This window comes from Perognathus longimembris, chromosome 6 (assembly GCF_023159225.1).
Source record: "Perognathus longimembris pacificus isolate PPM17 chromosome 6, ASM2315922v1, whole genome shotgun sequence".
NCBI classification, from domain to species: domain Eukaryota; kingdom Metazoa; phylum Chordata; class Mammalia; order Rodentia; family Heteromyidae; genus Perognathus; species Perognathus longimembris.
The window spans coordinates 82,309,422-82,378,665 of NC_063166.1; the positions used below are offsets into that span (position 1 = coordinate 82,309,422).

At 58.7% G+C, this 69,244-nt stretch overlaps 1 protein-coding gene across 1 annotated transcript; it reads left to right on the forward strand.

The window, feature by feature from the left end:
* The first annotated feature begins 1,081 nt into the window (after window positions 1-1,081).
* Tfap2c (transcription factor AP-2 gamma) lies at window positions 1,082-9,629 on the forward strand. Its single transcript, XM_048347508.1, has 7 exons — window positions 1,082-1,274; window positions 2,833-3,318; window positions 3,407-3,458; window positions 4,748-4,964; window positions 5,787-5,905; window positions 8,478-8,622; window positions 9,347-9,629. The coding sequence occupies exons 1-7, from the start codon at window positions 1,227-1,229 to the stop codon at window positions 9,627-9,629; spliced, it is 1,350 nt and encodes a 449-aa protein (XP_048203465.1). The 5' UTR covers window positions 1,082-1,226.
* The last annotated feature ends 59,615 nt before the right edge of the window (window positions 9,630-69,244 follow it).

Here is a 69,244-nt window from a genome sequence, read left to right on the forward strand (position 1 = left end):
CCCCCCCCCGCCCCCCTTGCAAGGAACATGTCAGTTTTCACATCTGGGGCAATTCATTTCGTTTCTTTAACATTCACAAACGAGCTCCCGCCCTTTCGTGGCGGTTTGGGTGTCCGGAGTGAGCCGAGGAGGCGGCGGTGGAGGGAGGTTTGGTTTCTCTACCTTCACCTGTGGGTTACCCCCACTCGGTGCCGGGTGCTCACGTCGCTCTACGGGCAAGTTAAGGCTTCCGAGTGGCCGGCGCTGGGCGGGCCGGGCTGGGCGGAGGAGCTGGGCCCCAGCCCGCGGCGGCGCGAGATGCAGCTTCGGGCGACGGCGTTGACAGGGACACACCGCTGTCCCCGGCTTCCGAGCCGGTTGCACAGCTTGCTGACTTCCGCGCTCGGGGCAGAAAGCCCGTGAGAAGGAGGGGGAGCCGGCAGGAGGGAGTCGGGTTCAGGGAGGAGGGGCCGGGGCGCCTCTCGGCCAGGCTGGGGCTGGCGAAGCGCGACCACCCACGGCCCAATTGACGTGTCTGGGGCGGGGGCGGGTGGGGCGGGACGTGAGAGGGGAGCCCAGGTGTTGAGACCACCCCCAAATGCCCGGACCCCACCTCCAGGGGGCATCTCTTGGCCTAAGGGGGCAGGGATGGATGCCCTGCTTGCCAAGAGGGTCTCCTGGGCTTCGGGGTCCAGCTGGGCGGCCACCTCGGCGGGTCGGCGGTGCGCACGGGGCGTCGGGGTTCCAGTGTCTCGGGGTTCCCGGGCCTCGCAGTTGTCAACGAGGTGCCGCCCACGGTGCTTCCCCCCCCCTCGCCCCCCCTCCTCCCCGCCCCTAGCGCGCGGGCCCCTGCGCGACGCCCGGCCCGGCCGGGGCGCGGGGCGGAGCTGGGCTGGGACTGGCTGGGGGCGGCCCCGCCCCGCCCCGGCCTCCGCGCCGGCCCCCGGGGAGGAGCTATGATAATTCCCCTCTCATTAAGGCGCCCGGGTCCCCCGGCGATCGCGGGGACACACGGTGCGGGCGCGGCTCGGGCGCTCCACGGCAGCGGCCTCCGCGCGCGCCCCGCAGTGGCCGCCTCCACCTCGGCGGAGCCGCCGATGCGCGTCCAGTGAGCGGGGCGGCAGGGCCCGCGCGGCGGGGGCGGCGGCGGACGCCTGGCCACCGTGACCCCGATTTTGGATTTACCGCTCGGGGGGTGGGGGGAACCTGGATTTAACTGGCGACTGTTTTGGGGGACTCCGGACGCCATGTTGTGGAAATTAACCGATAATGTCAAATATGAAGAGGACTGCGAGGTGGGTGAGCCGGGGCGCCGGGGTGCAGCCCCGCCCGCCCCGCCCGAGCGCCGTCCGGGAGGCGGGGGTGGGGGGCCGCCGGTCGAGGTCGGGGACGGGAGGGCCGGAGTCCTGCCTCTCGGCCGGCCGGCCGGGGTCGAGTCCTCCGGACACCCCGCAGCCCGGTTCCCGGGGCCTCTTCCCGCAGCGGCCGGCCCTCGGGAGGACCGGCGGGCCCCAGGCCCGCGCCGAGCGGCGGGTCCCACCCGCAGAGCTTACCCGCCGGCCGCCTTCGCCGCGAGCCGCCCTTCTTCCCGAGCTCTGGGGGAGCTCGGCTCGGCCATCTCAGACCCCGCCGTCTCCGTCCGAAGGGTCACCGGGGGGCCGGCCGCCTCCCTGCGGGCGGGCGGGTCACCTGCGCCGCTACCTCCTCCGGGAGGCCGGAGAACAACGGAAGCCTGGCTCGGGCGACGTGGGGGCTGGGGCGCGTCGGGGGGTGCTGGGGCCCGTCGGGGCCGTCCGCCCCGCGAGTGCTCCAGCCTGTCGGACAGGTTGAGCTGGAGTTGGGGAGCGCAGGCGGGAGGGAGGCGGCGAGCGGGAAGAGGAAGAAGACGCGGGCGGGCGGGCGGCGAGCGCCGGGGCGCGTGGAGCGCGGAGCCGGCAAGCCCGAGCGCGCGCGCGCGGCGCCCCCGGGACCGGCGGGGGGCGGCCGCTGCCGGCGCGGCCCCGCGCTCCCGCCAGGGGGCGGCAGCGCCGAGTCCCCCGCGGCCCCCTCCGCCCCGGTGACCCCCGGCACCCGGGCCGACACATCCCTTAGGGATTAAGTCGGTGCGCCCCGGGGCGCGCGGACCAGCGCGGGCACAGTTCCCCGGGTCTCGGGGTCCCCACGCCCGCTGCGGGGGGGGGGGGGCCCTGACCGTGGCGGATCGCGCCTCGCGTTCCTTCCGTCTGGCCTGGCGGGCGAAGGGCACAGCCCGGGGCCGCCGCAGCGGGTTCCTCCTCGCCGAGCCCCCTCGGGCTGTGTTGGGTGGCTGCCACCGCCCTCGAGCGTCCCCTGCCCCGAGGTCCTTGCCCGCAGGGCGTGGAAGGGAGGGTCCCCGGGGCGGGGAGGGCGCGAGCCAGCCTCGCCCGCGCATAAATCGAGCGGGCTGCGGCGAGGCCACACGTGCGGGCGGGCGAGCGGGCCAGCCAGCGCCCGCGGCCAGGGGTTCGCCACCGCCCGGCCTCCTCCGGGGCACCGGCCTTTCCAGCCCCGAGACCCGACGATCGACCCGAATGTCCGCCCGCCCCTCGAGCCTCATGGCGCACGGACCTGCGCTGCGGGGCGTGGGGGACTTTTCCTCCCAGGTCGTAACCCATCCTCTTTCCTCCAGGGGCTCGCCGTGGAGGGCAGAGCCCCCGGGGCGCCTCGCCGGGGGAGGGGGGGGAGGCCGCCGTGGCTCGGGGCGGCCCCTGGGGGCGCAGAGACCCGCAGCAGCCCCCCCTCCCCCGGGGTGGGGCGGCGGGGCGCGCGGCGCTGGCGGGTTCGCCGCACCGGGGTTTTCGTACTAACCGGGTCTCCTCCCTCCGTGTCGCCCAGGATCGCCACGACGCGAGCAGCAATGGGAACCCGCGCATCCCCCACCTGTCCTCGGCCAGCCAGCACCTCTACACCTCCGCGCCCCCCCTGTCCCACTCGGGCGTCTCCGAGTACCAGCCGCCGCCCTACTTCCCGCCGCCCTACCAGCAGCTGGCCTACTCGCAGTCCGCCGATCCCTACTCGCACCTGGGCGAAGCCTACGCCGCCATCAACCCCCTGCACCAGCCCGCGCCCGCCGGCAGCCAGCAGCAGGCCTGGCCGGGCCGCCAGGGCCAGGACGCGGCCGGGCTGCCCCCGCACCACGGGCGCCCGGCCGCGCTGCTGCCGCACCTCGCCGGCCTAGAGGCGGCGGGCGCGGTGGGCACGCGCCGGGACGCCTACCGCCGCTCGGAACTGCTGCTCCCGCACGCGCACGCCCTGGACGCCGCGGGCCTGGCCGAGAACCTGGGGCTGCACGACGTGGCGCACCCGATGGAGGACGTGCAGGTGAGCGCGCCCGCCCGCCGGGGCTCCCCGCGCCGCCCCCGCGCTCCCTCCCCAAACCTAAAGGGAATTCTCTTCTCTCCCCTCCCAGAACGTGGACGACCCGCATCTGCTCCTCCATGACCAGACTGTCATCCGCAAAGGTAAACCGAGTCTCTTCTGGCCTCCCACCTGTGGGAAGGTGGGGGGGGACACTTGGTGGAGTGGAGGGGTGGGCTTCGTGGAACTTTCGAGAGAGAACTCCTCTCTGTCCTGAAGGAAAGCAGACCAGGGAGCCCCTTGGGCGCCCCTTTGAGAAACAGACAGCAACTAGGTTTCAAAGGTTATTATTATTTTTTTTTAATTTGGACAAAGGGGTTTTCGGTGGAAATCAGCGCGGGACGCGCACCGTCTGGTCCCTGTCACCCCTTCCCTGGCTTCAGGGCATCGGGACTTCCAGCCCGGGCCTCCCCTGGGAACGGGGGACTGGGACCCTCTGCGTGGGGGAGGGGCTCCGCTGGGGAAAGCCCGCCAGAGATTTCACACGGTGATTTCATTAATCCCAAATCCATTCGCAGCCACCACCTTCCCGGAGCGATTGGGTCGGTGACAGTTTTAATTGTTGATTGAGAGGGCGTGATTTTTTTCTTTTCCCTCTTGGGGTTTCAGACAGGAATTTTGGAAGGATCCCTAATCCTGACCTGTAAGAAAGGTTTTGAGAAAGTCTGGCCTATCCAATAAACCCAGGACTGGGTGATCTGTTGTCTCTCCCCCCCCCCCCCCCACGCCACCTTGCTTTCTGGTGTTTGCAGGGAGCAAGGGATGAAAAGACAAGTTGGATTACTCTTGAGTGAGTGGTTCATGAAATGAAGTGCTGGTGCTGACAGAATCCTCAGGCTGGCTGTTTTGGGGGAAAGGTAGCTAGGGTTTGTTATGAAATCGGACTGCTTAAATGGATTGTGGGGGTGTGAAGGTTGCCAGGAAATTCGGAAAATGAAATTTCCCACTAAACTTGGACTGAATGGATTACGCAGTGCGCGGAGTGCAGTTCTACCAGAAGGCTTTTGGGGCCGGGTCTGAGGTCTGTGGGTTTAGTTCATGGATTCTAAGGGGGTGGGACTAGTATCAGAGTGTCTTCTGAAGGCAAGTGTTCTAATTAAGCAGATTACAGAGGTAGCCAGGAACTGGGTGGGGGAAAAAAAAAACCATGCTTGGGATCTTGACTAATTAACTTTGCAAGGTGTTAACTTGCGAATTTCACGTTTGATTTCTCTTTGAAGGAAGAATATGATGACTTAGAAAAAGAAAAGGGTGTGTGTGACCAATGGGCCCAGGGTCCAGAGTTTCTTGTCAGAAAATCCACTCGGTTTAGCCCGGTTTCTGGCCGGGAAGAGAAAGGTCTCCGCTCAGAGTGGGCTTTGGTGACCCCCAGTTCTGGTTTCTCCCGGGACAGGTCCCATCTCCATGACCAAGAACCCCCTGGGTCTGCCGTGTCCGAAGGAGCTGGTGGGGGCCGTCATGAACCCCAGCGAGGTCTTCTGCTCGGTCCCCGGGAGGCTGTCCCTCCTCAGCTCCACGTCCAAGTACAAAGTGACCGTGGCTGAAGTGCAGCGGAGGCTGTCCCCGCCGGAGTGCTTGAACGCCTCCCTGTTGGGGGGCGTTCTCCGGAGGTATGGGGGCGCTCGGGGGTCTGCGCTGGGGTGGTTGGTGGTGGATGTACCGGGAACCTGGGAGGTATTTTTAACATTTATGTAACTCGTATCCCTAACGCTGAATTCTAATCGGCTCGGCGAGAGATTTTAGTACACTCCTTCTCTTTTAGAAAGTGCCAAATGCAGAAGGAAGTGTTAAAACACGCTAACAAATTATCATCTGGTTAGGATTGGATTTTACGGGCTAACATCTGTATGAGAAGGGAGGCTTTTATTCACACACACACACACACACACACACACACACACCAGGGAAATGATGGGGTGGGGGGCAGGTACAGTTTCCCTAGTTGACAATGTATTATCTACTGCCCTACAGCATGCAGTGCTTCGTGCTCACCGGAAAATAAAAAGAGGCGGTGGGAGGTTTTTATTCCAAGTTGACAGAGGTTAATTTTTAAAATTATGGTGTACAGATTTCAGCTTTAACAGCACTACCTTAGAAGGTAGTGTTTGTTTTATTATTTTAATGCTGGGGCTGGGGCTTGAACTCGGGGACCTGGGCTCTGTCCCTGAGCTTTTTTTTTTTTCTCCTCAAGGCGAGTGTCCTACACCTTGAGCCACAGCTCCTCTTGGGCTTTTTGGCTGGTTGATTGGAGAGAAGAGTCTTAAGAGACTTAACTTGCCTTTCCTGCCTGGTGGCTTTGAGCCTTGATCCTCAGATCTCAGCCTCCCGAGTATCTAGAATTGCAGGTGTGAGCATCCCGTGCTAGGAAGGTAGAACTTTCAAAGCGTGGAGTGATCTGCTTTATTGAGAGTAGCCACTTCCCTTTCCCCCAGAGCCAAGTCCAAAAACGGAGGGCGATCTCTGCGGGAGAAGTTAGACAAGATCGGCCTGAACCTCCCAGCCGGGAGACGGAAAGCTGCTCACGTGACCCTGCTGACATCTTTGGTGGAAGGTCAGTGCTGCTGGGGGCTCTCGGGAAATGTTTTTAATTTGTGCTGTCTTTCATACTTCTGCACAAGAAAAGCCAGACCGCGACGCTTTTAAGACAGGGTCCCAAGCAGGGAGAGATGAAAGCAAGCTGAATTGTTCTGTTCCTGTTAATGAATCCATTTTGTCTGAAGAGTTCACAGCCCTGTTATCTGACAGCTCCTGGTTTCTGAGTTCCTCAGAGAATCCGTGAGCAAAGGAGTTGGTTTGCTTAACGTCAGATCCATATATACTTCAGATTGGCAAAAAAAAAAAAAAAAAGTTTCCTGTTGGATGGACTGAGATTGAGGGAGCTGATCGGTGACTGTACTTTTTCTTACCATCCTGGTTAGTGGTTAGTTTTCGTGCTGAGCAGAATGGAGTATGTCATTCCCCCCCGCTGGGAGCCTGGCTTGAGGTCCTTGCATGCACCAGCCCCGGCCTAACTTGCCATTACGCCTCCCCATCAAGAGACAAGAAAGCAATAGAATCCCTGCCCAGAGAGAGGCCCTCTCCCCAGTCTTCAGATTATTGTCCCTGTAAATGGCATTTGAGTCTCCTGAATGGAAGACCCTCCCCCCAACCTGGAAAGTAGCCAAGAATGCACTGCAGCCCTTAAAAAGGGGGAGAGGGAAGTAAATTTAAAAAACAAAAAACCACCGAAGCCTGTAAAGCAGCACCTCCTGACTGTGCGGAGGAAGCCACACCGGGCACCGATGCCCGCCCTGGCAGCCGCTCCACCTGCTGCCATGGGTGGGCAACCGCCCCGCCTCCAGCAGTGCCGTGTTCGAAGCCATTTCCTTGGCCTGTGCTGAAACTCTAGGTAGTAGGGCACCATGGTCGACCTTTTAAGGAGAGTCTTCTCAGGCTCTCGCCAGATGCTCCGATGTTTGAGAACAGCTGTCCAGGCCTCCGTGAGGCTCAGTGGCTCAGGCTCACCACCTCACGGAGGCCCCCACCTGGGTCTTGGGGCGGCTCACCGGGCCTGTATCCCTGAACAAGACAGGACAGCCCCCTGCGCCTGGAGTCCTGGCTCCTGGCTTTCTCCTTCTCTTCTCCCGTACTTGGGCTGGGAGTGTGAGCATTCCAAGATGACCTTGCAGGCCTGTGGGCCTGACTTCCTACGGAGACCCACCCTCCCCTTTTTGTTTTGGCAGCAGTGTCTGGGATGGGGTTTAGGACTGAAAGCACACTAGGCCAGTGCTCTATCCGGAGCTCAGATCCCAGTCTTTGTTTGCTTGTTGTTTTCCCCTAAGGCCCAGAGTGGCCTTGAAGGAACCACCCTTCTAGATTAAGCCTCTCAAGTGCTGGGATTACCCACGTTTGTTTACCATTACACCCATGTTAATCTTGTTGCCTCTTTTAAAAGAAATAGGCTGGGAATGTGGTTTCTGGGAAAGTGCTTGCCTAGTGTGCAGGAAGCTCTGGGTTCAATTCCTCTGTATCACCTAAGCAGAAAAAGCCAGAAGGGGCCTGTGCTCAAGTCATAGTGTGCCAGTGTAGAGCACAAGAAGCTCAGGGACAATGCCCGTGCCCTGAGTTTAAGCCCCAGGACTAGAAAAACACAACAAATTAAAAAAATAGTTTATAAATCTGCCTCCTCCTCCTCCTTACTGGGGCTTGAACTCAGGACCTTGTGCTCTTACTTGGCTTTTTCCATTTAACGCTGATACTCATACTTGAGCTACAGCCTTGGTGCTGGTTAGTTGGACATAAAAGTCACATGGACTCATGCCTGGGCTAGCTTTGAACTTTGATCCTCCAGGTCTTGGCTTCCTAAGCAGCTAGGATTATAAATGTGAGCCACCAGTGCCAGTGCTCTACTGGAGTCTCCCCCCCCCCCCCCAATCCCCGTCCCTGGTGCCCTTTTCACTTTTAGTAAGACAAATTGTGTCTGACCTCAGTCTTCCTACCTCCACCTCCTAAGACATCAGAATGTGCCACTAGGTCTGACTGGATCCTAGTTTTACGAAGAAAAGTCATCAGTTTGCTTCTGCCAGACAAGTTCCATCTCCCTAAAACTCCCTGCTACCCAACAAGAGCTAAGATTTATTTCCTCCCCAAAGACAGCCTAGCCTGGCCATGGCTGGTTATCTGCTCATCAGACTGTGGGTGTGTGCCCATTTCACAAACCTACGGAGTCCTAAGTGGGGTGCCGGTGGCTGGCACCTGTAATCTTAGCTACTGGGGAGGCTGAGATCTGAGGATCACAGTTCTAAGCCAGCCTAGGCAGGAAAGTCCATGAGACTCTTCTGTCACCACCAAAAAACCAGAAGTGGAATTGTGTTCAGGCCCTGAGTTCAAGTCCCAGGGACAGTGCATAGAAAGGAGTGATCTTCACACGTGGTATTCCCAGGGCAGAAGGGCTGGCAGAGCCCTCATGACTCTACCCACTGCCTTGTGCCCTGCCTGTGGTTTTACTTTAGGAGGCAGAGTGGCTGGTAGACAATTGATACCAGAGAGAGGGAGGGAGGAAGGGAGGGAGGGAGGGAGGGAAGCAGGACAGTCTTCAGTGGTGGCCACGGCCGTCTCAGAGCCCGAACCTGGTATTGTTGTAGGTGAAGCTGTTCATTTGGCACGGGACTTTGCCTATGTCTGTGAAGCGGAGTTTCCCAGTAAGCCCGTGGCCGAGTATTTAACGCGGCCTCATCTCGGGGGACGGAATGAGATGGCAACGCGGAAGAACATGCTTCTAGCAGCACAGTGAGTAGCGGCCGGTGGCGAGCCCCAGGGTAGAGGGCCCCGTACTGACTGCAGGACGGAAACGTTACCCAGTGGGGCTCTGTGTGCGCATGTGTGTAGCTAGGAAGAGGAAGGCCGGTAGTGCTGACAAATGAGTGCTCTTGGTCTGGCTTTTTTATCCTGTAAAGAGCGATTGCAGCGTTCTTTTGTTGATTTCCATGCAATGATCACAGTAAATGCGTGGGAGACGTGTGGGCAAATCGGCTCCATAGTGACTTTTCATGCAACAGGGGAGTTGCTACTCCCAGAAACGGACCGGCAGTGCACGCACCTTAGAATCCTCAGTGTAGCAGAAGTTGAATCTTGCTGTTCACTGAAGTCAGTGCAAGAGATGAAGCAAGAGCCCAGGGAGCTGGCGGCTCCGCCGTCGCCAGTTTCAGCCACTTGGCGCGCGTCGGTTCTTTGGGCTTCTGATAGCGTTTATTTATGGAAACCAATTTGTACCAAAGTAAACTTGTCCTTTAACCTCTAGGTCCCGGTGACCTTGGCCAGCTGACGGGAGTTAATCCTATTGTCTTTACTAGTGAGCCACACAGAGAGAGATTCTGCTTGGGAGGAGATCTGCCCTGCCTGGGGGGGCGTGGCACCTGGCAGGCACTAAGTGAGGGTCAGACGAAGGTGGTCTCTTGGGGGTGTTGGGAGAACGCGGGGAAGTCTCACCAGGCTCAACCAACTGTCTTCACAGGCAAGTGTGTAAGGAATTCACAGACCTCCTCAATCAAGACCGAACCCCCAACGGGAACAGCAGGCCCACCCCGGTTTTGGAGACCAGCATCCAGAGCTGCCTGTCTCATTTCAGCCTAATTACCCACGGCTTCGGCAGCCAGGCTATCTGCGCCGCCGTGTCCGCGCTGCAGAACTACATCAAAGAGGCCTTGATGGCCATAGACAAATCCTACATGAGCCCCGGAGACCAGAGCCCAGCAGACTCCAAGACTCTGGAGAAAATGGAGAAGCACCGGAAGTGACCGGCGGGGACAGAGAGTTAGAAGCGAAGGGACTGTGAGGCTCTGTCCCCACCGGACAGACAGAGACACTTGGCCTGGGGGAAGAGTGTTCGGTTGTTTCCTTTTTCGTTTTTCCTCTCTTGCTGTCAGAAAGGCCTCCCCTCGTTTCGGGACGCCCGCCTCGCGGGACACGCCACCCCTGCGATTCTGAAGTGTCTCACTTCGGATCGAGGATCCATCCGTCCGTCGCAAAGGTGCCAAGCACGGGGCTTTTGTTTTGTTTTGTGTTTCTGGGTTTCTTGTTGGTTGTTTTGTTTTTCCACTCATTTGGTTTTTGTTTTTGGAACTCCATCCTGAACATGGTGCTACAAGACTTAGAACCTTTGACACCCTGAGCTGCTGATGGCGGATAAATGGATCCATTTCAGAGCCACGATCGCTTTTCATTTTCAGTATTAGCATAAACGGTTGGCTTTTAGGTCCACTGGACATTTACCTAAACATGGGTATTTGTCTGGCATCTTTGGGGATCGGATGGGCCCCCCCCCCACCCCCCCAGCGGGAGGCAAAGGGTCTGTGTCTAGCAAGTCACCACACCTGCAACCCCAGGTTCACAGTCGGGGGGACCTTTGGCTTTAGGAAATGTGTAGAAATACAGCCTGCTGATGATGTCATTTGCTTGTCTTGTCTTTTTTCTTGGAAAGTTGATTCTTTAAAGGGAAGACTCTTTAAAACAGCGTGTTCCTTTCAGGTACTGAAGCTTTATTTGCATATTTATTTCAGATCTTGATTGTTGTTGTTTTTTTTTTCCTTCTCTCCATTAAACTTGAAAAGGGCTGGCAGGAAGTGTCAGCTGCGGCCTGCCACCTCCCAAGTCCCTGCAGAGACTCTGTATTTTGAGAAACTGTATTGACTGTACAGATTTTATTTATGCATAATTTAATGGGGTCTGTAAATACTGGCATACTTCTTAAAACTTTGGGGGGACATGGGACCGGATTTAATATTTTAATGGTGATGGGTAGTCTATGGCACATCTTTGAATTTTATTCGGATATACACAGGGTATGAAGAATGAAGAAAATACTTGGCTTCGTTTATGGTGTGTAGCAGGTACTACTTAATTCGAGCTCTCTGTCCAAAAAAAAAAAAAAAGCAATAAGTTTGTGCCTCATCCCTTTGGGGCTGAACTCTATGAATGTGTGGTGTAGCTCGTGTGGGTGAAATGGAGACTTGGAATTGAACTTCGCGCTCGGAAATGTTCCCCAAGTAAGTGTTGTATGTATGATACCTGTATAATAATAATAAAAAAAATATTCTCAATAGACTGACGGCCTGGTTCTAACCCGGTACTCTCTCAATCTCTCCCTCCCTCTCCTTCGCTTTTCTCGCTCTCCCCCCCCTCCCCCGCCCATCTCCAGTTTTATTTCTCTCCCTGGCAACACTGCTGGGGGGGGGGGCTGGGGGAGGTTGCCAAGTGTTTGCTGCTGCGTCTCCGGCTGGCAGTGCCATCCTCCTGTCTGGAGTGTTAGGGAATACCAGGGACCGTCAACTGGCTTAGAGAAGGGAGGGCCAGCTGTTTTGAGTCTGTGTGCCGCTACTGGGGCTTGGACTCGGGGCCTCACATTTTTAGCGTGTTCTGTTAAAGGCTGGCGCTCTACCACCTGAGCCACACCTCCACTTCTGGCATTTTCTGGCTGCTTGGAGATAAGGTGTCTCTCAGAGTTGTCTGCCCAGGGTAGCTTTGAACTGGGACCTTCAGATCTCAGCCTCCTGAGTAGCTGGGATTAGAGGCGTGAGCCACTGGCACCTGCCACCCAACATGTTCTGTGTCTGTGCTGGATGGAGGTTGCACCGCGGGTGTTGGGCATGCTGAGGTATATGCATCAGGACCAGCCGGTGGAGAACGGAGTCTTAGGCCCGGCTCCTGCTGGGCACGTGTGTTGCTGTCTGGTGTTGAGGTGACTGCAAGTATTCCCAGGCAGCTTCTGGGGGTGGGGGTGGGGGTGGGGGTGGGGGGGGCCTGGAATCCAGCCACAAGCCAGCGGTAAAAGGTGTGGAAGGCAGGGTAGCAGCGAGGATTTCTCCATCTCAGGAAGTTCTGACCCTTGTCTACCCAGGTATCCTAGTCACCTGGCCTGCCTGCAGGGGGAATCGGAGATGGGGTCCCCCTTGGGGAGAGGGGGCTCCTCTCCGGCTGAAGTGCCCTGGCCTTTCCTCCAGGAAGTGGCGTGTTTGTAGTTTGGCATGTGTGGCCCAGCTTCAAAGGGACGTGGGAGAGAAAGGATTTTCCACATTGGATAAGGCTATCGCTTCAGCTCGGGTCTCATAATCCTTAATTCATAATTCTCTATGAAACGCTCCGTGATGCTTGACTTAATGTTGGCATTGGATGGCCCAAAGTAATTTAAGCTCTGCCAACTTCAAACTTGGCTCTTGGCAGCTCAACGTTCCCATTAAGTTGGATTTATCCGGCTGATATGTCAAGATCACAATTGTGTTGCTTTAAAGCGGCGAAAAGAGGTCTTAGGTTGGCAGTGATTTCTCAATCGAGACTTAGGACATGGGTGTTAGTTAGACGGAAGTCACGGGGGCCGAGGGGAAGAGGAGGATGGGTTTCTTATCGATAACCTGCTTTTGGACTAGAAGTTGGCTTGGAGGAGCTGTGCCGAATTGTGCTGCAAGACAATGAATGTTCTGGAAACATCCCAAAGTCAATCCGGGACGGGAGAGTGAGTCACAGGCAGGACCGGGCCCCCCTCCTGCTTGCGTCCCTGGATCTTTGCGCCCTCTGGACGTGCAGAGACAGCGGGCTGTGCCCCTGGGGCCCCGGGGTACCAGGATAACGAGAGTGAGGTGCTCCAATCCCAGCCTCGCAGGAGGCGGAGATCTGAGGTTCAAAGCCAGCTCAAACGGAATGTCAATGAGCCTCATCTCCAATGAGCCAGCAAAAGAGCCGGACGTGGAGCTGTGGCTCAAGTGGCTGAACACCAGCCCTGAAGAAGCCAAGAATGAAAGCAAGACCCTGAGTTCCAGCCCCAGTACCGAAAAAGAGAGAGCGAGGAAGGCAGGCAAGAAGGAAGGAAGGGAGGGAAAGAACAATAGAGTAACAGTGTTTCTGTGTGGTCCACTTGGGCTGAAGGGGGCCATGGTGGGCTGGGGAGCCCATCACCCAGAGCTCACGCCCATGGCGGGTGGCCATTCCAATGGACTCTGTATTTCCCGGCTGGCTCTGAGGCCTGGCCCGTTCTGGGGGCCGTCCCTCTTCTTCTGCAGATGGCACACCTGCGAGTCCTGCGCCATTCCACCCGCAGCCACGGCTGTCTTAGCTTGCACGTGTGTGCGATTTACGCGGTGGCCGAGGCTGTTTCTCATTTGAAACCATTCCATAACAATGACAGTCCTTCCTGATGTTCTCTCTCCTGGGGTGGTGGGGGTCTAGCGGCGGGCTGGGCTCTGAGACCTCAACTTCCTGGATCTGAAGGTTGAAAACCAAAGCGAAACAAGGTCGGGTCATGGAAGGGCAAGGGACAAAGAGAAGCTTCTCTGAGGCCAGGCCCGAGCCCAATGCCCGGCTCCTCTGGAGATCACTGGCAACGCCACCTCCCGAAGGGCTGGCGGTGGCTTCCAGAACCGGGGCTCTTCGGCCACCTAGCCCGCGGGGGCAGCCAGGCTGGCCTGCCTTGATGAGCAGGGCACAGCTTGGACGTGGCTGTCACTGGCCCCATGGAAGAGCCGGGGGCGGGGGGGGGGGGTCCCTTGGGGCCCGACAGCGGTGGGTTCTGTGCCCTGCATGGCGGTGCCGTCTCCATGCCCACCGGGGCCCAGTGGACCCAGTGGGCTCCCCACTGCCACGGGGGCGGGGGTCTTACTCTTCCCAGAGGGGTGCACTCTAGGACCATGATGGCTTCCCTTCCTCCAGATAAACCCGTGTGTTTCTCTTCCAGCTGACCGTCCCCACCTGTTCTCTGAGATCTGTGCCTCACTCTGCTGGGAGGAATGGTGACACCCAGAGCTTCCAGACCCTGACCCCTTCCCGGCTCTGCCAACCCAGGCTGGCATGGCACCCACTGCCCATCGGATGACGGAAGGCCGACTGCACCTTGAACCTTTCTGTCTCAATCCTCTGCAGAGGAAAATGACCTGGTGACTTTCTTTTGGGTCGGTCATGGGGTTTGAACTCTGGGCCTGGGCATTGTCCCTGAGCTCTTCATCTCCAGGTTAGTGCTCCACCACTTGAGCCACAGCACCACTTTTGGTTTTTTTGGTGGTTCATTGGAGACAAGCGTCTCATGGACCTACCCTGGTTGGCTTTGATTCTAGTTCCTCAGACCTCAGCCTCCTGTGTAGTTAGGATGACAGGCCTGAGCCCCAACACCACGTGACTTTTGAGATGGCTGTTACGTCAGAGCCTGGGTTTCAAGAGTGTGCTGTTGTTCTGGGCAGCGGTGTAAGCTTCCCTGGACAACATCTCTGTGGATGGTTCCAGTACCAGTGTGGAACTTGGGTAGAGTTAAAGGTGTAACTCCAGGGGCCTGACCAAACAATAGCTTTGCTAAGAATGTCTGCGAGGTCAGATCTATGGTGATTTGATTTAGGGTCAAGCTGAATGTCATCTCACTCCTGTAATCCTAGTGTCTCAGGAGGCTGAGATCTGAGGATAAAGGTTCAAAACTAGCTTGGTTAGAAAAACATGAGCGATTCCTAGCCATCCAAAAAAGGCAGAAGTGCAAATATGGCTCGAAGGGTAGAATGCCTGTCCTGAGTGGAAAAACAAGGGGTGGCACCTTGGCCTTGAGTTCCAGCCCCACTGCCGGAGTGCGTGCACACACACAGACAGGCACACACAATCATACAGCCACAGCTATGCCAAACCGAAGTGTGGCACGGTCTAGCACGTTTTCCCCTGTGGTTCGTAAGGTGTGGGGGTGGAATCTGTGCCCTTGTGTGCGGATAGTGACAATTTGCAGTGCTGTGTGTTTATGGCAGCCAGGACTGGCTTTGAACTCCGGTTCCTCTTGCCTTCATCTCCTAAGTGCTTCCAGGTTGGTAGGCCTGGCTCCATTTTGTTCTTCCTGTTCTTCCTTCTCACCTCTCACCTCCCAATCAGCCGTTCCCCGGCTGTGGGTCCCTTTGGATCCTGCTGTGTTTTCTAGAATGTTCCATGAGCAGCAACAGGCCTCCTTCTCAGTCCAGCGTGTTGGCAGTTTGTTCCTTTCCTTCCTCTGCCAAGCCAAACTCTGCTGTCTGGATATGCCACCAGGTGTCTAATCCCCAGAGAGAGATCCCCTGACCGGCCCCCTCCCAGCTCCCTACCTGCCAGGATCTAGGTGTTGGGAGGGGGCAGGGCCACATCTGCCTTGCGGTTCCCCCCCTCACCTGGGCAGGGGCGGGAGGAGGGGACAGCTGGGTCCCTGGCCTCCATCTTGTGATCCCAGGGCGTCTCTCTCACACGGTCCCGGGTTCCGTGTTCCCTCTGTGGAAATCGGCTTTCACCTGGAGCCAAAGCCTGGCGCAGGCTCCCGTCCTGGCGATTGCGCGCGCGCCCCAGGCCGCGCCCAGCACCTCAGGTTTATTTTTGTCAGGTTCGCCTGCCTGCCAATGTATGGAGAGGAGGGAATAAGAGGATGAGGGCCGGGACAGGAAAGAAAGGGCAACCTGAGAAAAACCAAAATTAAAAAGCAATCCAAAGTGCAGGCTGGAAATCACCAGGGGCTCAGGTGTGTGAGATGGGGCAGCGGGGTTGGGGGGGGGGGTTCAGGGGCTATCACCTGAACCCAAGTCAGAATGGCTCCAGATTCTCCTTCTCCTCCTCCTCCTCCTCCTCCTCCTCCACCTCCTCTTCCTCCCCCCCCCCCCCCCAGCTACCACTGGGCTATGTCCTCCTCCTCCCAGGACTGGCTGCCCTGAACCCCAAGCATTCTCTCTGGTCTCCCTGTGTGTCTCGCCCTGGGCAGCCTGAGGCCCCGGCAGAAACGCCCGACGTAATCACGGCGTCAAGCTGTTCCGTGGTGTCTCCTCCCACCCGAGGCAAGGGGCCTCACGGCCCCTCACTCGCGTGGGACTGGGGCTGAGGCCGGCTGGGCCCTGCCTCAGGAACTCGCACCTGCGGCCCTGCCTTGAGGACTTCCCGACAGCTCCAGGAACCCCTCCTACACCTCCTAGAGGGCGTGGGCATAGTGCAATTTGGTGTGCTAGCCAGCTCTTGGGTTCCTCTCCCTCAGGTGAAATTCGAATTCCACCCTAATTTTCACCTGTCTTGAAATATTCGTGTTTCATTGTTTTTTCAACCGTTAAAACATGCAAAAGGTAAGCCGGGCACTGGGGGCTTTCTCCTGTAATCCTCGTACCCAGGAGGCTGAGATCTGAGAATTGGGGTTCACAGCCAACCTGGCCAGACAAATCTGAGAGACTCTTCACTCCAGCTAAGCAGCAAAGAGCCAGAAGTGGAGGTGTAGCCTTGAGCAAAAGACCCTGAGGGGCGGGGAGTGTGGCTTAGCGGTACAGTGCTTGTCCAGCATGCACAAAGCCCTGGGTTCAAGCCCCAGGACTGGAAAAAAAATGAGACCCTGAGTTCAAGCCCTAGTACTAGGATGTATGCACGCGCGCACACACACATGCACGCGCACACACACACATGCACGCACAGAGTGCAAACTAGCTGCTTGAGGTGGTACATTCCTGCCATTCCAGCTACTTAGGAAGCTAAAGCAGAAGTACTGCTGGAGCCCGGGAGTTTGGGGCTAGCCTGGGCACCATCCCCCACTCATCTCAAAGAAAGAAATACAATAAACAAAATCTAAGCCCCCAAATTCAGAGGTATAGCTCAGCGCTAGAGCTCTAGAGGTCTAGTACTGCCCAGAGCTTTGGGCTCCCCTCCTACGAGGGCCACAAAGCTGACCAGAGCTGACTAGAGCCAACCAGAGCCAACTAGAGCCAACCAACAGCAACTAGAGCCAACCAAAGCTGACCAGAGCCAACCAGAGCTAACCAGAACCAACCAAAACAAACCAAAGCTGACCAAAGCCAACCAGAGCCAACCAAAGCCAACCAAAACAAAGCAAGCCAGCAGTGCAGCCATGTCTCCACAGAGAGGCCACAGGTTTGAACTTTGTTTCCCCTAGTAATCTGGCTCAATGCAGGGCGTGCTGTGAAATGGCCACTTCCTCAATCCTATCCACAGGGGGGGAGGTGGCGGTGAAGGCTAGCTTGGTCAGGAGAGCAAACGCCATGGAGCAGTGATCTGGGAGCTTTCAGCCACCCTGGGAGAAACAGATACCATTAGCTGCATGGTGTCAGGAAGGCCAGAGAATGAATACAAGGGGTGGGGGAGCATGCAGCCAGAGGTGTTGTGCTGAAGAGCTGCCAGGCTGGGTGAGAGGCACTGTTAGCCCTTGGCAAGGAGATATAAACTCTACAGACTAGCTTCAGGTCTTGCCCATTCTTCTGGGTGGGCTGGGGAAGGATGACTGAAGGAGGGACACTGAGTTGTTTTTTTTTTTCTTCTAGAAAAATGACCAGCTAGCCCACTGGCCATACCGCACGAAAGGGAAGAGAGGGCTAATTTCTTCCAAGAAGCCAGGAAGAAAGCCAGCCCCGGGTGACGACTTGGGAGGCGGAGAGTTGAGGATCACCATTCAAAGCCAGTCCGGACAGACAAGTCGGGGAGACGGTGATGGCCAATCAGCCAGAAAAGAGCTGGAAAGAAACTGTGTGGCTCAAGTGGTAGATCACCAGCTTTTGGTGAGAGAGCTAAGGGACAGCAGCCGGGCTCTGGGTTCAAGCCCAGCCCCAGCACAGAAAGAAAAGAAAAGAGAGAGGAGGAAGAAAGAAAGAGCGAGAGAGAGAGAGGGGAAGACATCCCTTCCCGTCACACCATTGTCATTTCGTATAAAGTGGGGCTCACGTGGCACCAAAGGCGTGGAGGTGCCCTTGTGTTCCGGCCCCTTCTCAGGCCCCTGGCTTGCGTGCTGCCGTCCCCTTTCCCATCTGCTGCCTGGCTTGCTCAGCTGTCCAGGGCGCGTGGCCAGCGGAGGGCCCTGACCCCCGGGTCATCTCTTGGGCCTAGCGCATCCCTGTCCCCGGCTGTTGCCCCGGCGGCTCCCCCACGGCTTTCCGTGAGGCACTGCGGGGGTGGGGGGGCCCCCCATGGAGCCCACTGGGGTCCACGGCCAGGTCAAGGACTCAAGGCGTGGTGCCTGCAGGGCCGGAGAGCCCCCGGCCGCCACCCCAGCCTCCAGCCGGGCCGGTCCCAGCTGTGGGGCACACCCCTGGATGGCGGCCCGGTGGGGCGGGGGAGATTTGACTGGATCTCCATTTCTGAAACTCATCCTGGGGTGGGGGGGGAAGCACTGCCATGGGGCTGGCCAGGTTCCCCAGGAGAGCACTCGGGGAAGGGACAGGGACCTCTGGGCGGGGCTGGCCTTGTCCCCTGGGAACTGACGGGTGGGGCAAGGTGGGGCTCTTCAGACCCTTATTGACTGTCAACAACAGAAAGAGCCGATCAAAGGTTGCTTTGGTTTGGGGAGGGGGGACCAGCTGGTGAATGACTCTCATGTGCCCCAGGAGTGATTTAAAAGAAAATAGTAGCGGTTCCGAGCTGAGGATGGGGTTGAAGGCAGCCAGGGTGGGAAAGACTGGGAGACACTGGCCTCCAACGAACCACCAGAAAACCGGAAGCGGAGCTGTGGCTCAGAAAAGCAGAGCTCTAGCCTTGAGCCCAAGGGCTCCAGACAGCGCCCAGGCCCTGAGTTCAAGCCCCATGAGCCCCAGCCCAGGGATCCCCCGTGACCCAGAGGCTGAGGGGAAAATGAGGGGTGCTCAGTGCAACTGTGGCCCGTGAGGGTGAAGCATTTCCAGGGTGTCTGATGACCTAGCTGCCATATTGACCTCCAGAGACAGTGACCTGGAAGTGCTTCCTCAATACCCACCAGGCTAGGTCTTCCACTGTGGCTAGTTCCAGAGGTTCCTCATGGAGACTCGCCCACCCCACCCCACCCCGCCTTCTCCCAGACCTTCTCTCCACCCCCAGCCCGCACCCCACCCTTCCACGACCTCCTGGGCAGGGGCAGACCTCTGACCAGCAGGACGCCATGCAGGCCCCCTACGCTAGAGATCTGGAGTCTGGGCGTGCAGACCCAGGGCTTGTCCCGTGACCCGGGGCGGGGGGGGGGGGGAGGGGGGGTAGTCATGCTAGTGCCCTAAACATCCGGAGCAGGAACCTTCCAGATGGAGACCGGTGGGGACCTGGAGGACCGCAATGGACAAAGAAAGCAGCAGAAGAATGGAAACGTGGGTCTCCATTCAGGGGCAGACGCCGGGAGGGAGGTGGAGATAAGCTAAACCGATCAGAAGAGGCGGCGGCGTGGCGCGCCCGCCTATAATCTCAGCCCTGGGATCTTAAGTTTAAGGCCAGCCCCATCAAGCAGAGCCGCCACAAAAAAGGACGGGTGGAGAATGGCTGCAGGTTTAGCATTCTAGATCATTCCAGGAGGTAAGTCTGGAGGGTGGAGGGAGTATGTACAGTCACCCAGAGAGCCCCAGGAATGATCAGAAATGGAGGTGTGGGGAGGAGCGGGGTGGCTAGGGCACAAAGGAAAAAGGGGGCTCCCGGAGTTCTTCCTGGGCACGGGAACCCCATGTTTTCTCATTGCTGTGGGCAGCAGGCGCCTGCCCTTCGTCCAGCCGGGGGACCCTGGGCCCCCAGATGCCGTGCGGAGCACAGGACGTGGCCCGGGTCTGCTCACGTAGGCCGGGGGCCACCGTGTCCCCAACTGTTTCCCCAAAGCTGGGGCCAGGGCCCACACCTGGGGGATCCATGTGGGGGTGAGGTGCCAGACTTTGAAGTCAGGCCCCACCACGTGAACCCCATTTTAGAATCGAACCCTGAGCCAATCAGACAGGGGTACCAGGTGAGACACAAGGGGAGCCGTCCCGTGTGGATTTCAGACAAGCAACCGAAATCCTGGGTGCGCGTCAGTGCGTCCTGAGTAGTGCGGATTTCTACTGGCAAAAATCTGGTAATGGAGCTGGAGAGAAGCTAAGGCCCCACTGAAAAGTAGGGGGCTGGAGCTGCACCCCTCTCTGAACTGGTTTCCTTTCTTGACCGCAACGGAGAGCCAGGGCGCACGGGGTTGGCATTGTACTTATTTGTCTGTTTTTAGTGATTGTCGGAGTCAGCCTCGGGCCTCGAACCTGAGCCCTGCCTGCCAGCTGGGCGGAGTGGCGGAGGGGATTCCAGGCGTGGCCGCTACCCCGGCTTCTGGGCCCCGAGGACCCCCGCTGCGGAGGAGGAGCAGCAGGGCTCCGGACCTGCCCAGCCCGGTCTGCGTTCCCACGGGGTCCCTAGGCCGTCACCCCTCAGATTCCTGGGGTACAGAGAACCTCGGCCTGCCCCCAGAACGCCACCTTGGTGCTTCTGTTCCAGACACACACAAAATAACTGCTACCAGGGCTGGGAGAGTCTGAACCCCGGGCAGCTTGGAGGGAGGGAGGCCGCCCCCTCCCCCCCCCCCCCCCCGCACCGCCCCGGGGCAGCAGTCAGTCCAGGGGGCTCAGCCCAGAGACCCCAGCAGCTGCAGCCTCTTCCACCGCCCAGGGGCTGTCCCGAGGCCCCATCTGAGCTGGCCCAGGGCCGGCTGTCCTGGCTGCCGGTCGAGCTTGGAGCCAGCTGGGTGCTCGGGAACTGGGCACCCCAAGCCAGCCCACATTCAGCGTGTGCACTGCACACACGCACACACACACACACACACACACACGCCTGACCTCTGCTTCCCCCAGCCGGGGCCAGGCGGCTTCCTTCCCGGCTTCCCCTCCCGGCACGGAAGCTCCAGCCCGGATGGATGGATGGATGGATGGAGTCACCTTCCCGAGCTAAGTCAGGTGGGCTTTCACCGAGACATTAGGATGGGCCTCCCTCCCTCCCCTCCCCTCCCCCCTCCCTCCCGCCCTACCTCCCCCGCCTCCATTTTCCTGGTAATTTTGCGTATGTGTGTAAGTTCCAGTGGCTCATGTCTACAATGTTATTACCTGATTAGAAAGAGCAGCGAGATCCTCCGGGATGTGTCCGAAGTCTGAATGTGAAGAATCAGCGCGACGTCACCAAGGACCCTGGGCCTGGACGGCGCGGGTGCCAGATACGCTCGACACACGATCGCCACCAGGTCCCCAGGTGAGTTCCCCGACCTGCGACCTGCGCTTCCTTCTCTTTCTTTCCCCTAATTCAGGGAGTACATTTCTTTGTGGACAGTGTCACCCCTTCTCCATCTTCCTCTTGAACAGGTGAGGCTGGGATGGAACCTATGGTCCCCCCCAGGTGGCTGTGATTACAGGCGCGTGCCATTGTTTGGACTTAGGTTCTTGTTCTCGCAACGCAGGCGCTCTACCACTTGAACCACGCCTCCAGCCCACAGCCGGTTTTTTTTTTGCTGGTTCTGGGGCTTGAACCGACGGTCTGGGTGCTGTCCTTGAACCTCTTTTGCTCAAAGCTATCACTTGAGCCTCATTTCGGGCCCTTTCTGGGTAGCGTATTGGAGAGAAGGGTCTCACGGACCCTGCCGTCCAGGCTGGCTTTGGATCACTACCCTGCTTGGATCTCAGGCTCCTGACTAGCTGGGATTATAGGCGTGCGCCACTAGAGTGTGCACGCCTCCCCGGAGAAGGGTTCTGGGCCTGGGAGACGGGAGGAGCTGAGCACCCCGGCTTGGACGGCGGGACCTTGGCTGTCCGGCCTGAGTTTCTTGGTCTTCTGAAGTGGGGGATGATGTCCACGGCTGGTTCTTGCTGGGGCGGGGTGGGGGGGCAGGCATGAATATGGGGAGCCTTCCGATGGAGCCGGCAAGGCCTCAAGTGGCTGAGAAACCTTGTCAGGCCTTGCTCCGACGTGCCGGGAATGCACGCACCCTCTGCACCCATCTCCCCCACCTGAGCAACACAACGCCTGCAGGGCAGCCCAGGCCTCGGTCCCGCCCCTGGACCCCGGTGACCCCTGCTGCACCGGGCTGACGGGCCAGTTGCCAACAAGCTGCTCAAGCGGCACCGTGTGCAGCAGGAGAGGCTGGCCAAGCCATCTGCCAGCCGCCCGGCACAGCCCGCCAGGCCGGGCAGAGGCTGCATGCCGGCTGGGCGGAGGGAGCCAGCCAAGGTAAACGGCTCCTTTGGCAGGGACAAGCCGGCCAGCAGAGAGGCTTGGCTCTCACCGAGTGCCCCCCCCCAAGTACCCCTCCTCAGCAACGACTGAGACCCCCCAATGCACCCCCCCATCTTCACGCCTTTCACCAACGAATTTCTCTTCCCTTTCTCCTTCCTCCCTTCCTCTCTCTTTTCTTTCTTTCTTTCCCTCTCCTCTCCTCTCCTCTCCTCTCCTCTCCTCCCTCCCTCCCTCCTTCCTTACCTCCCTCCCTCTCTTCTTTCTTTCTTTGTCAGTACCAGAATTTGAATTTGACCCAAGTCCTCCTTCTGGCTTTGCCTGGCTGGTGCTCAACCCCTCAAGCCACGCCTCCAGCTCTGCTCATGGAGATTTGGGTTCATTGGAGATGAGGTCTTGTGAACTCCTCTGCGTGGCTCGACGGATCTCAGCCTCCTGAGTGACCAGGTGTGAGCCCCTGGTGCCTGGTTTTCATGACCTCTGTCAATGATGTTGATCTAGCCGTCTGTGGGTGGGGATGGGATGGGAGGCGGGGTGGGGGGGTGCCCTCCCAGCTCCTCCCTGGCCAATTGTACCCTGTGAGGTTCTTTGGTTTTGTTTTTGTTGCCAGTCCTGGGCCTTGGACTCAGGGCCTGAGCACTGTCCCTGGCTTCTTTTTGCTCAAGGCTAGCACTCTACCACTTGAACCACAGCGTCACTTCTGGCCTTTTCTATATATGTGGTGCTGGGGAATCGAACCCAGGGCTTCATGTATATGAGGCAAGCACTCTTGCCACTAGGCCATATTCCCAGCCCCTCCCTGGCTTGTTTTTCTCAAGGCTAGCACTCTGCCACTTCAGCCACAGCGCCACTTCTGGCTTGCTCTCTCTCTCTCTCTCTCTCTCTCTCTCTCTCTCTCTCTCTCTCTCTCTCTCTATATATATATATATATATATATATATATATATACACACACATATATGTGGTGCTATGAAATCGAACCCAGGGCTTCATGTATACAAGGCAAGCACTTTACCACTAGGCCATATGCCCAGCCCTACCCTGTGGGGTTCTGAAAAGGCTGCCAGCTGTGGAAGGGGCCAATCCCTGAGGCTACAGATGTGGTCCTATGACCCTGCTGGGCCAATAAGAAATCTTTCTTTTTCTTGATCTATCTGTCCATTATAGAGTATCGGGACTGTTTCCCTAACTTCACTATGGTAAATGTGTAACAATGCACATGGATGTACAACTCTTCTTACTCTATTCTGACTTTTAGTCTTTTGGATACATTTCTAGAAGTCGTATCCCAGCATCACAGGGAGAGGGAGAGGGGAGAGGGAGAGAGAGGAGGGGGAGGGGGAGAGGGAGAGGGGACGCACATTGCCCTCCCTTGCTGCAGTACGTTGTTGAAATTGCTCTGTTTTGTTATTGGTTGTTGGTGTTGGGCTCTCACGGTGGGAGATCGTGAACTGCACTTCATCACAGACGCGTTGCACGCGGGGGGGGGGGAAAGTGTGACCCGCATCTGGGGGCTCAGGCGCTGCTGTGGGTCTTGGAGCAGCACAGACTCCCGTGTAACTTGCAAGCGTTCTGTTCCGGAGCCGGCTCCAGGGAGCGGCAGCTGCCGTTTGCTTTGCATGCTCCCTGTCAGGCTCTGGCCCCGGGGTGACAAGGCTACCTCCCGTCCATCCTGAGAGCGAGGCTGTAAAGATGGGAGGCGACTCTGGGGGACAGAGCGGGGCAGATTGCTAATGCACTCAGTCCCGAGGCACGAGCATGCAAATGAGCCGTCACCCCTCACTCCCTGGGGACTGGATTCAGCAAGGACTCCTGGTGACAGACAGGGCGCCAAGGTGACAGATGTCCCCGGGTTCTCATTCTGGGGGGGGGGGCGGGGGTTGGGGGGGCTCTGGGCCAGCCTGTGGGGCGTGGGTGCTCACCGCACAGGCTGCTTGGATTGCCTCCCTCACCAACATATGGCGAACGGTGCAAGTGAAGGCATTTTTAAGCATATGCTAGAAAACCAGAGAAAGCACTAGAAAACCAGAGGGTCGTGCGTGCTGAGGGCATGGCTCCCGTGGGAGAGCTCCCGCCTAGCGAGTGCACAGCCCCGAGTTCAATCTTATTTTGTGTGTGCCAGTACTGAGGCTCGAACTCAGGACCTGGGCACTGCTCCTTAGCTTTTTTCACTCCAGGCTGGCATTCGACCCCCGAATCCACCTCTGCGTCTGCCTTTGTTGTGATTAATCGGAGATGAGAGTCGCACAGCCTTTCCTGCCCGGGTTGACTTTGGGTTGTGATTCTCAGAGCTCAGCTTCCTGAGTAGCTAGGATGACAGACGTGAGCCAGCAGCATCTGGCTTTGTCTTCTTTACAGTACACAGTTCATTTCATAATTATATGTGTGTGTGTGTGTGTGTGTGTGTGTGTGTGCGTGCGTGTGTGTCTGGGCTCACTCTGTACATTGGTTAAGATGGGGTCTCAAGAACTGTTCGGCCCCCAGGCTGGTCTGGAGCCACGATCCTCCCCATTTCTGCCTTCCACATAGCCACCCTGCCTAGCTCATGATGATGCATCAAGGGCCTTTATTTTTTTTTTTTTAAAAAACAAAACATCTCCTTGGCTAAACTGTCACACTTAGAGACAAGAACTCCCAGCGTCTTCTCAGTCCCAGGTACATAGTAGGAGGGCAGTAAGCACTTTGAATGAATGAGTGGCAGAACTTGAACCCAAGCCCCTACTTTCCCGAGGGGGGAAGATGCAGTGCCCACACTACTATTACGTATCTCTGTTTTCAGGTTCAGCTGAGAAGAGCCGGGTCGACCTTGTTCTAGAACAATCTTTATCTATTCTACCATGTTCTGGAGAAATGTTCACTTCCTTCCTTGTTACATGGAGTATCGCCTCCAGCAGGGCTGGCGCTCTGGGGGTCCTGGCACCCCCCGCCCCCCGCCCCAGCTCCACAGGCTTGCTCCTCCCCCCAGGCTCCTGTGTGGTTGGAGCCAGGCATCACCATGGCTGCCCGGCTGCCTGGCTGTCTTCACCCCAGACAGCGGTGCAGTGCTGTCCCATGAGGCGTCAGAGGGCAGAGAGGAACGGGAACGGGCATCTTCTGCTAGGTCTTCCCCCATGGCCTTGCTGTCCTCTGGGGGACCCATCTCTCTGGGTTTCCAGGAAGCGGCCTCAGGTGGACTTCTCTCTGTGAGCCCAGCGGTTGGTCAGGTGACCAAGCAGCACCAATCACACGGCCAGGCCCCAGGTATAGGACACCCGCCGAGCCAATCACAGCCCTTCCCTGGGATTCTGCTCAGGATGCCGCAGGACTGAGGGGCCGGCCCGTAGCTGGGATGGCAGGCAGGAGCCCTGATTGCCTTACACACTCTTCCTGGAGGTAGCCTGGAATCGGGTTCTCTTGTGAATGGAAAGTTCTGGGAGGTTGTGGCACTTGCCCAAGGCCTCAACCCAGCCATGGGCTCCAAGCTAGGAGTCTGCTGGCGTCCCATGGGGAACAGACAGTATCTGTTGCTCTCGGGGAAACCTCTGCCCTCGATCCCCATCTTGCTCCAGGAGAGCGGACGTGTCCTCCAGGCGTGGCCAAGGTGGTGGCCCGCTGAGTGGAGGAGGAGCGAACCAGGGGCCAGGTCCCAGGTCCCAGCGTCCCCCCCTCCCTCCCTCCCCTCCTCTCTTCTGCCAGAGGCCCTGGGGCCTTAGTGGACGCTGCCCAGGCTCCTCCATTGCCTCCTGTGGTTTGGGGAAGGGGCCTCAAAGTCTGCGGAAGGAGGCCCGCCTTGCTTCCGAGGCCTGCCTTCTGTCCCCCATGGCGGAGGGACGGGAGGACATAGCTAGAAAGGAGCCTTCGGGGCACTGCAGTCTCGGGGGGGGGGGGTCTCCCCACCGCCTTCCCTCGCTGCTCCCCACTCAAGTCTAGGACAGGACAGAGAGAGGCTAACTTGCCTCTCACCACCTGATCTCCCAAATAAAGTTTTATTGAAACCAAGGGCCGGCTGCTGTGGATGGCGACCCGTCCCGTCCTACGCCCACCGTGGGAGGCGGTGGAGAGACAGCACAAAGCCTCGCCCCTCCCCTCCCCTCCCCTTCCTTCCTCCCTCCCCCTCCCTCTCCCCCTCCTCTTCCCTGTCCTCCCCTCCCCTTTCCTTTCCTTCCATCTTCCCTCCCCCTCCTCCTTCCCTCTCCCCTCTCCTTCATTTCCCTCCCCTCTCTTTATTCCCTCCCTGTCCTTTCCTCTGCCATTCTCCCCTCCCCTCTCCCCGTCTCTCTCCCCTACTCCTCCCCTCTCCTTTCTCCTTCATCCCCCTCCCCCCTTTCTTTCTTCCTCTCCCCTCCCCTCCCCTCCTCTTTCTTGTGTGCGGGTGCAGGGCTTGGCTGAGAATGGGGTGAAGTTCCCGTTGATGGGCTGCGTTTCCATGGCTTTTGTTTGTTGACGCTTGGCGGGGTCGGCCTAGGTTGGCTGCCAACTGTGATCCTCGGGTCTCGGCCTCCTCCGGAGTAGCTGGGATTATAGGTGTGAGCCACCGCACCTGACTCCCTACACCCAATACAAAGGACACAACCCGAACGCATCTGCTCAGGGGATGGGGGGGGGGGGCCGCGGGACCAGAGCCGATGCCATCGCGGGCGCCCTGCACCCCCGAGGGCGGGCCGGGGACATACAGGGATTCACGTGCTTGGTGCACAGCACCCCCCCCCCCCCCGTGACCCTTCCCTTCCTCCTATGGGGGAGGCAGCAGTCTGCAATCCCCTCCTCCTCTTCCTCCTCCTCCCCATCATCCTCTCCCTCCTTCCCCCCCTCCCCCCTCCTCCCTCTCTTCTTGTCCATCCCTATCCCCATCTCCTCCTCTTCCCCCTCCTCCCTCTCCTCCTTCTCCTCCTCCTCACCCCCCCCCCTTCTTGGGCTGGGTCCAGCCAGGGCCAGGAGTGAATTCACTGTGCATTGTTCTGGCGACACTTCCTGCAAGAACAAGGGGCCTTTCACGGGAGGAGGCGAGGCAGGTCCGCGCCGGGCACCCTGGAAGCCGCCAAGGCGGGCTGCGCGGGTGCCAGGTGGAGCAGACCCAGCAGGGCACCCTCGGAGCCCCGCCGAGCAGCCCCGCTCCGCACAGCTCCTTATATGGGTGCCCTTTCAGGGACCGTCTCCAGGCAGAGGATGTGGGGCTGGATAGGCAGACACCCACCGAGCCCACGGAAGGTTCTGGAAAGATCCGTGAGTGGTCAGAGTCACGTGCTCTTCTTACTCTCAGCCTGGCTCTCCGCCGGGTCCCTTCCGGGGTGGGGGGCAGGGGGTGATGGAAGGCTGGGGCAGGGCCAGCTCAGAGCGGGGCTGCCACAGAGGGGCAGGCATGCTTCTCGGGGTGCACTGGAGGCCGGTGGGCGCCGTGCCCCGAGTGCTCTAGGGGAGGGTCCCTCCTTGCCCGTCCAGCTCCCCGGCGACCCCCAAGGTCCTGCGGCCGTCCCCGATCGGTCGCGTGCCGCTCCAGTCTCGGCCTCTGTCTTCACAGCGTTGCCGGGGGGGCCCCCGGGGCCCCTTCTCTGCCTTCTAAGGACGTGCGTGTTTGAGGACGCTGTTTCCTACTAAGGTCGCGTTCCTCCGCGGTTCCAGGCGGTGCCTGTGGGGGGGGTGTGCGGGGAGAGGGGGGGTACTGAGTTCATGGCAGCGTCTCGGTGCTCGTTTGGCAGAGCGGACGCCAGCAAGCCGAGGACGGTGGTAGGCGCCACCCGCTCTGGATGCGGAGATGGGCGTTCTGTGGGGTGAAGCCAGGCACCACAAAAACGAGAGTCCAGGTCTCAAACATCCAAGCAGACGCCGTCCTTCCGGCCCGTGGGCCCAGCCGCTCTGGAGACAGAGGGGAAAAAAAGAAAGAAAAAGGATACGAGTTTGTCACCAGTGTGGGCAAAAGCACGAGACCCTATCGGAAAACCAAGTGTTCACGAATGCAAAAAGACGGGGGGGGGGGGGGCGCAGCTCAGCATGCCTGCCTAGGGGGCGCCCCACCCCGGAGGAAAGGAGGCGGGGGCGTGGCTGCCGGGGTTCAGCGTGGAGGGAGGAGGGGGTGGGGGGCGGGGGCCTGGAGAACGAGGGTGGAGAGGACAGGTTCACGGGCCCAGGCGACCTTGAGGCCGCGTGGAGCATGGTGGAAGGTGGCAGAAGTACTGTCACTCTGCTCCGGTGGCTTGTCAGCGGCCTCCCCCAGGAGCGCAGCTCAGAAGAGAGAAGCCCCCCCCCATCTATCCATCCGTCCATCCGTCTGTCTAGCTGTCTGTCTGTGTGCCAGTCTTGGGGCCTGGACACTGGGCCTGGATACTGTCCCTTAGCTTTGTCCCCTCAACGCTGGGCTCTGCCCCTTGAGCTACGAGGCCACTCGTGGCATTTGGGTAGCTCACTAGAGATCAACAACCTCCCGGCCTGGCTGCCCGGGCCGCCTTCAAACCGCGGTCCTCCCGGTTCCTCCTCTGCGTGGCTGGGGTTGCAGGCGCGAGCCGCTGGTGCCCGGCCGTTGGTTGGCGCCTGGAGGAGAGGTCGGCAGCAGGTGGGGTGGGGGGGAGGGGGGCTTGCGTAGAGGGTGGGAGGGGGTGGGGTGAAGGTCCAGGAGCCTCAAGGCCAGTGTGACCCCCTCCCGGGAGCCAGGGGCACGGTGGGGGAGGAGGGCGCAGGGGCCGGACCAGGACGCATGTCCTTGGTCCCCGCGGGGATTTCGGTCTGCACGCCCCTCGGCCAGTGGCCGGGCACCGCCTGGCGCCGTTTATTTATTTGCTAATGATTATTTATTTATTTAATGAGCATACCTTAGGTTCAGAAGGGAGAAATCGTGGTGGCATTTCCACGCACGAGTCCTGCCCAGGCCCATCACCCTCTCCCCGCGGGAGGCCGCTCCGCCACGCTTCCGCGGGTCTCCTCGCAGGGCTTGTTTGTGCTGGGCCATGCAAAGCTTGCCAGTGGCTTCTCTAGTTCCGTGAGAAATGAGATTGGGGATTTGGGTGGGCATCGTATTCAGTGTGTGGATTGCTTTTCCTTCCTTCCTTCCTTCCTTCCTTCCTTCCTTCCTTCCTTCCTTCCTTCCTTCCCTCCCTCCTTCCTTTCTGTCTTTCTTTCTCTCTTTCTTGTTGGTCATGGGGTTTGAACTCTGGGCCTAGGCGCTGTCCCTGAGCTCTTCAGCTCAAGGCTAGCGCTCTACCACTTGAGCCACAGCACCACTTCTGGTTTCCTGGTGGTTCATTGGAGCTAAGAGTCTCATGGACTTTCCGGCCTGGGCTGGCTTTGAACCTCGATCCTCAGATCTCCGCCTCCCGAGTAGCTGGGATTACAGGTGTGAGCCATGGACGCCCAGTGAGTATGGCCATTTTCATCCTATTAATTCTGCCAGTCCATGAACATAAGAGGCCTCGCCATCTTCTGATTTTTTTTTCCATTTTTTTTCTTCAAGGTTTTATGGTTTTCATTGTAGTGGTCTTTTATTCCCTTGGTTAAATTAATAACCAAGTATTGTTTTTGAGGCTATTATGGAGAGAACTGATTTCTTTCTGGAACTAATTTTGTTCTCAGCTGTTCAGTGTGGGCATATAGAAAGGCTGCTGACTTTCTGAGTGTTTGTTCTGTTTTTGTTGCCAGTCCTGGGGCTTGGACTCAGGGCCTGAGCGCTGACCCTGGCTTCTTTTTGCTCAGGGCTAGCACTCTGCCACTTGAGCCACAGTGCCACCTCTGGCTTTTTCAGTTTATGTGGTGCTGAGGAATCGAACCCAGGGCTTCATGCATGCAAGGCAAGCACTCTACCGCTAAGTGACATTCCCAGCCTTGAGTATTGGTTTTATATCCTGCCTTTCCAAACACACTTATCAGTTCTAGAAGGTTTGTGTCTGTGATCTATAGGGGCTGTTATATATAGAATCATATCATCAGCAAATAGGAGTAACTTGATTTCTTCTTTCCCTACTTAAATCCTTTTTATTCCCCTTTCTTGCCTTATTGCTCTGGCCAATAAGTCTAAAATCATATTGAATAACGAGAGTGAAGAAAGTGACGGTGTTGTCTCATGTCTAACGTTAGAACAAATGACTTCAGTTTTTCTTCCTTTAATGTGCTATTGACTATATTAATATATAAAGATCAAGTCTGTTTTTCTCTATTCCTAATTTTTCCTGAGATTTTATCATAAAAAGATACTGAATTTTGTCAAAGGCTTTTCTGTATCCTGTTTATGATTCTGTTTGTGTAATGGATTACATTTATTGAATGACCTACATTGTACTGTCCTTGAATCCCTGGGCTGAAACAAATTTGATCATAGTGATGACCTATTTATTGTATTGTTGAATTCGGTTGTGTTTTGTTTTGTTTTTGTACTGGGAATCAAACCCAGGACATTGCACTTGCTAGGCAAGTTGCTTTGCCACTAAGCTACATGCCAGGCCTGAATTCCATTTTATTTATTTATTTATTTATTTATTGCCCGTCCTGGGGCTTGAACTCAGGGCCTGAGCACTGTCCCTGGCTTCTTTTTTTTTTTTTTTTTTGCCAGTCCTGGGCCTTGGACTCAGGGCCTGAGCACTGTCCCTGGCTTCTTTTTGCTCAAGGCTAGCACTCTACCACTTGAGCCACAGTGTCACTTCTGGCCTTTTCTATATATGTGGTGCTGGGGAATCAAACCCAGGGCTTCATGTATACGAGGCAAGCACTCTTGCCACTAGGCCATATTCCCAGCCCCTCCCTGGCTTCTTTTTCTCAAGGCTAGCACTCTGCCACTTGAGCCACAGCGCCACTTCCGGCTTTTTCTATATATATGTGGTTCTACGGAATCGAACCCAGGGCTTCATGCATGCAAGGCAAGCACTCTACCGCTAAGCCACATTCCCAGCCCTGAATTCAGTTTTATAAAGAATTTTTGCATCCTTGATCATTAGCTAGGTTGATTTATAACTCTTTCTGTTTGTTGCATCTCTGTCTGGTTTTGTAATACCTGCTTCATAGGATGAATTTGGTAGCACTCCTTCCTTTTCTGAACATGGAAGAACTTAAGGCATGTTGGTGTTAGTTATTATTTGAAGACCTGGTAGAATTCAGCTATGAATCCAGCTGGCCCTGGCCTTTGCTCTTCTTTTTTTTTTTTTTTTTGGCCAGTCCTGGGCCCTGAACTCAGGGCCTGAGCACTGTCCCTGGCTTCTTTTTTGCTCAAGGCTAGCACTCTGCCACTTGAGCCACAGCGCCACTTCTGGCCATTTTCTGTATATGTGGTACTGGGGAATTGAACCCAGGGTCTCGTGTATACGAGGCAAGCACTCTTGCCACTAGGCCATATTCCCAGCCCCTGCCTTTGCTCTTCTATTACTGCTTAGATTTCATTACTCTGTTTACGTGATTGATATTCTCTTGGTTTAATATAGGTGGGTCAAGTGTATCTAAAAATTTTCCATTTCTTCGGGATTTTCCAGTTTGAGTATAGTTTTTCAAAGCATTCCCTCATGATCCTTGGAATTTCTTTGGTATTTTATGTGATAGTTCACTTTTAATTTCTAATTTTGTCGATTTGCTTTGGTCAAATTATCTAGGAGAGTTGTCAGTAATTTTGTTTTTCTAAGAACCAACTCTTTGTTTCCTGGATTCTCTGTGCCCCTTTTTGTTTTTGGTGGTGGTGGTCATCATGGGGCTTGAACTCAGAGCCTGGGTGCTACCTGTGACTCTCTCTGTACTCAAGGCTAGCGCTCTACCACTTGAGCCACAGCGCCACTTCCGGCCTTTTCTGAGTAGTTTATTGGAGATAAGAGTCTCATGGACTTTCCTGCCCAGGCTGGCTTCAAACCGCGATCCTCAGATCTCAGCCTCCTGAGTAGCTAGGATGACAGGCGTGAGCCACGGGCACCTGGCTAGCCTTTCACTTCTGTAGGCCTTCATGGTTATAGATTTTCCTCTCAATCCTGCCTTTGCTTCATCCCAGAGGTTCTGGGAGGATGCACTTTTTTCTTTAATTTTATTGTCAAGCTGACGTACAGAGAGGATATACTTTCATTTTCACTAATTTTCAGGAACTTGACATTTTTTCCTCCCTTTATTTCGTCCAGGAACCACATGTTAATCAACAATGTGTTGTTCGGTTTCCATGTGTGTGGATTTTTTTTTTTTAGTAGTATCTTTTGCTGTTGAACTCTAGTTTTTGTTCTATTATTGTATGATAGAATACAACGATTGATTTCCTTTTTCTTCTATTTGCTTACACATGCCATACACCCTATGTTATGATGTCGTCTGGAAAATTTTCCATGGGCTGCTAAGAAAAAAATACGTATTGTGAAACCACTGGGTAAAATGCTCTGTAGAAGTCTGTTGATTGCATTTGGTCTCCGCTGCCGTTTAATTTTAAGGTTTCTTTGTTGGTCTTTGTGTGTTGGACTTCTGAGTTGGTAAGTGGGTGACGAAGTCCTCCTCTAACACTGTGCCAGGGTCAATCATGCTTGTAATGCCGGAAATTCTCGCTCCTTCATAGCAGTGCCGGGAATCTGGTGCATGTATCTTCACAACCACAGCTTTCTCTTCATGGATTGTAACATTCATTTGTTTTATTTATTTATTTATGTTTTTGCCAGTCGTGGGCCTTGGATTCAGGGCCTGAGCACTGTCCCTGGCTCCTTTCTGCCCAGGGATAGCACTTGAGCCACAGCGCCACTTCTGGCCATTTTCTATATATGTGGTGCTGGGGAATCGAACCCAGGGCCTCATGTATATGAGGCAGGCACTCTTGCCACTAGGCCATATCCCCAGACCCTGTAACATTCATTTGTATGAAGCGATTTTTTAAAAAATCTCTTCCGACTGCTTTCAGTTGGAAGTCGAATTTACCTGGAATAAGTATGGCTGCCTTTGCCTGCCTTCGGGATCCATTTGCTTGAGAAGTGTTTCCCCATCCTTTCACCTAAGCCTATGTTTGTCTTTGTCAATGAGATGTGTTGCTTGTACGCACTGAATAATTGGATCTTTTTTTTTTTTCTTTGTCAGTCATGGGGCTTGAACTCAGGGCCTGGGTGCTGTCCCTGAGCTCTTCAGCTCAAGGCTAGCGCTCTACCACTTGAGTCACAGCACCATTTTCAGTTTTCTGGTGGATAACTGGTGGTAAGAGTCTCCCAGGCAGTCCTGCCTAGGTTAGCTTTGAACCGTGATCCTCAGATCTCAGCCAGCTGAGCAGCTAGGATGAGAGGCGTGAGCCACCGGTACGCAGCTGGATCTTGTTTCTTGATCCAAAACAAAAAAGGTGTTCTTCTGTGTCTTTAGGTCAGGCACTGACAGCTACCATTGAATGATGTGTTGTATTTCTTGTTGTTTTATGGCGCTTGCTTCTCTCATCTTCCTGCTTTGCTAATGTACTCTTCTAGTAGAGGATACTCTTCTATTCGTTTCAATGTTTCATTTTCTTTTGTTATCTTTCAAGGCCCCTGTTGGGCTGGGCAGACTGGGACTGCACACACATGCAGCTACCAGGAGGGTGTATCGGGGTGCAGTGGACACAGAGGGGGCTGGAGAGCCAGCCCCGCGAAGCAGGCCGGGCAGCTGGGGCTACTTGTCTGCCAGGGTGTGACTCTTCCTTCCCAGGGGTACCATGCCGTCCCCCAAGTCCCAGGCAGGAGCTGGCCCCATCGCAGAGCGCAGATTCCACTCCAGGCCCAGGAGCCCTGTTTGCTGTGCAGCCCTTGGAAAGCTGGAAATGCAGCCTGCCTTGCCTGCCCCTGCGGGGCGGCGCTGGGCCGGGACGGGGGCAGCCCTTGCCTTCTAGTCTTCTTTCCTCTCCTCTCCTCTCCTCTCCTTCCTTCCTTCCTTCCTTCCTTCCTTCCTTCCTTCCTTCCTTCCTTCCTTCCTCCCTCCCTCCCTCCCTCCCTCCCTCCCTCCCTCCTCCCCCCTCCCTCCCTTCTTTCCTTTCCTCTCTCATTTCTCTCTCTTGTTCTCTCATTCTCTCTTGGTCCTGGTCCTGGTCCTGGGACTTGAACTCGGCACCTGGGCGCTGTCCCGGAGCTTTTAGTGCTCAAGGCTAGCACTCTACCACTTGAGCCATGGCTTCACTTCCAGCTTTTTGCTGGTTCATTGGAGAGGAGTCTCACAGATTTTTCTGCCAGGGCCGGTTTTGAACCACAGTCCTCAGATCTCCGCCTCCTGAGTCACTAGGATTGCAAATGTGCGTCACCAGCGCCCAACTCATTCCTCTTTGCGTGTCTGTCTCCTGTTATCTCTGTCTCTGTCACTTTCCTACCTCCCTTCTTCTCGCTCTCCGTCCGTCCGTCTGTCAGTCCCCCATTGTGTGTATGTGTGTCTCCTACATTCTCCTGTGGTTCATGACATCTTTAGCAACTTGTCAGTTCTTCAGAGGAAGCAAAAGTAAACTAACTCTACAGGAACAGATGTTGGGCTCTTATCCCGTCACGCTTTTTTTTTTTTTAACCAAACATCCAATTGTGTTGGTTTCTTTTTTCTTTCTTTCTTTTTTTTTTTTAATTCCAGGGAAAGAGTTTAACTCCTCAAAGGGATTAGGTTTCCTCCCGCGCGTTTTTTCCGCAGGCCCTGTGCGCACTGGCGCGCGTGTTCGCGAGAGGCTGGGTTGGCCCGGGAGCGGCGCCGCGTGGCTGGGGTTGAGAAAGGCCAGCAGCCTTGCAGCCTCTGCGCTTCATTCATCCAGGGGAGCTGCAGAACCCAGCCCGCCCCACCCCGGGCCCGGGCCCCGGGCTCCTCCTTGCGTAGACTTCACGCTCCCCGGGCCTGGATGATCGCTGACCGTGAATGCCCCGTCCACCCAGGCCCAGCGGGGGGACAGGCGGATGCAGTGGACCAGGGCGGGAAGGGGCGGGGGGTAGAGGTGAGGATGGCGGATGCAGTGGACCAGGGCGGGAAGGGGCGGGGGTAGAGGTGAGGATGGCGGATGGAGTGGATCACGGCGGGAAGGGGCGGGGGTAGAGGTGAGGATGGCGGATGCAGTGGACCACGGCGGGAAGGGGCGGGGGTAGAGGTGAGGATGGCGTTGACAGCGGCTGAGGGGTGAGGGACCAGAGGAGCCATGAAAACACAGTGGACGCAGAGGCCCTGGGAGGACCCTCTGGAATGTTCCACAAAGATGGGGTCTGCCAGACAGGGGGCAGGGGGGCGGGGACAGGAGGCCTCCGGCTGTGCCTGGCCAGCAAGCACCCCGACCTCGACAGCAAGTGTGGATGGCCAGGAGAGCCCCGTGGTGCACGGTTGGCCGGCAGGGCCCGGGTTTCCAGCGGAGGCTGCTGTACCTGCTCAGGAGGAGGCTCAGGGCGGGGGGGAGGGCCATCCCGGCCGAGGAGGAGGTGCTGGGGGTCAGACCTCGGTGTCCCGGCTGGCGGGAGGGGTGCCTGAGTGGCCCTCAGCCGCGACCCCCCTCTCCCAGACTCGTGGCACCCCCGGTTTGTGCACACCCTCCAGGGAGAGCTGCGCGCGTTAATTTCCATAGCTCACCTGCCATCTTCCACAGCGACCAAACCTCGCGTGGGAACGCTAGAGAAGCAGCTGCAGTGCGTCTACATGGGCGTTCTATATTTTCTAGGGTGCTGGAGATTGAGCCGGGGCTTCGTGTCTGTCGGGCAGGGGCTCTGCCGAGAGCTGTACCCTTGGCCCTGCGTTGGCATTTTATTTTATGTTGTGCTTGTACTGGGGTTGAACTCGAGACCTTGCACTCTCCCTTCGCTTCTGTGCTCCAGGCTGGTGCTCTACCGCTTGAACCTCCCCTCTGCTTGCAGCTTTTTGGCGGCTCGCCGGGGAGAAGAGTCTTTTGGATTCGGTCGGCTCAGCCCAACTCTGAACGTTCAGCCTCAGAACTCAGCCCCCCGAGAAGCCAGGGCTCCAGGCCTGGCTCGGATGGAGGGTCCGCGTCGAGTTCTCCGTGGGCTGAAGGCAGAGGGGCTCCCGGCGGCCGGCCGGGCTCAGGCTGGCGGAGGGCTGCTGGCTTGCCCCAGGGCCTAGCTTTTCCTTTTCTTCCCTGAGACGCTCGTCCTTGGACACCAGAGGCAGCCATCTCGGGACCCGGAGCGGAAAGCCGAGCGTCTAGAGACCCTCCCTGGGGCCTGTGAGATCACGATTCGTCTCTGAGGTTCCCGTCAGAGAAGGAGAACACCAAGTCTCGGTTGTGTGGGCCACTCGGAAGCTCCTCCTCTCCACCCGGCCTCCAGCCCTCCTCGTCAGCACGGGAACGCCTCCGTGCACGTTCTCATCCAACGTTTACAATCTCCCCGTGTGGACTCGACGTCCCCCGCTTCGGCCTCCTTTGCGCTGGGACTACAGGTGTGTGCCACCGTACTTGGCTTACCGCCCCCACAGGCCCACGCCGAGGGACGGGAGACCGCCACCCCACATCCTTCCCGCGTGGCCAGAGACGTGGGGCCCATCGGGGGCCTCTGGAGCTGACTTGGGGGATGTGAGAAGCCCCTGGGTCACCTCCTCAGATTGGTTCCCCTAGACTCACACAGGGCATGGCCGAGAGACGGGTCATGTCTGAAGATCTGGGCCCCAAGAGCAGGATGAGAATTGCTAAAAGAAAATTGCGATGATTCCTTGCTAGATGCGCTCCCTCTCCCAGAGTTGAGGGGTCTCAGGTGGGAAAACAGGAAGTGGGGGGGGGTGTTTAGGCCTGGAGCCCAGGGACCTGGGTGCGAGGAGCTGGGGCTGGCCGGGAAGTAGGCCCCAGGCAACTAACTGCCCCTCCAGGGAGCGGCCGCCCAGCCCGGAGAGCGGCCCCGGGTGCCAGAGTTGGTTTGGCGGAGGCCTGACACTGATTCATTTGCCCTCTGCTCTCAATCAGACCCACTGCCTCGCCCACCGCCTTCCCGGAGTCTGGCAGCCCTGTTTTGTGTAAAGTAAATTGGAGCCAGCGGCGTCTGACTCACGGACGCTCAACGTGGCAGCAGCGGTTCTTTGGGAGAAAAGCTGGCTGTCCAGGAGGCGGATGGACCCTGGTCACCGACGACGCCTCCTGCCCTTTGAAAACGGGGCCACAAGGAAACCGAGCCCTTTCCTGGGCGCCTGTGATCCCAGCTGCCCCGGCGGCTGAGAGCTGAGGAGCACGAAGCCATGGAGCCGTGGAGTGCTCATCTCCAGTCATCACCACAAAGCCCTACGTGGAGCCGTGGCTCAAGTGGTAGAGCGCCAGCCTGGAGTGGCAAAGCTCCCGGACAGTGCCCAGGCCCTGAGTTCAAGCACCAGGACTGGCACACACGTGAAACAAAGAAGCAAGACAAGTAACTTTCTTTCTTTTTTTTTGCCAGTCCTGGGACTTGAACGTAGGGCCTGAGCACTGTCCCTGAGCCTGAGCTTCTTTTTCTCAAGGCTAGCGCTCTACCCCTTGAGCCACCGCGCCACTCCCAGCCTTTTCTGTTTATGTGGAATTGAACCGAGGAATTAAACCCAGGGCTTCATGCCTGCCAGGCAAGCGCTCTACCGCGAAGCCACACCTCCAGCCCTGGACAGATAGTTTAAACCGCATGATTGTCTTCCGGCGGAAAGAATGTTGACCGAGTGTCGGGCCAACCTTTGCCCGAGGGTCCCAGTCAGCCCCACCGCTCACTTTGGGGTCGCTTCACTCGTGAAGGGCGTCTTTCCTGCGTTGTCTGTGTCGAGCCAGGCCTTCCTTTCTTGTTCTTTGGTGCCAGTAAGGAGGCTGAAGCGCACGCAGGGCCTGCGCGGTGTCCCTGGGATTCCACGCTCAAAGCTAGTGCTCTAGCATTTGGGTCAGAGCTCCACTTCTAGCGCTGTGTGTGTGCGTGTGTGTGCGTGTGTGCGTGCGTGCGTGCGTGTGATCCTTTGGAGATTAAAGTCTCGCAGACTTTTCTGCCCGAGCTGACCTCAAAGCGTGGTCCTCAGCTCTCAGCCTCCCGAGCAGCTAGGACTCCAGGCGTGAGCCGCCGGCTCCCAGCTAAGTGGACATTTTCTCTTCAGCAAAGCAAACGCCCATCTATCCCCCCACGGGGCCTCCACAACTGGATCGTCGTTTTCCTTTCTCTTTTTCTCATGCGATTTTGAAACGAAATACAAATTTCCACATTCCTGGCTTATGACAACCCAGGTTTTCCCCTGGCCTGGTTAAATCTGCCAAGATCCCTGTCGCTGGCAAGACCACGTTGAGTCACAAGGAAGGGGGAAGGCAGACGTGGGGCGACGGCCTCGCTGTGTGTGAACACACGAGGTCTCCCGACGGCCGGCCGTGGCGGCCTGGGAACTCGGGGGTTTACTGGCAGGTCCGTGGTCTTCTGCTGAGAGCCGCAGAGCACCGCGCGGGCGGGACAGGGAGGCGGACGGCAGGGCGGCCCCCGGCCTGGGCAGCCCCACGCGCCGCACTTTGTACACGAGGAAGACGACCGCAGCCACGGGCCCCCTCTAAACCCACGCCGCGTGAAGGAGCGCGCCGGAACGGGCCTTCGGAAGAGTCCGAAGCCAGGGGTCGGTCGGTGATGTTCTTCTGGACATCAGGAAACGGTCGCCACCGGCCTTGGCAAGGACAGGGGCCCCACGAGGCCCAAAGGCAGACCTTCTTCCCTCACCGGAGAGGAACAGCCTCGAACGTCTGCCAGCTGTCAATCCGTGAGCCCTGAAACGTGACGGAGGCTCTTACTGGTTCATCTTAGGCCAGGTGACTACTTCTGGACTAAGGGATTGGCTAGTGGACCTTATAGGAACTTCCCACATGGTCCAGAGGGGCAGGGTCTTCCCAGGGAGAAGAGGGGCTCTGTTTTCAGAGAAGAGGATGTGGTCTGAGCAGAAAAAAAAAAAAAAAAACCCTGAAGGGCCACACACTCGCTTAACGATGAATCGGTAATGGGAAATTTCCGGATGCCTCTACGTCTGGGGTTTTCTCTGTTTATTGCTTAGAGACAAAGGTCAAGCCCATTGTTGTGTTCTGAGGGGTTCCTTCTGGTGGACCCCCTTCCTCACAGGGTAACTGTCCTCCCTGCGATCTGTTTACCCCACCCCGGGGCCTCTGGGTTTGGCTTCGCAGGAGGCTGGATGGACCCAGCTCCGAGTCCTTAGCTAATCTCTAAATCTGTGCACTTGGACATTTTCCTCAGCAGCCGTGTGGGTGAGGAGCTCTGTGAAAGGCCTTTTTGTTTCGTGTTCTCGCTCTTCACTCGCAATAACCAATTTTGGAAAACCTTTTCTTCTTCTCTTCCTTTCCTCTCTTTGGCTTTCTGAAAGGGATCAGCCCAGGCTGACTTCTACGTAGACATTCTCCCACCTCATCCTCCCAAGAGGTGGGCTTCATAATAGGGGTGACTCTTGAAAAGTCCTGGGATTGCAACACAGAGCCCGGCCCCCCCCTCGCCCCCCAGTTAATATAACAAGTGGCTTTCTGGATTTTACCTCGAGCGCTGCAGGCAGGAGGAGTGGGGGGCTGCAGAGACGGGGACTGAGGTCAAGAGAGACGCACCCCCAGAGCGCGGGGAAGCCCGCTCGGTGGTAGGGCACTGCCTTGTGTCCTCGAGCTCTGGGTTCAGTGCCCAGCACCACAAAGGAAACAAGTCCAGATTAAGCTCCGTGTCAAACGCGGGAAATTCATCTGAAGTTCTACAGGATTCATCCGGGCTACCTCTGGCCCCCCCAGTGCTCCAAGTCTAACCACGCGTACCCTACTTGGCAGAAACCCCTGGCTGTGTGCTCTATGATCTCTATTGCCCCCCCTCCCATGAACCCCGACTCTGCCTCGCTCACCTTGGAGAGTCCGCGTCCATTCAGCTCCGTTCCTCGTGCTGTACCGGGATTTGTGTGCGAACCCCGTATTTCTGGCCGTGACTTGGAGAATGTTCGAGAGCGACCCCGTGCTTTCTGTCTACTACTCGTCTGGAACTCAGACGGAGAGATTCCTGGGGGAAAATCGAAAACCAAGAAGGCAACAGGACGGGCGGCTACCTGCGGGCTTCCTCAGAGTCTCGCTGGCTCGGGACCGCCATCCTCAGATCCCAGCCTCCCGAGTGCCCGGTTCATTCGGATCAACAAGCTTGTGCTTCCTACCCTGCCTCTCCAGGACGGGGACCGGTCAGCAAGGATTGGTCCAGTTTTGCTCTGGAGCGGGGGGGGGGGGGCGCTGGGGAGCCGGTGGGGGCCCCCAGGCTGCTGGTAGACTTTGTGTGAACACATCAAATGTCAGATTATGGGCTGGGAAGGTGGCTTAGCGGCAGAGTGCTCGCCTTGCACGCATGAAGCCCTGGGTTCGGTTCCTCAGCACCACATACACAGAAAAAAGCCAGAAGTGGCGCTGTGGCTCAAGTGGCAGAGTGCTAGCCTTGAGCAAAAGGAAGCCGGGGACAGTGCTCAGGCCCTGAGTTCAAGCCCCAAGACTGGAAAAACCAAAACAAAATCAGATTATGTGTGCAGATAGCCAGAGCTCACTGACGCCCTCCGTCCCCAGCTTTGAAGTGAGCCTGCTTTGTGAGTTTAATGTCCATTCCACACTCCACCCACAGAGATAACGATTCCAGTGGGGAAAGCCACTGTAAGCCAGAAAAACGAGCAAACCATGGCTCTCTTTCCCTACCCCCTTTCTGGTCAGCTTGCCAAGCTCTAGGCAAGCTCTCTGCCGCCACACCCCCGTTCCCAGCCCCTCCTTCATTTATTTCTAAATGCTAGTACTGGGACTTGAACTCGGGACCTGTGTGCCATCCCTTCACGTTTCTGCTCAAGGCTGGCATTCCGCCACTTGAGCCACGCCTCCCTTCCTCGTTTTTTTTGACGGTCGAGTGGAGAGGAGGGACTCCCGGGCTTCTCTGCCTGGGCCGGCTTCAAGCCTCTCTCGTCTCAGCCTCCCGAGTAGCTCCGATCGCCGGCGGGAGCCGCGGGTGCCCAGGGCGGCTCTTTTCCTCCCATTGGGGCGCGCGAGCGGCTGGGGCGGCTGTGGCGGCTATGGATCGCAGGCCTGGTCCTCGGCCTGGGCTCCATCGTAAGGGACCTGGAGAAAGAAACAGGAAGGAAGCCGGGGGTGGGGGCGGGGGGGGGTCCCAGCACCCCTCTGCCCCGAGCCCGGCTCCTGGGGCTGGGACGGCCTCTGGGAAGGAAACACCCTTCAAGGCCGGGGACAGGGACCCGGGATGGCAGCCACGAGGACGGGCAACACCTCGCGGATGCCCCTCACCCCCCCCCCCCCCCGCCTCCAGGCTCTCCAGGACGGTGCTTGCTCCGACCCGGCGTTCCCCCAGAGTTGGGCCTGGTAGGTGTGTCGGGAAAGGAGGGGACCCCTGGGGTCGCCCCCCCCCCACACCTGGTCCTCCTCGCCCAGTGGCCTCTCCCCTCCCCGAGGGATGGGGGGCGGTGGTTTGGGGGTACTCCATGAGAGCCCCCCCCAGTGGCACTCGCGGTCAGGGGTCCTCCCGGCCCGGCTGCCTCCTCCTGGCTGGGATGCGGTGCAGAGAATCTTCCCAGGGCCCAGGGAAGAGCGGGCGGAGGTGCTGACAGCCAGGAAGGACAGCCACGGGCGGGGGGGGGGGCGCTGCCATCTCACCGGGGTCACCCCCATTCCTGTACCCTCCCCTCGCCCCGCCAGCCTCCCCTCCCCCCTGCCCCCTTGCCCCTCTGCCCAGGACTCTGGATTGTTCAGGCTTGCCACCATGCTGCCTTGGCTGTGTGTGTAAGGGGGTGTGGGTGTGCAGGTGTACGAGGAGGGGTGTGTGTAATGGGAGGGGAGGGGTGTGTGCAGGGGAGGAGTGTGCACGGGGGAGGGGCGTGTAGAGGAGGGTTGTGTGTCGGGGAGGGGTGTGCAGGGGAGGGGTGTGTACATGGGAGGTGTGCATGGGGGAGGGGTGTGTGCAGGGGAGGGGTGGGGGAGGGGTGGGGGAAGGGCAGGCATGTGCGGGGGAGGGGTGTGTGCATGGTTGGTGTGTGCAGGGGAGGGGTGTGGTGGGTGGGGTGTGGGAGAGGGGTGTGGGGGGGTAGGGGTGCTCGCGGGAGGGGTGTGCGTGGGGGAGGGGTGTGCATGGGGGGTGTATTGGGGAAGGTGTGTGGGGAGGGGTGCAGGGGGAGGGATGTGTGTGGGTGAGGGGTGTGTGTAGAAGAAAGGTGGGGGAGGGGTGTGTGGGCGGAGGGGTGTGTGTGGGGAAGGGGTGTGTGTCGAAGAGGGGTGGGGAGAGGGGTGGGGGCGAGGGGTGTGGGGGGGGAGGGGTGTGCGTGGGGGAGGGGTGCAGGGGGATGGTTGCGCGGGTAGGGTTGTGCGTGGGGGAGGGGTGGGGGAGGGGTGGGGGGAGGGGTGTGGGCGAGGTGTGTGTGGGCGGAGGGGTGTGCGTGGGGGAGGGTTGTTCGCGGGGGAGGGGTGCAGGGGGAAGGCTGCGCGGGTAGGGTTGTGCGTGGGGGGGATGGGTGGGGGAGGGGCGTGCGGGGCATTGTGGGAGCGGGGCCGCGCTCCGTCTCTGGCGGGCGGCCTTTGATGTGGCTCCAGGGCGCAGATCCCCGCCCCGCCCCGGGAAGCTCCTCGCAGTTTTAATTTGTTGTTTTTCTTAGAAATGATTATTTCCACATTGTGCCCAAGGACACTGGGGTCTCATCCTGTTCCCCTCCCGTGAGTGTCCCCCCCGGTTTCCAGGCCGGGGGGGGGGGGTGGGGAGGGTGGGGGGCAGGGGGAGGAGCCGGGCGCTCCGCGGGGGCAGGTGGGCTTCTCCGCTGGAGCCGCTGCCCGGTCCCGCGCCCGGGAGCCGCTCGGGGTCTCTTCAGAATCGCCCTGCTTCGGTCAGGAGCCCGCGTCTGGGCAGATGCCGGCGGGGTGTGGGCGCTGGGGGGGGGGCGGGGGGCATGGCCGGGCCCTTCCCCCAGCCCCGACAGGGAAGTGTCTGGACCCCCCTCCCGCTCCTGAGAGAGTTCGGATTCAACCGCCCCGGATCCACAGTGGCGACCGCACACCACCCAGCCCGGACTCTCGGAGAGCAGCGCGGCTCCTACGAGACAGGAATGGAAGGGACGGCCGCCCTCTCCCCCAGCACGACTGAAGAGACGCGGCGGCCGAGCCCCCCCACCCCCCGGGAGGAGCCGCTGGACGGGGGCAGCGGCGGGGGAGGGCGGGCTGGCGGGAGGGGGGGGGCTGGCGGGGGGGGGGCGGGCTGGCGGGGGGGAGGGCGGGCTGGCGGAGGGGGGCGTGTGCGGCTGGCACTGGGCTTGTTCGCCGTCTACCACACCTGCGGCGAATCTCACACTCAATAGCATGAAAGTGTGGAGCACTAAAAGCGCTGCGTGGGAGAGGCCCTGGCCACCGCAGGCATGAGCGTGCACAGGTGCACGCGCGCGTGTTTAACGGCACGCACACGCGCGCAAATGCATGCACGTTGGCGCGTCCGCGCGTGCAGAGTCGGGGTGCTGGGCACCGCCCGGGGCTCACGCCCGTCATCCTAGCCATGAAGGGGGCTGAGATCTGAGGATCACAGTTCAAAGCCAGCCCGGGCAGCAAAGTCCGTGAGACTCTTATCTCCAATTAATCACGGAAAAAAGCCGGGAGTGGCGCCGTGCCTCAAGCGGTAGAGCACCGGCCTTGAGCTAAAGGAGCCCAGGGACCGCGCCGGGGCTTCGAGTTCAAGCCCCAGGACGGCCAGAAAAACAGTTGGGAGACCCCTCTCCCTAAACAAACCTGCCCACCCGAGCCCCTGTATTGGGGCGTTTGCACAGGGTCACTGTCTGCCTACGGTACACCCTGCTGACCCTCAGACCCTCTGCGGGGGGGGGGGGGTCCAGGACTCCCTGGGGTGCTGATGGCCCCCCTCCTCCTGCACAGCTGGAAGTGGCCAAGCAAGAGCTTGAGGCCCTGAGTTCAAGCCCTACTGCTCTCTCATAAACACACACACACACACACACACACACACGCATCCATGGAAGGCAAAATGCCGGCTGCCTTCTGAGGACGCTTCTGGAAGCTTCCACTTGCATCTCATTGGGTAAACTTCATCCTAGTCACCTGGCCTGGGAAGTCCGTGTGCCTACCTGAGATCTGGGGATTGTATTCCCACAGAGGAAGTGACAGCTGTCCGTCACTCCTGCACACACACAACCCCCGGGGCACACGGAGTCACCCCCGCCCACTTGCTCCAGAGCGGAGAACGGCGTTTAGACGATTGACTTTTAAGTGGGGGGAGCTCGGAGCTGGGTCTCGGCTCCCGTGGTGGAGTGCCTAGCCAGCGAGTGCCAAGTTCGGAGTTCAAACCCCAGCGCCCCTAAGCCGGGGGCATCCGCGTGGAGCTAACGGCCTGGAGGTCGGTCTGAGCAGCGTCGGCCCTGTAAGGGTGGGAGCTGAGCCTCCCGCACTTGAGCTTTCTACCCCGGGGCAGGACACCCGGGGCAGGACACCCGGGGCAGTTGTAGGCAGGGCCGAGGGCAGGGGGGCCGGCCTGAGCCCAGCGGGGACCAAGATGAAGACCAGGAGGGGGAGAAAGGCCGTGATGTCCAGCCAGCGTGTGTGTGTGTGTGCACACGCGTGTGCACCTGCGTGTGTTTCCAGCAGCCTCCTAGAGCCCACACAAGAGACATTTGCAAAAATGCTCCCTCTGTCCTTCCTTTCATCCCTCTGTCTTCCTCTCATTCTCTGGGGGGGGGGGGGGAATGCCGGGATTCCAGAAAGACCGGTCCCGCAGCAAGGAGAGAAACCGCTGGCCAGGGCTGCCCATTATCCTGTAATTGAAGGGAAGTTCGCCCGCCCGCCCGCCCGCTGGGAGCTCCCCGGCCGGCCGCTTTCATCTGGCTGGCCCCACGCTGTCATTACACGCTGAACCCTCTCCAGAGACTCACGCCCACCACTGCAGATGGAGAAACTGAGGCCCGAGAGGCCCAGGGGCCTGGGGCCCCCACACCAGGTCCCACCTCAGAAGAGGTGACTGGGGAAAACAGCGTAGAAGCAGGCGATAAGTAGGTGACCCATGACCTTTCATTCTTTTTTTTTTTTTTTTTTGGCCAGTCCTGGGGCTTGAACTCAGGGCCTGAGCACTGTCCCTGGCTTCTTTTTTGCTCAAGGCTAGCACTCTGCCACTTGAGCCACAGCACCACTTCCTGCCTTTTCTTTATATGTGGTGCTGAGGAATCGAACCCAGGGCTTCGTGTATGCGAGGCGAGCTCTCTACCACTAGGCCACACTCCCAGACCCAGACCCATGACCTTTAATGCTTTAATTTTTTTTTAAGATTGATTTTTAAACTTCATCATTATGATTAGTAGACGTTGATGTGGTCCTAAGGAATCGAACCCAGAGCCTTGTGCATGCTAGGCAAGCACTCTACCAGCAAGCCACCTTCCCAGCCCTGTAACACATTTTTAAATGACACGTACTATTTGTACGCATGTGATGTATACAGTTTCCCGTGCACACCGGCTGGGTGTGGACGGTTAGAATCTTCATCTTCTCAGAGGTTGGTTGCTTGTATGAGTTGGGAACCTGTCCTATCTTCTAGGGCTGAGGAGAACCTGCGATTGGTGTTCCTCTCGTTCATCTTGATTCCCGACTGCCACCCAGCTGGGGACGGCCAACTCGGGAAGTGCCGTTCATGGGCTCATGTGGTGATAAAAACGCAGGGGTAGATCTGCCTTCGGGTGCCGCCGGTTCCAGAGGCTGACATGATGTCATGAGCTTTGGCTCTCCGTCTCCCTTGCTTGCTGGCTTTCCTGTTTCTTCCCTGCATGTTTTTTTCCTCTCACTTCAAGTTTGCTCACCTCGCCTGAGTGGCTTCCACAGCTTCTAGGGCTTTCTATGCCTTCAACTCTGCAGAGAATGAGCCCCCCCCCCCCCGCTTGAGAACATGTCGAGGGGCATGGGCAGTTGAGAGGAGCTCCAAGAATCGTTCTTAAAACATTCCTCTCAGCATTTGTGTCAGTCCTGGGACTTGAACTCGGGTCCTGGACTTTGTCCCTGAGCTTTTTTGTTCAAGGACAGCCCTCGTCTTGTTTTTATTTTTTGAACTGTTATGATAAAGGGGTTCCGGTTACATTAGTCAGGTAAGGACAGTGGGCAGTGTCACCCCTCCCTCGCTCTCTCCAAGTTTATTGGGCCAGCGTCGCATTCTTTACCACTGGGGCCACAGCTGCACTTCTGTTCCTGTTTATTTTTGGTGGTTCTTTGACAAGACTGGCTTGGAACCGCCGTCCTCTGATCTCAGCTTAGAGTAGTTTGGATTACAGGCATGAGCCACCAGCACCTGGCTGGAATTCTGCCTGTTATTAAATAAAGCAGTAAGGTAAAAAAAAAGGCAGAGTGAGATTCCCCAAATGTGGAGAGAGATCTGAACTCGATGCTGATTGGATGGCCCCCGGCCAATGGCCTATGGCTAAGGGAATGCCACATTCAGATTGGCTGGTGTCTACTTACCCAGACCAATCAGCACAGGCCACAGGGAGCAAGCACTCTCATTGGCTGAGGCAGATGGAGGCTACTGCTTTGTGATGGGTGGAGCTCTGGGAGAGGGAGGGGGACCCCTTGGGATCAGCAGAGCAGCCTTGACACCCCAGGAGCAGGCTCCTCAGGACGGGGTGGGGGGGGCTGACTCTGGGCATGGCTGCCCTGGTCTCTGCCCGCCCAGCTCACACCCCGGAGCCTGGTTTCTGTCTTTTCCCGTCTCACACCCTGTTCCTGGGCTCAGGGAACCCCAACTGCTCTTGGTGGACAGATGGGGTTTTGTTTTCTCCTTGGCAAACCATGAATTCTCTTTTCTAGGAAAATCAAGGGATGAGGAGGAAGAGGGGGAGGAAGGAGGAGGAGGAAGGAGAAAAAAAATCTCATAAAAATAAAAAAGCCTGACTGGGCGCTGGTGGCTCACGCCTGCCATCCTAGCCACTCGGGAGGCTGAGGTCTGAGGATCACAAGTTCAAGCCAGCACGAGCAAGAACGTCTTCTCTCTCCAGTTCACGCCAAGAAGCCAGACATAGAGCCGTGGCGCAAGTGGCCGAGCTGTAGACATGAGCGAAATAGCCCAGGGCCAGCACGCAGGCCCTGAGTTCAAGCCCCAGGATTCGCACACCGCAACCACAGGCCACCGTGGGGCGGTCTCCCCCGCCAGCTGTGCCACCGTGGGGCGGTCTCCCCCGCCAGCTGTGCCACCGTGGGGCGGTCTCCCCCGCCAGCTGTGGAACTTCTCCGCCGCATGGCTGCCTGCTTCCAGCTCTCTTTGTGTCGGGGACCAGTGTGTGTGTGTGGGGGGGGGGGATGGAGGTGTTGGGCACATGAAGTCACGGCTTAAACACGCCTTGCCTTTAGCTGGTTAGGATCCTTCGAGGGCAAGTCAAGACAGGAACCGCCGAGTCCCGGCGCGGAATGACAAAGCGCTTCCCAGAGCTGGCAGTTACGACAGAACTTTGGATACATGTGGACGTCCCCCCCCCCCCCATTCCGGTCAAGTCTTCTAGACCCTGGCATCGTCTGTCCATCTCTCTGTGTGTCTGTCTGTCTGTCTGTAGGGGAGGCTGCGTTCTTATACCCTGGAAAGGGGGCCCACCCTGGAGGAATTTCCTTGAACTTGAGCCCCCCGGAAAGCCAGCTAGCCTCGGACTGTGGGTATCACTGTCCCTTCTAGGAGGCAGTCAGGGTTTCTGGGTTTTCTAGATCAACCCCCCCAATTCTGACTCGTTGTGAGGATCTGCCATCTGCTTTCTTGGGAGGATGCCATGCATTCAAAAAGCAAACGAGCATGGCCGTCCTGAGGGCGGCGTGACCGGGTCACAGTGGGGAAGGTTCTGGAGCGGATGTTGTTCCCGTTCCTGGGTCGGTGTGTCTCCACCTGACGGCGCTGGCTCGCTGCGTGGCTCCGGCGGTGGGGACCTGATGCAGCGGGGCTCGGGGCTCGGGGCTCAGGGCTCGGGGACGGGACCTCCCAAGCGATGAATCGCTGGACGCCAAAGGCCACGCCAGCAAGGCGCGCTTTCTCCGCCCGGCTTCGAGTCGGGGGTGGGGGATGAAATGCCTGCCGACGTGTAAGGATGGAGCGTTTACACAGGAAAGCCTGGGTCCGGGCTTTGCTGGGGGCGCCAGGAGACGTGTCCCACACGGTCCCCATGGTCCGGTCTCCAGCACTCGGCCCCCCCCCCCCCCGCCTCCTGGCTTCCCTGTCCGCCCCTCTGTGAACGCCGACCCTTGCAGGAGCCGGGTTTTGTAACAGATTTCCTGAGCCCACTCTGAAGAACCAGGTCTCTCTGTCCCCTTAAAATAAAAAAGTGACTCTTCATTTCTGTACCCCAGCTTCTTTCTTTGCAGAATAGCTCTGAGATGCATGCTTGTTCGACCCTCTGCTTTCTTTCCTTTAAAAACGTTTCTGTTCTCATAAAGGCGAGGCGCACAAGGGTTACAGTTTCGTAAGTCAGGTACAGCGTGTGTTTCCTAAGGCCTGGCTTACCGTGAGCAGAGATTGTGACATTCGAGGATTTGCATGGGCTGTTAATCCACAAGGGAAAAAGACAATGGAGCTATAAACAGACAGATATATGTTACGGCAGGCAGGCAGGGCTAAATCGTTTGGTTGGCAAACGATTTATAATCCTTGGAATAAATCTGCTCCACATTTGCTTTTTTTTCCTCCTTTTTTTGTCAGTCCTGGGGCTTGAACTCTGGGCCTGGACTCTGTCCCTGAGCTCTTCAGCTCAAGGCTGGCGCTCTGCCACTTGAGCCACAGCGCCACTTCCGGTTTTCTGGTGGCTCATTGGAGATAAGAGTCTCATGGACTTTCCTGACCAGGCTGGCTTTGAACTGCAATCCTCAGATCTCAGCCTTCTGAGTAGCTACGATTATAGGCATGAGCCACCAGCACCCAGCAAGATTTTTTTTTCACTTTTTTAAAATTGTCAAAGTGATGTACAGAGGGGTTACAGTGTCATTCGTAAGGCAGTGAGTACATTTCTTACCCAACTTGTTACCTCCTTACTCATTTTTCTCCCACTTTCCCCCATCCCCATCCCCCCCATGAGTTGTGCAGTTGGTTTACAGCACATCGTTTTGTAAGTATTGCTGTTACATTGGTTGTCTTTTATCCTTTATCTCTCCATTTTGATGTTCCCCTTCCCTTCCCTCGTTCCAATAAACATATATACAATACCAAAATCAGTTACAGTGACATCAGGGGTAAAGCCATGGGGAAGAAAGATAAAAGAAAAAGGCATCATTTCACATGGTATGTTGACAACAACAATGATAAACCACTTATTTCCATACCTTGGAGTTCATTTTTCTTAGCATCATCTTGTGTGTTCATATGTTCATAGCTATGGAGCTACTGTGATCTTCTGCTAGGACTGTCCAAGACATGTACTAATTATTACCAATGAGGGAAACCACAGACTATATGTTTCTTTGGGTCTGGCTCACTTCACTTAGGATAATTTTTTTCCAAGTCCTTCCATTTCCTTATGAATGGGGCCATGTCATACTTTCGGAGTGTAAACTTGTCCAGCCGTTCTGGAAAGCAATATGAGGTTCCTCAACAGGATAAACATAGAGCTCCCCTATGACCCAGCAGCCCAAAAGATTACAAGCGAGACCACACCAAAGCCACCAGCACAACTCTGTTCATCGCAGCACAATTTGCCATCGCTGAACTATGGCACCAACCCAGATGCCCCTCGGTAGACGAGTGGGTCAGGAAAATGTGGTACATACACACAATGGGATTCTATTCCTCTATCAGAAAGGTTTCTTATAAAAAACCATGCCATCCTTAAGCCTCAGATGCCTCTGTGGACAGCTGGGTCCAGCACTTTCTCCCAGGAGGTGCAAGGAGGGGGAGGGGTGTGCGGGAGCCCCGGGCAGGTTGAAGGTGGGGAGGGGGTGTCCTTCTTACCAGGGAATGGAGGGGCGGTGCCCCTGCTTCCTTTGAGTCTTGCCCCAGTGAAGTGCTGGGAAACAGGACACCTGCTGTCCTCAGAAAGAGGACTACAAACTGAGAGCCATGTGCCACACACACACACACACACACGTGCACACACACACACACACACACACACACCCCTCCCTCCCACCTCCAGACTGTCCGTGGGAAGGCTCCAGTCCAGGCCTTTTGGCCAGGCCATTGTTTTGATAATAAGGATGACTAAACTGAGGGAGGTTTATGTACTCTCGCAGCACTTTGCTCTGCTCCTAGGTAGTTGTGAGAGGAGCCCCAGCAGGAGTCAGGAGCCACAGGTGAGAGAGTGCGCAGGGCTCTTCCCCCAGACCAGGCTTCCTGTCTGCTGCTCCGTGGCCCGCCATCATGGCAAGTCAACACTGAAGCCGCTGCATTCCGAGCCTGAGTAGAGATCCAGACTTGTAGCATGAAGGATTGGAGCTAGACACCAAGAGGGACTTCCTGCCTCAGGAGGTCACACAGGCTGCGGGAAGGAGTGAAGGATGAGAGTCATAGAACCTCTTCCCGGTGAGGGGGAGGTGGCTGGGGGAGGGGGCACTCCCGTGTGTCCCCAGAAACCTTTGGCCTTGTCCCTGGAGGTCTGCAGAGCAGGGGCAGAAGCACAGCACATATTGGCTGGAAAGTTCCCGGTGGAGAAACTGAGGCAAGACAATGTCACACCTTCCAGCCAAGGGTGCCCCGTGCACCTGCCCCGTTCTGACCTCCGAGGGCACCGAGGTGAGCCAGCGAGCCGGGGGGGGGGGGGCAGGCACACAGAGCTGCAGGCTGGAGTGGGACCCCAAGTGGGGGGCCGGGACCCCAGGCCCAGGGGCTGGGGAGACGCAGCAGGAAAAGCCATCCCAGAAAGGAAGCCAAGGTCCTCGCTGGCCGAAGAAGCCCCGAGGGGAGGCGGCTCTTCCGGTCCCTGGCAAGAGGGGGTCCCGGAGAGAGGAGGCTCTGGGCAGCTCCGAAGCAGGGCAGGGCAAGGCTGGAGGGGCACCTGGCACGCACTGTGGGTGGGGTGTGTGTGTGGGGTCGGTCGTCCAGAGGCCTGGGTAGAATTGGTGTCTGCCCCCCCCACCCCGCGATGTTTCCAAGGCCACAAGACAGAACACAGATCTGGCCACCGACGGCTCACGCCTGGCGTCCCAGCTGCTCAGGAGGCTGAGATCTGAGGGTTGCAGTTCAAAGCCAGCCAGGGCAGCAAAGTCCAGGAGACTCCTAGCTCCAGTGAACCACCAGAAAACCGGAAGTGGCGCTGTGGGTCAAGTGGTAGAGCGCCAGCCCTGAGTTAAACAGTTAAGCAAGAGCGCAAGGCCCTGAGTTCGAGCCCCAGTCCTGGCACACGCGCGTGCACACACACACACAGGAGATACAGGACACAGGCAGATGTGAGCCCGTCAACTGTGGCACTGCCGACACAAACAAGAGAAACGAGACTGCGACGGGCACACGGAAAGATCGGGAAGGCAGGGGCTGTCGGGAAAGCAGGAAGGAGGGAGGCTGGGAACCGCCGCTCCGCCGCTCCGGAGCCAACAGCCGTGGGTTCGAGTCTCAGGCCCCCCAGGCCGAGCGGGTTGTACCCCCCTTCTGCCTGTGAGGCCAGGGGAAGGGGGTCCTGGAGAGGAGAGGCGATGGAGCACCGCGGCGTCTGGGAGAGCCGCGGTCAGCGGGTGTTGGGGTGTCTCGGCCGCAGAGATGGAGCACCTGCCCCCACCTCCGCTCCCCTCCACCTCCGCCGAGCCCCCCGTCCTCCCCACTGACCACACCCGCCCCCCCCCCCCGCCTCCCGTTTCTGCCCGGATGCATCCAAGGGAGCCAGGGCTTTGCTCCGCAGATTTAATCTATGTTGTTTATCTTTTAAACACCATTAACCACAAATTAGCTGATCCTTTTGTGGCAATAAATTAATAAATCCCATTAGTAAACAGTCAATTACAGTATGATTGCTTTTTCTCCCAAGCCTGAGGTTTGTTGTTTTTTTTTATAGCCATTATAGATTGTCTAATCCCGTCCGCTGCTCACCCCGCCCTCCTCCTTCCAGGGTCCCCCGCCCCCCCCCCACCCCGTGGAAAGGGGGGCAGAGCGTGAGCCAGGGGCCCGGCTCAGGAACCAGGCTGGAAGCCATGGCCTGCTTGTTTGAAAGAACCGAAGTGACACACCGTCAAGCCCTCCAAGCCCGGGGTGACCCCGGCTACTGCGAAGGCAGAGGTAGGAGGAGGATGGAGGGAGGGAGACCCTGTCTCAGAAACAAAAACACCAGCCGCGGTCGGCCGCGCCCGCCTGTAATCCCAGCTCCTCGGCCGGCTGAGATCTGAGTATTGCAGTTTCAGAGCCAGCCCTGGCCCTGCTTCTTGGGGGGCCCAGGCCCAGTCCAGAGCTGGCTCCCGGGGACACTCCGACCCTGGCCCACTCCGTCTTTAAAGAAGACGGAGCCCACGGTACGCCAGGCCCACAGCATGGACCCCGAGAGACTCCTGAGCGAAAACCAAGTTCCCACCCAGCGAGGCGGCTCCCAGGCGCCCAAGTCTCCGCCGCCACTGCTCGCATTTCAGGGCGGATGCTTTGCTCCCCTAAGCAGGTACCGGTGGCCTTGGGTGACAATCGCGACACCCCAGGGAGGCTGCGCCCCCTCGGACACAACCTGCGGCGGGGAGGGGGGGGGCAGGGGAGGGGGAGGGGGGCGGGCAGTTCCTGTGAGCAGCGGGCAGCGCGGGGTCCCAGGCTGACCCAGCAGACGAAGCCAGAGGTGGGCCCGCGCTCGGCGCATGCGCTTGGACTTGACCTTGCACCCCTGCGTTCCGACACATCTCTGTCTTCCCCGGAAGGTCGCCAGGCCTGCCACCCGCCCGAGACCAAGGCAGGGAGGCCATGCTTTTCCTGCAAGCGTCCCCATGCTGGGCCAGCCAGGCACAGCTAAGAGAGAAGGTCCTTCCGCGGTTGTCTCCCGTGGAAGAGGCCACGCCCAGCCCCCCCCTGCCACGGGCCTTTGGTGGAGGGGGGTCTGGGTGAGGCCCCCCGCTTGGCCTGGGCTCCGGCCTCCTCCCCCGGCCCCCCCCGGCCCCTCCCCAGGCCCAGTGGACCCTACAACTGCGGCTGCGGTCCCAGGACCAAGATCTAACTCCACCAGACGCCCATCTTCTGGAAGGTGTCTTCTTCTTCTGCCCTTCTCCTTTCCCCCTTTTTCTGTTTTTATTGCTGCGCTTTATCTAGCAGAGGTCCCCTCGAGGAGCGGAGTGGGGCTTGGTGGCATTTCCTTTCTTAATTGATCCCAACTGGGGACAGGCCGGAGAGGCTCTCTGGGAGGAGTCTGGATGCTTCGCCGCGGCCTCTTCCTGCCCCGTCTGTAAACAGCAGCCGAGGTACAGCCCTGCACGGCCAGGCTCTGGTTTGAATTAAAGCCGGGCTCAGGCGCGACCCAGCTGTGCTTTCCTGTAAGCCCTGTCTGTTTTCCAAAGCTTGTTAACATACTAATATAAAAAGGAAACGGGACCAACTTCAAGGAATTTACAACTGGTCTTAAACTTCAAAGGCCCAGGCTTCATCAATGCGATGCACACACAAACCCAGTATGTCCCTCCTCCCCTCCCGCCCCCAAACACAGCCTAACACAGAACAAAACAAAATAAAGCCACCCCCCCGCCCCCCGCCACCTACCCACCCGAATTGCCAATCTCATAAACTTCCCCTTTGCAAACCGAGTTCTCAGGGGCTGATCCAAGATGGGACGTCGCTTTGCGTATTGTGAAATTGTGGCAATTAGTAGGACGGATTGGAGAGTGGATAAGTAGTTCTCCAGCCTCAGATAGACAGACAGACAGACACCCACGCACGCACGCACGCACGCAGACACAGCAGCTCAGCCCAACGGATCACCTCCCTTGTGCTTCTCCCAAGCAAAGCTGTCCAGGGGGGCTGGGTGCGAGAATCTCCTGAGCGCTGACCACCCAGCCGCCAGGTTTGTCACGAAGGCCAGAGGGCGTGGCCGTCCCCAGCACCGTGATTCATGTCCGCAGTTGGCTCTTGGACATTTTGACGACAAGTACAAAAGCATAAAGTCTTTCCGCTCTCCGCAGTGTGGATGGCAAGACCCGCGCTGCGGATTCTGGTCGGCCTCCCTGGATGAATCCGGGTGACTGCACTGCAGGGCCGGCTCCTCCCGGAGCGGGCATAGCATTTCGTAGCGTGCATCTCGGGCATTATTTGGACTCTATCTTGGAATATATTCATGGTGCGGCATTGTCTGATGCTTCAAATGATCGGAACTTCCCTGGCCACCCTAGGGTCCGTGCTAACTGTGGCGCTCCTACCGGAGGCAGCCTGCCCAATCAGAGTTTTCTCTCCCTGCCAATCAGAAAGTTCTCTCTCCCCGCCAATCAGAGAGTTCGCTCTAGAACTACACCCCTGGCTTCCCACCCAGCAGAGAACGATAGTCATTACTCCAGGCGCAGGGATTGGCTCTAAGCAGCCACGTGACTGGGAGCAGGGCCAATGGGAGGCGATGTGGGTCCTTCAGGGTGGGAGTTTGGGTCTTGTCCTGGCTCCGGCGAGGGCTGCAGGGTCGCCCTAGCCGTAAGAGTCGGGCATGGTAGCTGCACCCAAAGCCAGAATCTCCACCTCTGGCTTTGACTTCCCACAAGCCGTGCTCTCTCTTCCTAGCTGGGGTAGAGCTGGCCACCCTGCTGAGCCAGCAAAGGTGGCCCAGCCACCCCGGTGAGGACCTGTGACCCCCCCCGCCCCCGCCCGAGGTCAGGGGCTCCGTGGGACTGCAGTGTCTTCCAGGTCCGCAGCCATTTCCCTCCCAGTCTGGTTTTCTAGTAGGTGACTTGGTTGAGTCACCATGAAGTAAGTTAGGGAGTGGCTAGACCGACAGGTGCACAAATCGCCTTTGCCCCAGCCCCCCTTGATACACTTAGGGTTCTGGCTGCCTGGGGTTTTACTTGAGCCGGGGTCAGCTCTGTGGCGGAGGCCGCTCCTTGCTCCCCTGCGTTCTGGGGGCTCGGCTGCTGCAGCCTCCCAGTTGCCTGGAATTGCAGGAACGCACGCTGGTGTCGGGAGCGCTGACCCCCGCCCCAGTGCTGAGGTTTGAACTTGGCGCCTCCCGTGTGCCCGAGCGCCGCGAGCCACGTCTCCGGCCCAGCTTTTTGCTCATTATTTGGGGGATGGAATCCAGAGGCATGCCCTGCCCAGGCGGGCCTCGTACCTGGGTCCCCCAGATCTGAGCCTCTGCGTAGCCAGGCTTACTGGGGCCCCCCTGAGGGCCCCTCCTCCCCTGCCTCCTGGTGGCTCTGACTGCAATGCCACCTCCGGGCCGCGCCCCTTCTCCTGCCCCCTGCTCCCTGTCACGCCTGGCCGCACCCCACCCGGGGTTCTCCCTGCCTTCTCCCCAGCCCTTCCCAGTGGCAGCGCACCCGGCCGGGACCTTTGGGCTGCGGATGTCGGTGCGTCCGCCTCCTGTGTCCGGGCGGGTCCCTGAGCGGGGCTGGCTGAGCCCGGTGCAGGTCTCAGCGTCCAACTTAGTGCTGGGGACCAGGGAGGCCCTGGGGCAGGAGGGGATAAAGACCTTTCCTTGAATGAATGAGTCCTTTCAGAAGCACACAGCATGTCAGTGTCAGCTGCCCAGGACCACGCAAGACCCCGCAGGTCCGTGCTGGGCCACGCAGGACCACAGAGGACCACTCAGGACCATGCCGGACCATGCAGGAACACGTAGGACCACACAGGACCACGCAGGACCATGCCGGACCACGCAGGACCACGTACGACCACACAGGATCACACAGGACCATGCCGGGCCACGCAGGACCACAGAGGACCACTCAGGACCACGCAGGACCACGTACGACCACACAGGATCACACAGGACCACGCAGGACCATGTACGACCACACAGGATCACACAGGACCATGCCGGGCCACGCAGGACCACAGAGGACAACTCAGGACCACGCCGGACCACGTACGACCACACAGGATCACACAGGACCACAGAGGACCATGCCGGACCACGTAGGACCACACAGGACCACGCAGGACCATGCCGGACCATGCAGGAACACGTACAACCACAAAGGATCACTCAGGATCATGCTGGGCCACACAGGACCACAGAGGACCACTCAGGACCATGCTGGACCACACAGGAACACATACGACCACACAGGACCACATAGGACCATGCCGGACCATGTAGGACCACACAGGACCACGCAGGACCATGCTGGGCCCGGCAGGACCACGTACGACCACACAGGATCACACAGGACCATGCCAGACCACAGAGGACCACTCAGGACCACGCCGGACCACGCAGGACCACGTACGACCACACAGGATCACACAGGACCACAGAGGACCATGCCGGACCACGTATGACCACACAGGACCACGCAGGACCATGCCGGACCACGCAGGAACACGTACAACCACAAAGGATCACTCAGGACCATGCTGGACCACACAGGAACACGTACGACCACACAGGACCACATAGGACCATGCTGGGCCCTGCAGGACCATACAGGACCACACAGGATTATGCAGGACCACGCAGGACCACATAGGACCACGCAGGGCCACATAGGACCACGCAGGAACACACAGGTCAATGCTGGGCCATGCAGGACCAGCCAGGACCACATAGGACCACGCAGGACCATGGGCCACACAGTGGGCCCCATTTCTCAGCCTCCCGGGCCCCCACTGAGGTGCCCTCCTGTGTGCCCGCTTCCAACAGGTCTGAAGCGAGGAGGGGTGGGGCCGCGGCCAGGGGCTGTGGTTGCCGCACCCCAGCTTCGTGGAGCAGGTGTAGAGGGGCCCCCTGTGGACAGTGACCCCGCATCACGCCCCAGGCTCAGAACCGTGCAGCCCAGCAGGCAGGGAAGGGCTCCCTGCCCTGTTTTCTGCCCTTCCCTGCGCTGCAGACCCTGAGCCCACGCCCCGCCATGCCCTGCTGGACTCCCCTCTGTCAGACCCTGTGCCCACGCCCCGCCATGCCCTGCTGGACTCCGCTCCCCCGTCAGACCCTGTGCCCACGCCCCGCCATGCCCTGCTGGACTCCCCTCTGTCAGACCCTATGCCCACGCCCCGCCATGCCCTGCTGGACCCCCCTCCCCCGTCAGACCCTGTGCCCACTGTGCCCCGCCATGCCCTGCTGGACTCCACTCTGGGGCCTTACTAGTTAGGATTGGTGGAGTCACTGGGCCTCCAGCTGTGTTCTCACCAGGGTCTCTGGCAGGCTGTGAGTTGGGGGGGGGGGTGCTGCCATACTTTTGTTATTCGGTGCTAATTAGAAGGGCAGGAGCCAGGGAGAGCAGAGCTGCTGCTGTGAGTGGGGTGTGCTGTTGTGTGTGTGGGGGGGGGGGTGTGCTGTTATGTGGGGGGGTGCTGGTGTGTGTGGTGGTGGTATGTTTCGAGGCAGTATGTTGTGTGATAGTGTTGTGTATGGCGGTGTGTTGTGTGGTAATGTGTGTGGCGTGGTGGTGTGGTGTATGATGATATGGTGTTGTAGTGTGGTGTGGTGTGTGTTGGTGTATGGTGGGGGTGTGTGTGGTGGTGGTATGTGGTGTTGTGGTGTGGTGTGGTGTGTGGCGGTGTGGTATGTGGTGGTATATGGTGGTGTGGTATGGTGTAGTGTGGTGTGTGGTGGTGGTGTGGTATGTGGTGGTGTGTTGTGGTGTGGTGTAGTGTGGTGGTGGTATGGTGTGGTATGTGGTGTGTGGTGTGGTGTGTGGTGGTGTGGTGTGTGGTGATACGGCGGTCTTGTGTGTGGTGCTGGTGTGGTGTGTGGTGCTGAGGTGGTGTGTGGTGATACAGTGTTGTGTGTGTTGTGGTATAGTGTGGTGTGGTGTGTGGTGCTGGTGTGGTGTGTGGCAGTGGTGTGGTGTGTGGTGGTGTGGTATGTGGTGTGTGGTGTGGTATGGTATGGTGTGGTGGTGGTGTGGTATGGTATAGTGTGGTGTGTGGTGTGGTATGGTATGGTGTGGTGTGTGCTGTGGTATGGTATGGTGTGCTGTGGTGGTGTGGTATGTGGTGTGGTGGTGTGGTATGTGGTGTGTGGTGTGGTATGGTATAGTGTGGTGTGGTATGGTATAGTGTGGTGTGGTATGGTATGGTGTGGTGTGGTATGGTATGGTGTGGTGTGGTATGGTATGGTGTGGTGTGTTGTGGTGTGGTATGTGGTGTGTGGTGTGGTATGGTATAGTGTGGTGTGTTGTGGTGTGGTATGTGGTGTGTGGTGTGGTATGGTATGGTGTGGTGTGTGGTGTGGTGTGTTGTGGTGTGGTATGTGGTGTGTGGTGTGGTATGGTATAGTGTGGTGTGTGGTCTGGTCTGCTATGGTGTGGTGTGGTGGTGTGGTATGTGGTGGTGGTGTGTGGTGGTGTGGTATGTGGTGTGTGGTCTGGTCTGCTATGGTGTGGTGGTGTGGTGTGGTATGTGGTGATGTGGTGTGGTGTAGTATAGTGTGGTATGGTAAGGTGTAGTGTGGTGTATGGCGGTAGTGTGGTGTGTGTCAGTGTGGTGTTGTGCGTGGCGGGAGGCGGTCTAGCTGGGCACGTTGTCATCAGAAATAGACGTCAGGGCCGCGTGGTCCAGTGCCGCTGGCTCACGTGGGAATCCAAGCTGCTCACGAGATGGAGATCTGGACGCCCAAGGAGGCCAGCGGGGGCAAGAAGTTAGCGCCACCCCATCTCAATCCACAAGCCAGGCACGGTGGGTATGCTCCCAGCCGCATCTCTTCAAGTCACAGGTAAAGGACTGAGATCTGAGACCAGCCCTGGGCAAGAACCAGGAGACCCAATCAAATAAGAAGCCAAGAGGGCTGGGGGGTGTCTCCAGCCAAGGAGCCCCTGCTCCCCAATCTCCAGGCCCTGGGCTCCCTTTGCCTCCTCTGCTGCGAGGGGGAGTAGAGACATTTGCACAGTGGGGTGGCTATTTGGGAGCCAATTTGGAAGCAGTACAGGGGTTGTGCCTGAAGCAGGGGAAGAGACTGACAAGTATGGGATGGAGGGGGTGGGGGTGGCGGGTGGGTAATTGGGTGGGTGGTGGGTGGTTGGGTATGTGGGTAGCGGCTGAAGGGCCCATGCCCAGCAGGCCTGGCTGAGCACTGGGGCCCTGGAGGTTCTTCCGGAGGACACCCCGGCCTCCATCCTGTCTTTCTGGGGCATCCCTTTGATTTGCTGCCAGGGAGGTTAATTGTTGGAGGGTGGAGAATACTCCAGAAACTAGGGAAAAGGTCCACAGCTATAATTACATAGCGTTGCTCCCTAGCCCCTGGGGTGGGGCAGGTGGAGGAATGGGGGTGTGGTGGTGGGGGGTCACTGTCTATGCAGCCAGCCTCTACGGGGAAGTGGTGTGGGTTGGACCAGGTGGCAGCATCCACTTCGCTCCTCTTAGGCCAGCTCTAGAACAACGCCCAACCAGGGCTAGCCACGCCCACCAGCAGCCATGCCCAACCAGGGCTAGCCACGCCCACCAGGACCAGCCACGCCCACCAGGACCAGCCACGCCCACCAGGACCAGCCACACACCCTGCTCTTTCCCGCCAATTCTCTGCCAGGGCCCAGGCCCTGTGGCTCCGGCTCTGTCGGGGACAGGCCGACACTTTGTGTCTTTCCTTCTCCGTCCCCATCTCCCACCTCCTCCTTGTCCTCCGCTTCTCCTCCATCACTCCTAGTAGCAACCCTGCATATATTAGGTCGATCTTCGAAACAGAGGAACGTTGCTGACACGTTGTCGCTGCGCATCTCCGTGGGCTGCGTGCACGGCGCGGGCGGTCAGGTCAGGGTAACGGGCCCGCCCGTCGCCTGACGCATTTATCGTTTCCTTTTGAGCAGGGCGCATTCAGAATCCTCTCCACCACTATTGACCTGGAAATGACCACTCACCTTGGCAAGTGAGCAGCTGTTCCGGCGTGGTCAAGTGCAGTGGATGCTGCATCTAATCCCAGCTACTTGGGAGGCAAAAAGGGAGGATCGGGGTTTGAGGCCGACCCCGGAAGATTGTACGCCACAGAACAAGCCAGGTAGGGTGCTGCACCGCTTCAACCCCGGCCATGTGGATAGGAGGATCACGAGCCAAGGCTGGCCTGGACGGAACGCACGAGATTCTGCCTGAGGAAATAGACAGGAAAGCATGGGGCTGGAGGGATGGCTCGGTGGTAAGAGCTTCTGCCTTACAAGGGTGAGGCCCCAAGTTCAAATCCCAGCAAGGACTGCTCACCCTGCACCACAGACCCCTCCCCGCACCGCCCCCCCCCCCAGGTCTGCTGCTGCCTCTGGGCGTGGGTGAGAAGCACTGCCAGTCCCTGCCCCGTCCGGGGGCCCAGGCTGGCCAGGGTGTTCTGCTGTCCTGCGGGGGGGGGGGGATGGGGACTCCAGGTCTCTGCTGGTCTTCCCTGTCTTTTCCAGGCCCGGGCAGGACGCGCACGGTGCTGGGTGGTCTCGGCGTGGGGGGCGCCCCCTCCTCCGCCTTCTGTGCAACACATGCGGCCGCCGCTTGACGCTTACACGAGCCAGAGCGGCCCGGCCCACACTCCTCGCCGTGATAAACACATCCCGCGCGCCCCGACAGCTGGCGTCCGGCCATGGACGGGGAGGGGGCGCGGCTCCCGAGCCAGGTGTGCGCGCGGGGACGGCAGGCGGGCCCGACGCGCGTGTGTCCCCAGGCGTGCGACGTGCACCGTGCCTGCGGTGTGCGCACGTGTGTGGGGTGGGCACTCACGTGTGTGCCGGAGCCGCCCAGCTCCCGCCGCCGCCGCCCACGAGCGGACCACGGGCCTGGGGTCACCTCGGGCCGGATGCAGGCCGGATCTGCGTCTCCATGCCTGCTCCCCGCCCCCCGGGGGGGACCCCAGGGGCTGTCTGGAGACCCCTCCGGGTCATCCTCCCGGCAGTGATGAGAGGGGGCGGTCAGGGCAAACCCTGCTGCTCCCACACTGAAGGACGGTTCTAGAAGGCCAGCGGCAGTGACGGAGCCTGGCTCTGACTTTAGCGCCCGGGAGGCAGCCATGGGGCTCGGGGCAGACACCAACTGCAGGTCGGCGGCTGGCCTCTGGCCCCTCCCCCACCCTCCCCCGCCCCTCCCCCACCCTGCCCCCCCCCCCCCGGCCTGTGCCACCCGTGTGCCGCCTTCCAGGGAGGATTTCACATGCTCAAAGGTGCCAGACACCAGGGGCACGTGGGGCCGAGCGAGTACCACCCAGGGCGCTCGCTTGCGTGCGTGTGTGTGTGCGTGTGTGTGTGCGTGTGTGTGTGTGTGTGCGTGTTCCACTCCCCTTTCTGGCCAGCAGGAGCGGAAGTTTCTGGGGGAGCTGGGCACACAGGCACCGGTGGAGCCCTAGGGGGATGGACAGGCGTGTCTCCCGACGCCCCTGGGAGCCATTCCTGGGGTGCACTGGGGGGCATTGTGGGAGCCGCCATCGTCCTTCCCCTTCACAGGTACTAACTCCTCGGTCCCTTCCCCAATCCTTCCATCCACTCGGCTGCCCAGCCAAAGGGAAGTGAAGCCATTGTTCAGGCCGGGGGACGGACCCGAGTCCTGCGCGTGTCCTAACTCGGGGTTTCCTGGTAGAGGGGCGCAATGGGTTCTTCTGATTATTTTACTTTATTTTCCACTCCTGGAGGTTGGACTCGGGGCCTGAGCACTGTCCCCGGCTTCTTTTTGCTCAAGGCTAGCACTCTGCCACTTGAGCCACAGCGCCACTTCTGGCCTTTTCTATACATGTGGTGCTGAGGAATCGAACCCAGGGCTTCATGGACACAAGGCAAGCACTCCTGCCTCTAGGCCCCTCGGTGAGTTCTTATAAAACGACTCGAGACAGGATCAGACGCCAAACAACTTTTGCTACTGAACATATAGGACGTGTAGGCACTAATTGTAATTCCATGGGTCACCCCCCCATCACCTGTATTTCTTATTTAGGCATTTATTTATATCCTCTTAGTCTATTTGACTTTTATTGATTGACAATTGCTCTTTACACACACACACAGGCCCTACACCACACATTTTTCACTTTTCTTGTACATATTTTTACCTATTTGTCCCAGTTGTACTCTCTGTGGCCTTGTTCGCAGTGTTTCCCTTGCTGTCCGGAGGTGACGTGTTAGGAGGTCAGTGTTTCTTCGTTGCTGCGGACGTGAGCCCGGCGCTTTAGCATGCTCTTCCGGTGCCCGGTCTGCACGCGCTCCCTGTGGTTGCTGCCGGTCCTGCTTAGCATCCCGCCTCGCTGACGGAGGAGGCCGTGTCCGCGGGGGCGAGGCAGGGACCTCGCTTTGCTCGCCCCTCCCGCTACCCCTTCCTTTTCATTCCCCAGGAAGACAGCGAAGGCTGGTCTTCAGGCCGGGTGGGCTGCTCGGCAGCTTCCCCGGCTGCGCCCCCTCACGTCGGTGACCACCCCACGCCCGGAGGTCTCTCGTGTCCCCGGGGGGACCAGTTTAAACAGGTGAGAATCTCCCATCATCCCTCCACCCCGCCGACGTCCGGCAGCAGCCCGTCCCCGTGCACCGGCGGCGGCGGGCGGCCTTGCTCCGGGCGCTCTGCACGGACCTGCGGGGGAGAAAAGCCAGCACCCTCCGGAGCCAGAGCCCCCGTCCAGGCCCTGGGCTGCCCCTGCTGCGCGCGTGACACCCAGGTGAGGGAGGAGCGCAGATCGGGGGAGCCAAGGTGGCTACGCCTGTGTAACCCCAGCTGCCCGGGAGGCTGACGGCGAGGATCACGGTTTGAAGCCAGCCCGAGCAGGGAAGCCCGCGAGACGCCATCTCCAACGAACCAGCACAAAGCTAGACTGGCTCAAGCGGCAGAGCCCCAGCTGTGAGCCCCAGCCCAGCCCAGTTGAGGCTCGGGGTTCACACCCCGGCACTTGCCCTAGGGAATCCCGACTCGTCATCAAAACTGGGGTCAATGAGGCGGAAATGTTCGGAGCAAGGCTGGGGCTGAAAGAAGGAATGGAGCGGCATGAGCAGGGGAGTACACGTGTGTAAAAATACCCCCCTCCTGTACACAAGAACGAGACACCCCGCCAGGTATCCACGGTGGCTCACCCCTGTAATCCTAGCTACTCAGGAGACTGAGATCCGAGGATCCTGGTTCAAAGCCAGCCTGGGAAGGAAAGTCCAGGAGACTTATGTCCCACTGACCACCAAAAAGCTGGAAATTGGAGGCGTAGTTCAAGTGGTGGAGTGCTAGCCTTGAGTAATAAAGCTCAAGGACAGCGTCCAGGCCCTGAGTTCAAGTCCCAGGTTTGGCGTAAATGCGCATGCGCACGCACACACACGGAGGAGGAAAGAAAAGAACAAGAAACACTCAAAAGGGAAGTCCAAAGCCACGGACCCTCGTCACCCTGGGGCAGAGGGAGAGGGCAGGGGAGGGGAGGGGGGTGTGGAGAGGGCGGGGGGGGGGGGCTGGATGGCTCCTCCAGCTTCAGCTCCTCATTGGTTGGTTTGTTTCTCAGGCCGGCAGCAAGTTGATTGGACAGCGGAGGGCAGCGGAGGGCAGCGGAGGGCAGGCAGCTCCAGGCTCTCGCGTGGGGAGGAGGCCGGCGGCCGTGTGTGGGTGCTCAGGGCGTCCACCGCGGGCCGGGCGGCCCCCCTCTGGGCGCCCGGACTGTGCAGTGGAACCGCCGGCCTTGCACGTGGCACAAGCGGGTGTCCACGCGTCTCCCCGGGGCAGGAGCCTCCGGTCCGGCACACCGGCTCCTCGGGGCTGATTGTGCGGGGCGGGGAGGGTGTGCCCGGCAGCTTCTGGGGCTGGAAGGCGGGGGGGGGGGGGCAGGACACGGACCCCCCACCCGCCCGTGCTCCTGGGCCCCCCCCCCCCCCGTGCCATGTGCAGAGACCAAAGGCCTTGGGCTGAGGGGCTGGCGGACTCGGGCTCCGCCTCGCGCGCGCTGTTTTGATGGCTTAAATGTAAACAACTCGACAGCATATGGATTCCATTCCTCCTGCCGGGGCTTCAACCTTGGGGTGGGGGAGGGGAGGGGAGGGGAGGGGAGGGGAGGGGAGGGGAGGGGAGGGGAGGGGAGGGGAGGGGAGGGGAGGGCGGGCGTCGTCGCAGGGAAGATTCCGGCTGATCCTTGCCCATCTCCAGGATCTCTGGGAAATCACTGGAGACGCGGCCTCGCTCGCGGAGCGGACCCGCGCTCCGCTCTACCTTTTTTTTTTGGTTGTTTTTAATTGCTGTTGTGACTCACTGTTGAGTTGGTGATTATTTTTATCCAGTTAATGAAGGTAATCTATAAATTACCACTGACCCAGATTCATTATTTAATAAGATTTAAATTACACACCCAGGTTCGCCCAGCAGCGGCGGCGGCAGGGCCTGTCTCTGAGCGGGGCGGCATCTGTTTGTTCTCAGCGCCCCCCCCCACCCCCGATCCCCCCCACCCCACCCCCTCCCGGGCTCTGGACCACGCCCGGCCTGCAGAGGACGGCCGGGTCAGTCTCCAGGCCGCGGAGCCACAGAGACAGGCACCCGGCTCCCGCCTCTGCTGGGGGCCTCTGGGCTCTCGCTGGGCCTCAGTTTCCCCAGTGTGCGCTGAAGGAGTACTGTGGGGGACGGCTCCGGCCTGGGGCCCGGGACGGCAAGCGCGACAAGGCCACGGCTGCCTTCCGGGCCGCGCCGGGGCGGGCTCCGCCGTCCCCAGAGACGGACCCCGCGTCTCCGTCCTGCGAGGGCTCGGCTGGGCGTTCGCAGGGACACCCCACTGCCTGACGCCGGCGGCTCACGCCTGTCACCCCAGCTACTCAAGAGGCTGAGATCTGAGGGGTCGCGGTTCAAAGCCAAGCCCGGGCAGCAAGGTCCACGAGGCTCTCATCTCCACTGAACCCCCAGAAAGCCGCCAGCGGTGCGGTGGCTCAGAGCCCCGCTCCGGGGCGGGAGACGACCTGTGAAGATGTCTCTGGCCGAGGCCAAGTTAGACGCAGCCAGCAAAAGGCTGCTGGGCTTTGTAGCGCCGGGGGCCGGGAGGATGGCTTAGTGGTGCAGTACTGGCCTGGCATGTAGGAGGCCCTGGGTTCGATTTCTCACTACCACGAAACCCGGATTTTCCCTGTAAAATGAGCTTTGGAACGTTTTCCCTTCCATCGCTAGAATTTCAAGGAGTGTCCAGCACGGCCAGGCCTGGGCGCTGCTCAGAAGACCCAGTCGGGAGGGGGCAACCCCGGCCCTGTGTGCGCAGAGGGGCTGAAGGAGCGTGTAGTGTGCGTGCGTGCGTGCGTGCGTGCGTGCGAAGGGAGAACTGCCCCTCCCCTTCCTCTGCATTACGTTTGGTTTGGTGCCTTTCCTGGAGTGTGAACTCAAGACCTCGGACTCTCCCGGCCTTTTCGCCCACGGCTGGCGCTCCACCGCTTGAACCACAGCTCCCCTTCCGGCCTCGTGCTGGTTGACCGGAGGTAAGAGTCTCACAGACCTTCCCGCCCGGGCTGACTTCAAACCTCCGTCCCCCTGCATCTCAGCCTCCGAGTAGCCAGGGTTTGGGGCGCAACACTAAACACTGGGGCTGGAAGCATCTTGACCCGGGCCCCACCCCGGGAAATCCATTGTCATGTTTGATGTGTTTCAAGAGTGGAAGCTTTTGTTTTCCAGGAAATTGGCATGCTGGCAAGGAACAATGCCTTTCTTCGGGGTTTTAGTAATATTGTTTTCCATTTGTTCTAGCACAGGATTTCTCAACTTCAGTGTGGTTCAATTGGGAGCAGACAGCTCTGTGTGGCTGGGCTGTCCCAAGCTGGGGCCCCGACTGAAGCCCCCCTCCAGCCTCCTCCCCAGCACCCTTCCAACAAGCATCCCCCCCCCCCCCCGCCCCGTAGAAAGCCACTCCAGGCAGAGACATTGCTGTCTTCAGGGGACCACGATGTTATGCTAATCCTGGGGCTTGAACCTAGGGCCTAGGCGCTGTCCTTGAGCTTTTTTTTTTTTACCAAGGTTGGCACTCTACCCACTTGAGAGCCACAATGCCACTGCCAGCTTTTTTGCTGGTTAATTGGAGAGTTAATTGGAGAAGAGTCTCATGTAGGTTCCTGCCCTGGCTAGCTTTGAACTGTGATCTTTAACTCTCAGCCTCCTAAGTAGCTAGGATCATAGACGTGAGGCACCGGCGCTTGTCTAATGGTGGCTTCTCTTTTAAAAGGAGCTCTATTTAAGAACTCGGCTCTCTATGCTTTCTGAGCATTGCCGGGGACCCCGGATTTCAGGGTCCTCGCGGTCTCCCCAACACTCCTCCGCCTCCAAGCCCCCCTCCAACACTGGGTTTGGTCCCAAAATAAATTCGACACAAAGAAAATAGCTAATTAGACGAGGGAACTGGCAGTAAGAATGTAACTAATGTTATAACTCCTGTGGCTGGTGTTTGTGTGTGAACTTACATGCTAATAACCATTCCGTTTAATTACAGTTAGTAGCTCATGGCGTTGAATGTCACATTTCTCATTTTATGTAACTAGGAAAAAAGCCTTGCTGTTTGCCGATTTATTTTTTTTTTCTTCATGAAATGATCTGTTTCCTGCCTGAAGGATACGGTTACATATCAGGTATAAAGACACTGTTTACAAGAGACCTGAAGGTGTCCGTGGACGGATAGAAAATAAGTCTTGAAGAAGAATTAGTCGGAACCTCAGAGATGGCCCTGCGGGGGTCATGGCTGCTCAGGAGATGGGCTGAGCCCTGGGGCTTCATTTGTTCAGTGACCAGCCGAACGTGTAACTGTGCTCGCCGTGCGCTCTGTGTGTGTGTGTGTGTGTGTGTGTGTGTGTGTGTGTGTGGTGCTGGTCCTGTGGCTTGAACTCAGGGCCTGGGCACTGTCACTGAGAGTGTCTCTGCTCAAAGCTAGCTCTCTACCACCGCATCTGTCCACTTGGCCACGCCCAGAACAACACCTTACAGAGAAATGCAGGCAGTGTGGGGGGGGGGGCGTACGTGTGTGTGCGTGCGTGTGTGCACGTCTGATAGAATCACGAATGCCTCTCGGCTTCCTTCCGGGAGTTCTGTGTGTCGTTTTATTACTTGTGCAATTGTGGGGGAACACCAGTCCTCCCCCCCCCCACACTTAGGCAGCCCCTGGAGGAGATATAGCTGCTCCCGCTCCTGTTTCGCAGTCCACAGAATCAAGCTCGGCGTGGGGTCATTGTCCTGGGAGGCTGAGGTGTGGGGCGGAGGGGTGCCTGGTGAAGGGGCGTGGGGTGGGGGTGCGCGGGGCGGAGGGGCGCGGGGCCGGCCCTGCTCTGTCTTTTCCTTCTGGAATTTTCTGTCTGTGGGTCAGCGCCTCCCCCCCCCCCCGCCCTGCCCTGCCTTCCACGTGGGTGGTGGACCCCTGAGCGAAAGCACACAGAGTGGATTTAACAACAGAATGGATTTAGTGTCCCCCCACCCAACCCAAGCCAATCCCCGAACCCCAACCCCTTGATCCAGGAGCGCTGGGAGCCGAAGGGCCCAGAGTCAAGCCAGCTGCGACAAGGCTGGGCTGCTGGTGACTCGTCTGAGGCCACGCCCACCGCAGACCGGCCCTGAGTCACCCTCCCCGGTCCCCTTCCCGCCCCGGGGTTCCCCAAGGCCGCCTGGCTTCGGGGCCCAGGAGGCTGGGGACTGGGGTGCGCGATGGCCTCTAGGCGCTCGGTGTTTCACTGTCAGGGCCACGGGACACCGGCAGGGATGGGCAGTGACCCTGGCCTGCCCCACGCCCTGAGCTCTTCATCCTATGACTCCAGGGCCCCGGACAGGCGGACTTGCTCAGAGATCCGAAGACCTGAGCCGCAGAGGCCCTCGGGACAGGGAGGAAGAGCAAGCGCATCGCCGCTAGGGGCAGGAGTCGGCCGGGAAGGCGGCGCAGCCTTCCGGACCCTAGGAGAGTCTGGCTGGAAATGAGACTGCGAGCCTGTGCTCCCAGCACTCGGGCGGGAGTCAGAGGCGGAAGGACCGGGAGTTCGAGGCCAGCCTGGGCTTACCCAGGGCGGAGGGGCTCCCCAGAGGGATTCCTGCCAGCGGGAAGAGCTGTCCAACAGGAGGACAGGGTGGGTGGGTGTCCCAAAGGCAGTTCCTCCTCATCTTATGTCAGAAAACCCTCCCCAGCCCCCTTCACCCCCAGACCCTCAAACCTCTAGAGGAGATTCCTAGCGCTGAGCCGGATTTTTATTTTTATCTCGTTTTGCCTTTCTCCATAGCTTTGGAAAGCTGTTACTCTGTGATTTACGCAGCTACTCGTTTTGCTGGGTGGCTTATTGCTCTTCTCTCTCCATTTAAACATGAACTTGGTTACAGCAGGAGGCTCTGCCTGGCTTCCCGGGGCGCCCCAGGGCCCGGAGTGCCGGAGACACTCCACAGACGGCAGACGGGCTCGGTGAACAAATGCGCCCTTATTACCCACCTCTGCTGCGGGGGTCTAAATAAAACTCGTCTCAGCTCTTCCAAGCGGGGAACGCTCTGGTGCGCAGTTACCAGCCGTCAGAGCTGCAGAAGGGCCGGTAAACAGACTGCTATGAGTTTGAATATACAGCGCCCCACTGCCCCCAAACCCAGGTGCTTAAGGCTTAGTCCCTTTTCATGCCCAAAGCTTACTCCCAAACCAGGCTTTAGTGGCTCAGGCCTTCATCCTAGCTACTCATGAGGCTGAGATCTGAGGATCGATGTTCAAGGCCAGCCCAAGCAGGAAAGTCCATGCGACTCATCTCCAATGAACCACCGGCCCCTTCTTCCTCTTGTTCCTCTCCTTCATCTCCCGCTCCATGTCCTTCCTCCCTCCCCTTCCTCTTTTCCTCCTCCCTCTCCCCCTCTCTCTGCCTCTCTGTCTCTGTCTCTCTCTCTCTGCTTCCTGGGAGCTAGGAGCCGAGCTGCACTCTCCACTCCACTACCTGCCCTGGTGCACAGCGCCGCCCCGGACTCCACACAGAGCCGAGAGACGATGGACAGAAACCTCTGAAGCCCAGAGCCGCGCGGAGCCCCTGGGCCTGGAGGCCTGGAGGGGCAGCAGAGGCGAGGCGGACAGGAGTTTCCAACTTCATCTCCAGGCTCTGCCCCGGGCAGAGGGCGGTGGGCAGAGCAGGCCGGTCTGCCAGGGGCCCACCCGGGTGCTGCACACTGGGCGCGGCCCCGGCCCCCACCCACGCCCTCCACGGCTTGGGTCCTGGGCTGTCGCCAGGCCCCGTGGGTCGGTCTCCGAGCCGAACCCTCTGACTCAGGGACTGGGCCTCCTCCTTGCTGACTGCACAAGAACCTGTCCTGGGCTGCCTCGAGCTGGCGACCCGGACTTCTGGGAGTGGCCACGAGGAAGCCATTTCCTGACCAAACCGCCATGTCTCCAAACCTGCTGACCCTCAAGCCTGACTCTTATCTCCAATTAACCACAAAAGGCCAGAAATGGAGCTGTGACTCAAGTGGTAGGGTGCTAGCCTTGAGCACAAAAGCTCAGGGACGGCACCTAGGCCCTGAGTTCAAGCCCCAGGACCGGAAATAGATTCATTTACTACTTCATTTACTAGTTAAAGCAGGTGCCCTCTGCTTTGTCTCTCTTGGGAAGGCTCTGGATGCTCATGTCTGGTTCTTGAACGCAGAGGAACTGGGTTTGCCCCCCGGGCTCCCCCACCCTGGCTTCGGCTAGGTCCCATGTAACCGTCGGCCTTTGCCTGGCTTGGTAACAGCAGCGGAAAACGGCCTGGCTGAGACTGGGAGGGAGACCTGGTGAGCGGGGAGTCGGGAGGCCTTCAAACGCCCGTCTC

Bases quoted from the DNA above. Each gene is read 5' to 3' on its own strand.
- Tfap2c (XM_048347508.1), top strand. From the start codon at position 1,227: ATGTTGTGGAAATTAACCGATAATGTCAAATATGAAGAGGACTGCGAG. The intron at 1,275-2,832 runs GTGGGTGAGCCG...CGTGTCGCCCAG, and splicing joins AATATGAAGAGGACTGCGAG to GATCGCCACGACGCGAGCAG. The intron at 3,319-3,406 runs GTGAGCGCGCCC...CTCCCCTCCCAG, and splicing joins ACCCGATGGAGGACGTGCAG to AACGTGGACGACCCGCATCT.